At 38.6% G+C, this 72,089-nt stretch overlaps 1 protein-coding gene and 1 pseudogene across 12 annotated transcripts; one reads left to right on the top strand and one right to left on the bottom strand.

The window, feature by feature from the left end:
* Positions 1 to 1,360: 1,360 nt before the first annotated feature.
* Positions 1,361 to 11,478, bottom strand: LOC133043100 (large ribosomal subunit protein eL38-like; annotated as a pseudogene).
* Positions 11,479 to 29,411: 17,933 nt separating this feature from the next.
* On the top strand, positions 29,412 to 71,852 carry CAPRIN2 (caprin family member 2). 12 transcript variants are annotated; one of them, XM_061125211.1, is made up of 19 exons: positions 29,412 to 29,460; positions 30,849 to 31,114; positions 33,103 to 33,165; positions 40,078 to 40,164; positions 46,208 to 46,446; positions 47,650 to 47,732; positions 49,746 to 49,913; positions 50,820 to 50,863; positions 51,747 to 52,424; positions 55,030 to 55,152; positions 56,330 to 56,411; positions 58,656 to 58,711; positions 60,963 to 61,067; positions 62,355 to 62,501; positions 64,998 to 65,166; positions 66,528 to 66,710; positions 67,444 to 67,544; positions 69,729 to 69,792; positions 70,931 to 71,852. In XM_061125211.1, the coding sequence occupies exons 2-19, from the start codon at positions 30,863 to 30,865 to the stop codon at positions 71,497 to 71,499; spliced, it is 3,213 nt and encodes a 1,070-aa protein (XP_060981194.1). In that variant the 5' UTR covers positions 29,412 to 29,460; positions 30,849 to 30,862; the 3' UTR covers positions 71,500 to 71,852. The 12 variants fall into 12 exon arrangements, with proteins under 12 accessions (XP_060981194.1, XP_060981206.1, XP_060981202.1 ...); XM_061125223.1 differs by lacking the exon at positions 29,412 to 29,460 and adding an exon at positions 29,643 to 29,736 and having other exon boundaries at positions 70,887 to 71,087; XM_061125219.1 differs by lacking the exon at positions 29,412 to 29,460 and adding an exon at positions 29,644 to 29,736 and having other exon boundaries at positions 66,588 to 66,710.
* The last annotated feature ends 237 nt before the right edge of the window (positions 71,853 to 72,089 follow it).

Here is a 72,089-nt window from a genome sequence, read left to right as displayed (position 1 = left end):
ACCTGTAAGAAAAAGGAGACCACGAGAGGAGACAACAGTAGGATATAGAAGAGCAGTTGAAAGATGTCAGTCCAGTTTTGGAAGCCAAAAGGCAAATGGGCAAGACCAGCTGATCTGGCAGACCAGGGATATCTGAACCATATTGCCTGCAGGAGAGAAGCCAAGATGCAAAACCTTGCTTTAAGAGGCTGGAACATCTCAGGAGGTGTGGTGCCAGTTATCTCTGAAGGCAGGGGTGAGGGGTGGGGCTGAAGACAGAAAAACTGAAATTCTGTAAAGGAAACAGTTAGGCTTTTGTATCCCTTTTTACACCCCAGGCAGCCAAATAACTTGCTCCAACAGAAAATGGAAGGGCATTGAATTAGGCACTCCAAGTTCAGGCATAGAGGAAGAGCAGAGAGCTCTGTGGAAAGCAAGGGGATTAAATTGAAATCAGTTCTTGTGAAGTAAGATTCTAAAGCCTCTTTACCAACTTGGCTCCCAGAATTGACACTCACCAAGGTAAGAAACTAGTGGGAGAGTTTCCCCTGGGGAAAGTGACCATTCCAGGGGAAAAGACCTAGAGATGCTAACACATTTGGGAGGCTGGGTCCCTTAGCAGATGGCTTGGTTCCTGCCTGTCATTCTGCAATGAAGTCGACAAATCAGTACTTCCTATTTCTCCACTCAGGTCTTCTTATTGGGTTTTAGAGCCCCACACTTAACCATAAATGAATCAGTAAGAATTGCCAAATGTTTGAGAAAAGTCTTCTGCATGAAAAAGTCTATAGATAAAAGCAAACAGAAAAGAATTTTGAGGAAACAGAAGAATAAAAAACAATAACAAAAGCAAACTGAGACATACAGATCATTTTTATCACTTGCTATTTTACCATATTATAACAGAACAGTTATCAGTTTGTTTTTCAGTTTTACCATACAAATAAGCTTATCTGAATAGTTGATACTTTTAAACATGTTGGCTTAGAAAAAATTAGTCTATATAAACAACATGGAAAATCAAGTTATTAATTCAAAAGTACTTTTAAAACTAAACAGTAGGTATTTACATGGAGGACCAGTGGTTAAGACTTCGCCGTCCAAAGCAGGAGGCGAGGGTTCAATTCCCTGGTCAGGGAACTAAGATCTCACATATTTTGTAGCCAAAAAGCATAAAACAGAAGCAATACTATAACCAATTCAATAAAGATGTTTTGAAAATAGTCCACATCAAAAAATCTCTTTTAAAAAAACTAAATAGTAGTAATTATTTCTAAGAAAAAGAAGGCAGTGAGAAATTCATGAAGCCTATTGCCAGTTGCCTTTTTTTTTTTTAAAGAATAAAAAACATTTAAATATAGTTCAGATTAGCATGCCTGGTTCATTTCAGCTTCTTCACTGCCAAACCTGTGGAAGGGACAGCTTTCTGATTTCCCTGACTTCTCTTGGTCTGTGACAATTAAGGTTTAGAAGTATCTGCTATATCAAACTTTAAACTCTGAATTATCCATGTTTCTCTTCATCTTGACAGATTTGGCATTCTTTCACCTGGTTGTGAGCACAAAGTCCTTGATTTCCTCAGTTTTATCGGGCAAACAGCAGAGTGCTCAGGCCAACCAATCCCAGAGTGGGAGGGAGCAAGAAAAATGGGAAAAAGCTATTGTAGCTATTGTGATGTTTTAACTCCAAGAGCCAGATTGGGGGTTGAAACACATTCATTTTTCAAGAACTTTGTACTCAGCACCTAGTGCCGTGTGTGGCACTATACTAGGTGCCGGTATTTATTTTTTTCATAATTGCATTTTAAGAAATATAAAATGATTGACTGAAAAACTTTTTAAAAAGTAAGATGACAAATTAAAGGTGAGGAAATGTCTCTTAAAATAGAACAAAAAAACAAAACGATGACAATTAGGAAAGCAAATAGAAGAAAATTAGAAAATCAGCCCAAGAGACAGAACATCTGAATGATAAGCATTCCCCGGAGAGATAAAAAGCAAATTAGAGAGGAGGCAGTTATTGGAGAAATAATTTAAAAAAAGTTTCTCAGAATTGAGTGTCTGATTGCTGGGGTCCACTGAGTATACTAGGCCACTTCACTTAGAAGTTTCAGGACCCTGGATCAGAAAAGCTTTCAGGTTTAAGACAATGTCACCTGTAAAGGATTCAAAATCATCATGGCTGCTCAACAGCAGCATTGAAAACTGGAAGACAGTAGAACATTGTCTTCAATATTCGGAGAGAAAAAAAATCATCAGCCTGGAATTAAAAAGTAGGCACTCTATTGCTGCCCGGCAAATAGACTCATCAGGTTTATCTTTCTAGATTCTATATATATGCGTTGAGATATTTGTTTTTCTCTTTCTGACTTGCTTTACTCTGTGTAACAGGCTCTAGGTTCATCCATCTCATTAGGACTGACTCAAATTTTTTCTTTTTACGGCTGAGTAATATTCCATTGCGTATATGTACCACAGCTCAAGGAGCTCAAGTCAGGAGCTCTGTGACAACCTAAAGGGGTGGGAGGTGGGAGGGAGTTTCAAGAGGGAAGGGACATTTGTATATCTATGGCTGATGAACATAGTATGGCAAAAACAACACAATATTGTGAACCAATTATCCTCCAATTAAAAACTTTTTAAAAGGTAGGCACTCTATCAATCACGTGTGAGGATAAAGTTTTAATCTCTAGTAGTTGAGTTATAGGAAACTAACTGAAGAAAATGGATAAGATCCAGAAAATCCATAACAAAAAAAGAGGCAAAGGGATTCCCAGGTGACCATGAAGATAAAACTCTGGTATCAGCACCTGAGAGCCTGCAGCCCAGACTGCAGCAGCTTAGAAAGCTTTAAGAGAGGTGTCTTCAGGAAAACAAACTCAGAAGTACCCGAGGTGTTGGCATGTGCTGAGATAGAGGCAACTGGATGAAAGTTCAGGGATGGTATAGTGATTGAAAATTAAATGAGGCCACCAGAGAAAGAGTAAAACATACATTTCTTTTGTTTTCCTAGTTTTCTAGGCAAACACAAATATTAGGCAGTTTTAAATTCCAGAGCAAGCACACACATGTACAAGTGTGTATATAGTGTACTACATGTAATTAGTCCACTGCAACTGTGCCCGGCACACAGGACGTACTTAGTAAGTTGTAGTTATGTATACTATGTTGAGTGGTATAAGAGAGAAATGTATAAAGTTTCAATATTTTTTAAGAAATATTCACTGATTTGGCTGCGCTGGGTCTTTCTTGTGGCATGTGGAATCCTTAGTTGTGGCATGCAAACTCTTAGTTGTGGCCTGTGGAATCTAGCTCCCTGACCAGGGATCGAACCTGGGCCCCCATGTTTCAAGTGCTGAGTCTTAGCCCCTGGACCATCAGGGAAACTCCTAAAGTTGCACTATTGAAAACAGAACTTAACCCTGTCAGGAGGAGATAGGAATGCTTTTCTGGTAGTAGAAAGCCCAGTTGGCTGAATAGAGTTTGACAGATGACAAGGGAGAAGGACATTCCAGGTACAGAAAAGTTATAAGCTGGAACACAGAAGTTTGGAAATTCATTGTATGTTAAGCCAAGAAAATATGTGCCAAAGATTTATATCCTGCTGAGCTTTCAACTCTAAAGGCTATGGGCAAACCATTATGAACACTTAAACACTCAGAGAATATTGTTTCCACGAACTCTTCCTTAGGAATATACTAGAAAATTAGCCTGAGATAATCAAAGACTAAAGAGACCTTGCTTGATGCTAAAGACTACAGCTGTGATCACTAATAGCTGTACATCACACAAAGAGAGGTAATCAGATATTATATACTTTCTAAGAAAAGGGCTCAGACTTGTGAAGCGACTGTGTCATGACAATTGAACCTGAATCTAACGGTAAAGGAAACCTAAGAAAGGTGGAGACTATTTGAAAGAAAATTTGGAGGCACTTAGATGCTTGATTCCATAAGGAGAATGAGGGAATGGTGAGAGTCTTCTAGTGTTGGTAAGGAGGGAGGAGGGACCAAGGAGGGAGCCTTCTAGTGTTGGTCACTTTCTAGTATTTAATCCAACACTCACTATTAGGCTAGTGATACTTTCTGACGTCTCCTCTGGTCTCTGAACCACACGATTTTGTTTGGCCTTAGTAAGTGCAGAAGACTGAATTAATCATACAGCCCAATTGTAGTACATTATCTAGACTCCATCAGTAGTCTGAGCAAGGTCCTTCTCTTGTTTCATTTATGCCCTCTTACCCTCATTCCCTCTTGTATCTCCTTCCCCTCCCATATGAAAGAATTCTAATCTATTTAACTTTAACATGGTTCTATCTTTTTGCATTGTTCTTACAAAATGTGTATTTTTATTTATAAAAATGTACATCTTATACATCCAAGTCTTGGGTGCTATGCTTTCAGTCCAACTGTATTTCAGCGTGAATATCTGATCTGTTGCTTCCTAATTGCTGCACAGTGCTCCACGTGTGCATCTACCATATTTTACTAATCAATCCTCCCAGTGATGGACATCCAGATTACCCCCCACTCACTGTACCACAAATACAGTTACAGTGAACAACTTTGCATATGCCCTTTTATGGACCTGAGATCATTTTATTACTGGGTGAAGCTTAAATATTGCCCAGTGCTCATTCAGTGATAACGAGTGTTTATGGAATGTTGCTGGGCACTGTTTTTAGGTTCCAGGCACACAAGGTAGACAAGATCCTCGGTCTTGTATAGCTCCAGTATTCCTTCCTGGAGAATCCTATGGACTGAGGAGTCTGGCAAGCTACAGTCCACAGTGTCGCAAAGAGTCAGACATGACTGAGCTACTAATATAATAGCAAGGTAAGGAAACTAAATAAATTTTTACTGGTAGTAAAAGGCTTTATGCAGAAAACTATAACAGTATAATGTGCTAATGTCAGGGTTGCTACTTAGTTAGGTAGATAAGAATGAACACTACAGTTGAGACCTGAATGGCAAGATAAAGTGGACTAAGTGAAGAGTTGGGTTAAGAAGCTCCTAGACAGACAACATGGCAAGTGTGAGGGCCCTTAGGAGGGAATAACCTTGACACATGGGGACAGCCTCAAAAAGGCTCAGTGCAGGTAGATTACAGAGGATGAGAAGTGTGGTGGAAGACAAGAATTACCTATTGTTGCATTAACAATACTACTGCATATTTATCAGCTTAAAATGACACAGTTTCTGTGAACCAGAAATCCAGGCACAGCTTTGCTGGGTCTTCTGCAAAGCTGCAGTCCAGGTGTCATGGTGAGGGCTGGGTTCTCATCTGAGGCTCATCTGAGGATTGACTTCCAAGCTCATGAAGTTGTTGACAGATCTCAGTTCCTTTTAGGCTGCTGGACAAAGGGCCTTCATTTCTTGCTGGCTGTCAGCTGGCGGCTGCCTCAATTCCTTGTCATGTGAGCTTTTCCTACATGGCTGCTTGCTTCCTCAAAGCTAGCAAGGGAGAGAGAGTCTCCTTGTAAGAAGGGTTACAATCTTATGAAATGTTATTGGTGAAGCTGCATTCTATTGAGTAAAAACATGTCCAGGCCCCATCTATTCAATGGGAGAAGATTACACACGGTGTGAATACCAGAGGAAGGGGTCATGGTGGCCTCTTCGGACTCTGCCAGCCACAACAAAGTAAGAGAGGTTTGGCGGGGGGAGGTTAATATCATGAGGGTCGTTATAAGCACGGATATTTTTTTCTAAGTGGGGTAGAAAACCATTAGGAGCTTTGAACAGGAGATTGCATCAAATTTAAATTCCTACATATTCCTCTGCTTCGGTATCTCAGATAAATTGTAGTGGGGCCACACGTTGGATGCATGAGACAAGTGCTCGGGCCTGGTGCACTGGGAAGACCCAGAGGGATCGGGTAGAGAGGGAGGTGGGAGGGAGGATCGGGATGGGGAATACGTGCAAATCCATGGCTGATTCATGTCAATGTATGACAAAAACCACTACAATATTGTAAAGTAATTAGCTTCCAACTAATAAAAATAAATGAAAAAAAAAAGACAAAAAAAATTGTAGTGGGGCCAGCAGAGAAACAAGAAAGCCAGAGGAAGCTGTTGCTAAACTCTAGGTAGGAAATTAGTGGTCTGGCTTAGGTGATAGAACATATAGAAAGAAGTGGGTAGATTGAGATATACATTGGAGGCAGAGTTAACAGTATTTGCTGATAATTTATTAGATGATTATTCACAGATAAGTAAGTTTGCCCAAGTTAACAAACACTGTCATTGAAAGAGCCAGAATTAGGCCAGTGCCTGTACAGTTCTTATTTCTTAGTTCTGCTATGCCATTGTAGATGTCATGATGCACACAGTACATACTTTCTTTATAACTCCCATTTCCTATCCTCTAGCTCTCACCTTCAAATATTGCTTTTGACAAACAAACCAACAAAGCACAGTTTGCTCTGAAGAAGAGGTGGTCTTCCTGAATCTCTAGAAGGTATTTTTGAAATTGGTAACGTTAATATTCCAAGTGGTAGATAAGAATAGCAAAAGCAATGGTCTCAGAGGGTAGAATATCCCTGCTCCAGTACTGCAATTTGTTCTTGTTGTTCAGTAGCTCAGTAGTGTCCGATTCTGTGACCCCGTGGACTGCAGCATGCCAGGCTTCCCTGTCCTTATCTCCTGGAGTTTGCTCAAACACATGTCCTTTGAATTGATGATGCCATCCAACCATCTCATCCTCTGTCATCCTCTTCTCCTCCTGCCTTCAATCTTTTCCAGCAGTAGGGTCTTTCCCAATGAGTTGGCTCTTCACATCAGATGGCCAAAGTATCAGAGCTTCAGTTTTAGGATCAGTCATCTCCTTTAAAGCTTTAATAAGAGGTGCATGGTTTCAGAGAAGTTAGTTTTCAAGAGACTGAAAAAAAAAATCAATGTTGTGATGAGTCTGAAACAGATATAGGGACATTCAGACCAAATAACAAGAAGCAGCTCCATTATTTGGAGGGGGATGTAGAGCTTTCTCAACCTAATTTTGCCTGATTTTAATTCCAGACAAAAAGAATACAAAGAAAATACTTTCAGTTGGGCAGCTGGGAGGGAACACTGGAAAGGGAAGTAGAGAAATGACATAGAAAAAGAGAGGAAAGTAATGAAAGGTACACTATTAAATTAGTTATCATGTGGAAAAACTCTGAGAGATAATGCAACATACCTGTCTCAGGATTGTCCTACCCAAGGGAAGAAGGACCTGAAAAGTCATGGGTGAAAACTGCCCCTTGTGTGTGCATGGGGAGTATGACTGAAAAATATAGCCTGCCATATTAGTAACAAAATTTGCAGCCATCAAGCCATCACATTATAGCCACTCCAAGCCTTGAGGGAACTTAGGATAGAAACAAGATGTCCACATCTCTACAAATGACCCAATTTCTTTCCTTTTTATGGCTGAGTAATATTCTGTTGTATATATGTACCACATCTTCTTTACCTATTCCTCTGCTGATGGACATTTAGGTTTCTTCCATGTCTTGGTTATCATAAACAGTGGTGCAATGAACATTGGGGGTACATGTATCTTTTGGAATTATGGTTTCTTCCAGATATATGCCCAGAAGCGGGATTGCTAAGTCATATGGTAGTTTTATTTTTAATCTTATAAGGAACCTTCATACTGTTCTTCATAGCGGTTGTACCAATTTACACTCACACCAACAATGCAAGAGGGTTCCCTTTCTCCGCAACCTCTCCAGCATTTATTGTTCGTAGATTTTTTTAAAGATGGCCATTCTGACAGGTGTGAGGTGATACCTCATTATAGATTTGATTTGTGTTTATCTAATAATTAGTGATGCTGAGCATTTTTCATGTGTTTTTTTTGCTATCTCTATGTCTTTGTAGAGACATGGATAGATGTAGAGACTCATACAAAGTGAAGTCAGTCAGAAAGAGAAAAACAAATATCATATATTAACACAAATATGTGGAACCTGGAAATGGTATAGATGATCTTATTTGCAAAACAGAAATAGAGACACAGAGACAGAGAGAAAAGCACTGAATTCCTTAAATTGAGAGATCTGGTTTTCTTTAACTAACAATGATTTTTGATGTTCCAACTACCTGGTCTTTCTTACAAAAACTCACGTATCCTGTGTGGGCATGTTCAGTTGTGTTTGACTTTTCGAGATCCTGTGTATTGTAGACCACCAGACTCCTCTGTCCATTGAATTTTCCAGGCAAGAATACTAGAGTGGGTTGCCGTTTTCTCCTCCAGGGGATCTTCCTGACCCAGGGATTGAACCTGCGTCCCCTGTGTCTCTTGCGTTGCAGGGATATTCTTTACCACTGAGCCATGGGATCCTGGCTTCTCCCTTATTTCTTTGGAGCAGTATCTCAGAGCAACCTGAGATGCTGTGTCCCAGGCTTGAAGTCCTTAGTTTTGTCTGATGAATAAAAACTCTCTGGGAAAGATTGAGGGCAGGAGAAGAAGGGGGCAACAGAGGATTAGAAGGTTGGATGGTATCACCGACTCAACGGAGATGAGTTCAAACAAACTCTGGGAGATAATGAAGGACAGGGAAGCCTGGGATGCTGCAGTCCATGGGATCACAAAGAGTCCAATGCAACTGAGCGACTGAACAACGAACAAGAGTTAATTAACAGTGTTGTGTTAGTTTCAGTAGCACAACAAAGTTTCAGTTATACACACACATGAATCTATTCTTTTTCAAATTCTTTTCCCATTTAGGTTGTTACATAACATTGAGCAGAGTTCCCTGTGCTATACACTAGGTCCTTATTGGTTATCTATTTTAAATACAGCAGTGTGTACCTGTCAACCCCAAACTCCCTAATTATTCTTCCCTCTTACTTTTCCTCCCTGGTAACCGTAAGTTCAGAACATTTTATCTTGATGGCAGATGTTGCTGTTCAGTTGGCAAGTACTCTCTGACCCTTTCCTACCCCATGGACTACAGCATGTCAGGTATGCCTGTCCTTCACCATTTCTCGAGTTTGCCCAAGTTCATGTCCTTTGAATTGGTGATGTCATCCAATCATCTCATCTCATCTTCTGTTGCCCTCTTTTCCTTTTGCCTTCAATCTTTCCTACCATCAGGGTTCTTTCTTTCTTTCTTTTTTTTCGTTTATTTTTATTAGTTGGAGGCTAATTACTTCACAACATTGCAGTGGGTTTTGTCATACATTGATATGAATCAGCCATGGAGTTACACGTATTCCCCATCTGGATCCCCCCTCCCACCTCCCTCTCCACCCGATTCCTCTGGGTCTTCCCAGTGCACCAGGCCCGAGCACTTATCTCATGCATCCCACCTGGGCTGGTGATCTGTTTCACTATAGATAATATACATGCTGTTCTCTTGAAACATCCCACCCTCGCCTTCTCCCACAGAGTCCAAAAGTCTGTTCTGTACTTCTATGTCTCTTTTTCTGTTTTTCATATAGGGTTATCGTTACCATCTGTCTAAATTCCATATATATGTGTTAGTATGCTGTAATGTTCTTTATCTTTATGGCTTACTTCACTCTGTATAATGGGCTCCAGTTTCATCCATCTCATTAGAACTGATTCAAATGAATTCTTTTTAACGGCTGAGTAATATTCCATGGTGTATATGTACCACAGCTTCCTTATCCATTCATCTGCTGATGGGCATCTAGGTTGCTTCCATGTCCTAGCTATTATAAACAGTGCTGCGATGAACATTGGGGTGCACGTGTCTCTTTCAGATCTGGTTTCCTCAGTGTGTATGCCCAGAAGTGGGATTGCTGGGTCATATGGCAGTTCTATTTCCAGTTTTTAAAGAAATCTCCACACTGTTCTCCATAGTGGCTGTACTAGTTTGCATTCCCACCAACAGTGTAAGAGGGTTCCCTTTTCTCCACACCCTCTCCAGCATTTATTGCTTGTAGACTTTTGGATAGCAGCCATCCTGACTGGCATGTAATGGTACCTCATTGTGGTTTTGATTTGCATTTCTAGGGTTCTTTCTGATGAGTGAATCCCAAACTCCTTACCTATCCCTCCCACTAGTCCTCCTTCCTGGCAACCATAAGTTCAGAATATTTTATTTTGAGGACAGTTCAGGTCAGTTCAGTTCAGTTGCTCGGTTGTGTCCAACTCTTTGTGACCCCATGATTTGCAGCATGCCAGGCCTCCCTGTCCATCACAAACTCCTGGAGTCTACTCAGACTCATGACCATCAAGTTGGTGATGCCATCCAACCATCTCATTCTCTGTCGTCCCCTTCTCCTCCTGCCCCCAATACCTCCCAGCATCAGGGTCTTTTCCAATGAGTCAACTCTTTGCATGAGGTGGCCAAAGTATTGGAGTTTCAGCTTCAGCATCAGTCCTTCCAATGAACACTCAGGACTGATCTCCTTTAGGATGGACTGTTTGGATCTCCTTTCAGTCCAAGGGACTCTCAAGAGTCTTCTCCAACACCATAGTCCAAAAGCATCAATTTTTCGGTGCTCAGCTTTCTTCACAGTCCAACTCTCACATCCATACATGACCACTGGAAAAACCATAACCTTGACCAGATGGACCTTTGTTAGCAAAGTAATGTCTCTGCTTTTTAATATGCTATCTGGCTTGGTCATAACTTTCCTTTCAAGGAGTAAGTGTCTTTCAATTTAATGGCTGCAATCACCATCTGCAGTGATTTTGGAGCCCCCAAAAAATAAAGTCTGACACTGTTTCCCCATCTATTTCCCATGAAGTGATGGGACCAGATGCCATGACCTTAGTTTTCTGAATGTTGAGCTTTAAGCCAACTTTTTCACTCTCCTCTTTCACTTTGATCAAGAGGCTTTTTATTTCCTCTTCACTTTCTGCCATAGGGGTGGTGTCATCTGCATATCTGAGGTTATTGATATTTCTCCCAGCAATCTTGATTCCAGCTTGTGCTTCTTCCAGCCCAGTGTTTCTCATGATGTGTTGAGGACAGTAGGGAGATACTAAAATTTGTTTTTTTTGATCTTTCATTGATGATAAAGTGACATAATGAGCAGACACGTTAGGACAGACTGGCAGTCAGGAGGCATGCAGGTTTTAGGACAGTTTATGACTGGATAAAGTAGGAACAAAAGTTTAGTTCCCAGGGTAAGGCTCCAGACAATAAGTGAATATTATTTTGCCATTAACATCACTTAGGCAATGTACTTGAGTAGATAGAAGACTCAGTCTGAGATAAAAAGTAGTTGGATATCTGTTTTGGGTTTTCTGAGATTCTATATTTCTATCCTATATTCATTAACTACAGTTAAAGTGTTTACCTCTCTCCTGAAAGTCGGCTTGTCTGGAATTTACTTTCTTATTTAACTCGCATGTACCAAGCCAACATTTCCCCTGCCCTAAATCTTCCCATGGCAGAGACCACCCCTGTAACCAAAAGCCCACTTAAATTAATCAAAATAGCCAATCTTAAACTGTGTGCTCTTAAACCTTGCCTTTCCCACAGAAATCTCAGTTAAGGCTGTTTCTGCCTCCTTACCAAAATGTGGTGCTTCCCACATGTTGGGCCTCTTGGAAAACATAACACAATTTTTTTTTTTTGCAATGCATTGACCTCTCCACGTTATCACTTAGTCACCTCTGTAGATTGAAATCCCAAGGGTATAAATGAAACTGTGTTCATTTTGGATAATAAACATTCAGTTCAGTTCAGTAGCTCAGTTGTGTCCAACTCTTTGTGACCCCATCGACTGCAGCACGCCAGGCTTCCCTGTCCATCACCAACTCATGCAGCTTGCTCAGACTCATGTCCATTGAGTTGGTGATGCCATCCAACCATCTCATCCTCTGTCATCCCCTTCTCCTCCTGCCTTTGATCTTTCCCAGCATCAGGGTCTTTTCCAACGAGTCAGTTCTTTGCATCAGGTGGCCAAAGTATTGGAGTTTCAGTAATAAGTAATAAACATTACTTGGGGGAAATTTTCATGTGTAGGAGAATGTAGACTATCTTACACTGCCTTCTAGTCCAGTCTGTTCCAAGGAAATCTGAGGATCTATGATAAATTGAGGAAATAAATGAAGTAAGAAAATGGAGAGAAAAAGGTTGCTTTGTTTGTGGCCCAGTAACAGAAATAGATGCAGGCGGGAGAAGGTTCCTCAGATAAGGAAGAATAAAAGATTTAGGAATGACTGAATTACACTACCAGCCGTCAAGACAGTTTCATATGCAATAAAACGTTAAGTTCATATCCTCCAGAGAAATCTACATGGTTAGGGAGTTCTTTGTCTTCTAAATGTCCAGTGGTTTCTGCCTCTAGAGTATATAAATTTCCACTTATGACAAACTAAATCTAGAACCCTTAAAACACAGAACAAAATAGAACACCTTTATTAGGATATAACTCACATGCCATATGTATTAGTTTCCTGGCTCTGCCATAACAAATTACTATACCACAAACTAGCTGGCTTAGGACAACATTTATTCTCTCATGATTCTGGAGACTACAAGTCCCAAATCAAAATCAAGGTGTCGGCAAGGCCAGTGAGTGAGTGCCTGCTCAGTCGTGTCCAACTCTGTGACCCCCTGGACTAAAGCCCTTCAGGCTCCTCTGTGCATGGAATCTTCCAGGCAAGAATACTGGAGAAGGTTGCCATTTCCTCCTCCAGGAGATCTTCCCAACCCAGGGATCGAACCTGCGTCTCCTGCATTGCAGCTGGATTCTTGACCACTGAGCTACCTGGGACAGCCTCTCAGCAAAGCCACAGTCCCTCCAAAAGCTCTGAGGAAAGATCCTTTGTCTGCTCCTAGTTTCTGGTGGTTATCAGCAATCCTCGCTGTTCTTTGATTTGTAGCTCTGTGGTTTCAGTCAATGCCTGTTCTCACATGGCATTCTCTCTTTTTTCAGTTATATATATCTATCTACATACTTTTCAGATTATTTTCCATTATAGATTATTATAAGATATTGAATATACCCCCCTGTGTTATATAGTAAATCCTTTTTGCTTATCTATTTTATGTGTAGTAGTTTGTATCTATTAATCCCGTACATCTAATTTATCCCTCCCCGACTCTTTTCTCCTTTGGTAACCCTAAGCTTGTTTTCTATGCCTGTGAGTCTGTTTTGTTTTGCAAATTAGTTCATTTGTATTATTTTTTAAAGAGTCCACATATAGTGGATAAGCATATAATTGACAGCATATGATATTTGTCTTTCTTTGTCTTACTTCACTAGCTATAATATTCTCTAGGTCCATGGCAACATTTCATTCTTTTTTGTGGCTGAGGAATATTTCTTAAGCCAGTCATCTTAAGTCGATCATCTGTTAATGGGCCAATCACTTGTTGATGGGCACTTGGATTGTTCCCACGTCTTTGTAGTTGTTCAGTTGCTAAGTCATGTCTGACTCTGTGACCCCACGGACACACCAGGCTCCCCTGTCCTTCATTATCTCCCAGAATTTGCTCAGACTCATCTCCATTGAGTCAGTTATGCCATCCAACGACCTCATCTTTTGTTGTCCCCTTCTCTTGCTCTCAATCTTTCCAAACATCAGGGTCTTTTCTAATGAGTCAGCTCTTCTCCTCAGATGGCCAAAGTATTGGAGTTTCAGCTTCAGCATCAGTCCTTCCAATGAATATTCAGAGTTGATTTCCTTTAGAATTGACTGGTTTGATCTTCTTGCTGTCCAAGGGACTCTCAAGAGTCTTCTCCAAAAAGGGAACCCTCCTACGCTGCTGGTGGGAATGTAAATTGATACAGCCAAGAAGGTAGTATCAGCCATGAAAGTCAGTATGGAGATTCCTTAAAAAACTAGGAATAAAACCACCATATGACCTAGAAATACCAGTTCGAGGCACATATCCTGAAGAAACCAAAACTGAAAAAGACACGTGTACTCCAGTGTTCACTGCAGTACCGTTTACAAAAGCCAAGACATGGAAGCCATCTAGATGTCCATCGACAGTTGAATGGATAAAGAAGCTGTTGTACATATATACAATGGAATACTATTCTGCCATAAAAGGAACGTATTTTAGTCAGTTCTAATGAGTTGGATGAACCTAGAGCCTATTATACTGAGTGAAGTAAGTCAGAAAGGGAAAAGCAAATAACTTATATTAACACATATATATGGAAGGGTGATACTGATGAATCTGTTCGCAGAGCAGCAATGGAAATGCAGACATAGAGAAGAGACTTATAGACAAGGGTGGGGGAGAAGAGAGAGAGGGTGAGATAAATGGAGAGAGTAGCATGGGTGCATATACACTAACATATATAAATAGATGGCCAATGGGAATTTGTTGTATGACTCAGGGAACTCAAACTGGGGCTCTGTAATGACCTAGAGGGGAGGGAAAGGGTGGGAGGTGGGAGAGAGACTCAAGAGGGAGGTGACATATGTACACCTCTGAGTAATTCATGTTGATATATGACAGAAATCAAATCAATATTGTAAACCAATCATCAATCAATTAAAAATAAATAAATATTTTTAAAGAAGAATTCTCTAGCACCATAGTTTGCAAGCATCAGTTCTTTGGTGCTCAGCCTTCTTTGTGGTCCAACACTCACATCCATACATGACTACAGGAAAAACCATAGCTTTGATTATACACATATGGACCTTTGATGGCAAAGTGATGTTTCTGCTTTTTATTTTATTTTTTTCTTGTTTTTTTTCCCATTTATTTTTATTAGTTGGAGGCTAATTACTTTACAATATTGTAGTGGTTTTTGTCATACATTGACATGTATCAGCCATGGATTTACGTGTATTCCCCATCCCGATCCCCCCTCCCACCTCCCTCTCCACCCGATTCCTCTGGGTCATCCCAGTGCACCAGGCCCGAGCACTTGTCTCATACATCCAACCTGGGCTGGTGATCTGTTTCACCCTAGATAATATACATGTTTCAATGCTGTTCTCTTGAAATGTTTCTGCTTTTTAATATGCTGTCAAGGTTTTCATAGTTTTCCTTCCAAGGAGCAAGCATCCTTTGATTTCATGGCTGCAGTCACTGTCCACAATGATTTTGGAGTCCAGGTGTAGGAAATATGTTATGCACAGGCCTGTACTATAATTAACAGGGCTTCTTTGAAAGATAAGAATGACTTTCTCATCACCCCCAGGCGAAGGGCTGGGAGCAGTAAACAGTACCTCGTGGAAAGACATCTTGAAAACAAGATGTTGAAGTACTGATGTGACTGATGGAAAACCATTAGTGACTGTTCCTGTAACCAGAGCTTTGAGGGAGTTGCTGAGAAAGGGCAACTAGCTGAAAGGCTAAACAAGGTCATGAAAGACCTGAAGGTTTGACACTGAGGACTGTGCATTGTATATCTTTACCCCCGATCTGAGATTGTAAAGAATAGATATCTCTAGAGCACGAACAAGGAAGTAGAGGTTAACAATAAAAGGCATGCAAGGATTAGTTAAGTTCAGTTCAGTAGCTCAGTCGTGTCGGACTCTTTGCGACCGCATGAACCACAGCACGCCAGGCCTCCCTGTCCATCATCAACTCCCGGAGTCCACCCAAACCCATGTCCATCGAGTTGTTGATGCCATCCAACCATCTCATACTCTGTCATCCCCTTCTCCTCCTGCCCTCAATCTTTCCCAGCATCAGGGTCTTTTCCACTGAGTCAGATCTTTGCGTCAGGTGGCCAAAGTATTTGCAAAGGTTAGGATCTGGGCTTTTGCCTGCGAATAACATCAGCCCCCTGATTCCCACTTTATTTCTGCGTCTTCTTTTTCTTTATTCTTCTGCGGCACTGCTCCCTCAAGTTGGTTCGTTGTTGGGCTGGTCCCGACACCAGGAGAATAAAATTTTTCATTGCTTCCACTTTTCCCCTTTCTATTTGATATTAAGTGGTGGGACCAGATGCTATGATCTTAGTTTTTTGGATGTTAAATTTTAAACCAGCCTTTTCATTCTCCTCTTTCGCCCTCATCAAGTGGCTCTTTAGTTCCTCTTCATTTTCTGCCATTAGAGTGCTATCATTTGCATATTTGAAGCCATTGATATTTCTCCCAGTAATCTTGATTCCAGCCTATGATTCATCCAGCCCAGCATTTCGCATGATGTACTCCATGTCATGGATACTGTAAATGATAATGCTATGAATTCTGGGGTACATGTATCATTCTAAATTAGGGTTTTCAACTTTTCTGGATATATGCCCAGGAGTTGGATTGCTGGATCATATGGTAGCTCTATTTTTCATTTTTTAAGGAACCTCCATACTGTTTTCCATAGTGGTTGTACCAATTTACATTCCCATCAACAGCATAGGGGGGTTTCCTTTTCTCTACATCCTCTCAGTCATTTGTTATTTGTTGACTTTTTGATGATAGCCATCTGACCAGCATGAGGTAATCATTCATTGTGGTTTTGATTTGCATTTCTTTAATCTTTGGAGATGTTGAGCATCTTTTCAGGTGCCTATTGATCATCTGTATGTTTTCTTTGGAGAAACTCCTGTTTAAGTCTTCTGCCCATTTTTTAATTGGGTTGTTTGTGTTTTGATATTGGCTTGTATGAACTGTCTGTATATTTTGGGTATTAACTCTTTTTTGGTTGCATCTTTTGCAAATATTTTCTCCTTGTCTTTAGATTGTCTTTTTGTTGTGTCGATGGTTTCTTTTGCTATGCAAAAGTTTTATTTATATTAAAAATTTTTCTTAAGTATAGTTAATTTACAAGGTTCTGTTGATTTCTGCTATTTAGCAAAGTGATTCAGTTATATATATATACATATATATATATGTATATATATATCAACATTCTTTCCATATTCTTTTTTCATTTTCTTTTCCATTATGTTTTATCACAGGATATTGAATATAGTCCCCTGTGCTATACTGTAGGACCTGATTGTTTTCCATCCTATATATAAGAATTTGAATCTACTAATCCTAGACTTCCAATCCATTCCTCCCACATCTCCCCTCCACCTTGGCAACCACAAGTTTGTTCTCTACATCTGAGAGTCTATTTCTGCCTAGTAGATATGTTAATTTGTGTCATACTTTAGATTCCACATATAAGTGATACCATATGGTATTTGTTTTTCTCTTTCTGACTTACTTCACTTAGCATGATAATCTCTAGGTTCATTCACATTGTTGCAAAAGGTATTATTTCATTCTTTTTTATATCTGAGTAATATTCCATGTGTGTGTGTATGTACATGTGCACATGCTCAGTCATGTGTGACCCCATGGACTGTAGCCAGCCAGGCTCCTCTGTCCATGGAAATTTCCAGGCAAGAATACTGGAGTGGGTTGCCATTTGCTACTTTAATATTCTATTATGTGTGTGTGTATATATATATATATATACACTCACATTTTCTTTATCCATTTATCTGTCCATGACATTTCAGTTGTTTCCATGTCTCAGCTATTGTAAATGCTGCTGTTATGAACATACAGGTGCATGTATCTTTTCCAATTAAGAGTTTTGTCTGGGAGTGGGATTGCTGTATCATATAGAAACTCTGTTTTTAGTTTTTTAAGGAACGTCCATATTATTTTCCATAGTGGCTTTGTTGTTGCTTAGTCGTTAAGTGGTGTCTGACTCTTTGCAACGCCATGGACTCTAGTATGCTAGGCTTCCCTGTACTTCACTCTCTCCTGGAGTTTGCTCAGATTCATGTCCATTGAGTTGGTGATGCTATTTAACCATCTCATTCTCTGCCACCCTCTTCTTTTGCCTTCAATCTTTCCCAGCATCAGGGGCTTTTCCAATCAGTTGGCTCTTTGCATTAATGGTGGCCAAAGTATTGCAGCTTCAGCTTCAGCATCAGTCCTTCCAATGAATATCCAGGGTTGATTTCCTTTAGGATTGACTGGTTTGATCTCCTTGCTGTCCAAGGGACTATGTATGCAAGTGTGCTAAGTCTCTTCAGTCATGTCCGACTCTGTGACGTTATGGACTGTAGCCCATCAGGCTCCTCTCTCCATGGGATACTCCAGGTAAGAAAACTGGAGTGCCTTGCCATGTTCTTCTCCAGGGGATCTTCCTGACCCAGGGATCAAACCAGGATCTCTTACATCTCCTGCATTGGCAGGTGGGTTCTTTACCACTAGGCCACCTGTGAAGTGCCCAAGGGAATATATATATATATATATATATATATATATATATATACACATACATACATACAGTGGCTAAATCAATTTACATTCCCACCAACAGGTAGGAGGATTCCCTTTTCTCCACACCTCCTTCAGCATCTGTTATTTGTAGAAAAATCTTTTAAGTTTGATTAGATCCCATTTGTATATTTTTGCTTTTATTTCTTTTGCCTGGGAGACAGATCGAAGAAAATATTGCTACAATTTATGTCTGAAGAAGTTTTGAGTGTTCTGTTTTCTGAGAATTTAATGGTGTCACGTCTTATGTTTAGGTCTTTAAGTCATTTTGAGTTGTATATGGTGTGAGAGAGTGTTCTTATATCATTGATTTACATATAGCTGTCCAGCTTTTCCAATATCATTTGCTAGAGAATTTTTCATAGTATATTCTTGTCCCCTTTGTTTTAGATTAATTGGCTGTAGGTGTGTAGGTTTACTGCTCTCAGGGCTCTCTGTTCTCTTTCATTGATCTATATATCTATTTTTGTGCCAAAACCACACTGTTTTAATTACAGTGGCTTTTCAGTTTAGTTTGAAGACTGGGAGAGTTATCCCTCCTGCTTTGCTCTTTTTCCTGAGGATTGTTTGACAGTTTTGGGTCTTTTGTGGTTCCATGTAAATTTTAGGATTATCTGTCCTAGTTCTGTGGAAAATGTCATGAGTATTTTCATAGGGATTGCATTAAATATGTACACTGCTCTGTGTAGTATGACCACATAATGATATTTATTCTTCCAATTGAAGAGCATGGTATATCTTTCCATTTATTTGAATCATCTTCAATTTCCTTTATCAGTGTTTTATCATTTGCAGTGTATTACCTCCTTGGTTAAGTTTATTCCTAAGTATTTTTGTGTATGATTTAAAATAGTGTTTTTTGTTTGTTTGCTTGTTTCCTTCTCTGATATTTCATTGTTAGTGTAAAGAAATGCAACAGATTTCTAGATATTAACCTTGTATCCTGTTACCTTTCTGGATGCATTTGTTAGTTCTAATAGTTTTTGTTCAAAGACTTTAGGGTTCTCTACATACAGTATTTTGTCATCTGCAAATAGGGACAGTTTTACGTATTTCCTTTCCATTTGGATACCACTTATTTCTTTTTCTTGTTTGATTGTTGTGGCTAGGGCCTCCAATACTATGTGGCAAAGAAGTGGTGAGAATGGGTATCCTTGCCATATTCCTGAATATAATGAGAAGGCTTCAGCTTTTCACCATTGAGTAGTATGTTGGCTGTGGGTTTGTTGTAAAAGGCTTTTACTATGTTCTCTCTATATCCCCTTTGGTGAAGAGTTGTTTTTATTATCAATGGATGTTGAATTATATAAAAAAAATTTTTTTTTGCATCTATTGAGACAATTGTGTGGTTCTCATATTTCTTTTCATCACTATGGTGTATCACATTGATTGATTTGCTTGTGTTGAACTAGCTTTGTGACCCTGGAATGAGTCCAACTTGACTATGGTGTATGATCCTTTTAAGGGGCTGCACAACATGGTGGAGTAGAAGGATGTGTGCTTATCTCCTGCAAGAACTCCAAAAGTACAACTTCCTGCTGAACAACCATAGACAGGAGAATGTTGGATCCCACCACATAAGGACACCCACATCCAAAGGCAAAAGAGAAGCCCCAGAAAGATGGTAGGAGGGGCAAAATTGCATTTAGAATCAAACCCCACATCCACCAGAGATGCTTAGAGGACTCAAATAAAACTTTGTGTGCACCAGGACGCAGAGACCACACAGACTGAGCCAGACCATCCTTTGAGTGTTTGAGTGTCTCCTGCAGAGATACAGGTCAGCAGTGGCCTGCCACAGGGAAAGGAACTCTGGGTGCAGCAGATCTGGGTCACACAGCAGGTGGCATAAGCCCTCTTGGAGGAGGTCGCCATTAACCCCACTATAGAGCCACGTAGCAGATGACCCATAAACTGCAGAAAAATTATACCAAATAAATTCTTGCACTGCTAAGAAAGTTCTAGGACCCACAACAGATTTCCTAACCTAAGTGTCTGACAAAGAGATTGAGAACCCCCAGGGAACTGACTTTGGCGGTGAGGGGGATTTGATTACAGAATTTACACAAGACTGGTGAAACAGACTCTTGGAGGGCACAAACAAAACCTTGTGTGCACCAGGAGAAAAGAGCAGTGACAACACAAGAGACTGACCCAGACTTGCCTGTGAGTGTCCAGGAGATATGACACTGAAAGATGAACTCCCCAGGTCAGTAGGTGCCCAATATGCTACTGGAGAAGAGCAGAGAAATAAGTCCAGAAACAATGAAGAGACAGAGCCAAAGCAAAAACAACACCCAGTTGTGGATGTGACTGGTGATGGAAGTATGGTCTGATGCTATGAAGAACAATATTGCATAAGAACCTGGAATGTTAGGTCCATGAATCAAGGTAAATTGGAAGTGGTCAAACAGGAGATGGCAAGAGTAAACATTGACATTTTAGGAATAAATGAACTATAATGGACTGGAATGGGAAAATTTAACTCAGATGACCATCATATCTACTACTGTGGGCAAGAATCCCTTGGAAAAAACCAGTAGCCCTCATAGTCAACAAAAGAGTACAAAATGCAGTACTTGGGTGCAATCTCTAAAATGACAGAATGATCTCTGTCTGTTTCCAAGGCAAACCATTCACTATCACAGTAATCCAAGTCTATGCCAAGTCAACCAGTAATGCTGAAGAAGCTGAAGTTGAATGGTTCTATAAAGACCTATAAGATCTTCTAGAACTAACAAACAAAAAACATGTCCTTTTCATCATACGGGACTTGAATGCAAAAGTAGGAAGTCAAGAGATACCTGGAGTAACAGGTAAATTTGGCCTTGGAGTTACAAAATGAAGCAGGGCAAAGGCTAACAGAGTTTTACCAAGAGAATGCACTGGTCATAGCAAACACTCTCTTTCAACAACACAAGAGAAGACTCCACACATGGACATTACCTGATGGTCAATAGAGAAATCAGACTGATTACATTCTTTGCAGCCAAAAATGGAGAAGCTCTATACAGTCAGCAAAAACAAGACCGGGGCCGACTGTGGCTCAGATCATGAAATCCTTATTGCCAAATTCAGACTTAAATTGAAGAAAGTAGGGAAAACCACTAGACCATTCAGGTATGACCTAAATCATATCCCTTACGATTATACAGTGGAAATAACAAATAGACTCAAGGGATTAGATCTGACAGACAGAGTGCATGAAGAACTATGGACAGAGGTTCACGACATTGCACAGGAGGCAGTGATCAAGATCATTCACAAGAAAAAGAAATGCAAAAAGGCAAAATGGTTGTCTGAGAGGCCTTACAAATAGTTGAGAAAAGAAGAGCAGAGAAAGGCAAAGGAGAAAAGGAAAAATATATTCATTTGAATGAAGAGTTCCAAAGAAGAGTAAAGAGAGATAAGAAAGCCTTCCTTAGTTGAACAATGCAAAAAAAAAAAAAAAAAAAAAAAAAAAAGGAAAACAATAGAATGGGAAAGACTAGAGATCTCTTCAAGAAAATTAGAGATACCAAGGGAATATTTCATGTAAAGATGGGCACACTGAAGGAGAGAAACAGTATGGACCTAACAGAAGCAGAAGATATTAAGAAGAGGTAGCAAGAATACACAGAAGAACTATATTAAAAAGCTCTTAATGACCCAGATAAACATGATGATATGATCACTCACCTAGAGCCAGACATCCTGGGGTGCAAAGCATCACTATGAACTAAGCTAGTGGAGGTGATGAAATTCTAGCTCATCTATTTCAAATCCTAAAGGATGATGCTGTTAAAGTGTTGCACTTAATATGTCAGCAAATTTGGAAAACTCCTCAGTAGCCACAGGACTGAAAAAGATCGGTTTTCATTCCAATTCCAAGAAGGGCAATGCCAAAGAATGTTCAAACCACTGCCCAATTGCACTCATCTCACATGCTATAAGATAATGCTCAAAATCCTTCAAGCTAGGCTTCAACAGCACGTGAATCGAGAACTTCCAGATCTTAAAGCTGTATTTAGAAAAGGCAGAGGAAACAGAGATCAAATTGCCAACATCTGTTGGATCATAAAAAAAGCTACTGAATTCCAGAGAAGCATCTACTTCTGCTTCATTGACTAGACTAAAGCCTTTGACTGTGTGGCTCACAACAAACTGTGGAAAATTCTTCAAGAGATGTGAATATCAGACCACCTTACCTGCCTCCTGAGAAACCTGTATGCAGATCAAGAAGCAACAGTTAGAACCAGACATGGAACAACAGACTGGTTCAAAATTTGGAAAGCAGTATGTCAGGCTGTATATTGTCACCATATTTATTTAACTTATATGCAGAGAACATCATGCAAAATGCTGGGCTGAATGAAGCACAAGCTGGAATCAAGATTCCCAGGAGAAATATCAATAACCTCAGATAGGCAGATGATGCCACTCATGACAGAAAGTGAAGAGGAGCTAAAGAGCCTCTTGACGAAGGTGAAAGAGGAATGTGAAAAAATTGGCTTAAACTCAACATTCAATTGCGCTTCCCAGGTGGCACAGTGGTAAAGAATCTGCCTGCCAATGCAGGAGACAGAGCAGATGTGGGTTCAATCCATGGGTCAGGAAGATTCCTTGAAAGAGGAAATGGCATCCCATTCCAGTATTCTTGTCTGGAAAATTCCATGAACAGAGGAGCCTGGTGGGCTATTGTCTAGGGGGTCACAAAGAGTCAGACACGATTGAGTGACTGAGGATGCAGCATTCAAAACACTAAGATCATGGCATTCGGTCCCATTATTTCATGGCAAAATAAATGGGGAAACAATGGAAGCAGTGCAGTGACAGACTTATTTTCTTGGGCTCCAAAATCACTGCAGATGGTGACCCCCAGCCATGAAATGAAAAGATGCTTGCTCCTTGGAAGAAAAGCTATGACAACCCTAGACAGTGTATTAAAAATCAGAGCCATTACTTTGCCAACAAGTGTCTGTATAGTCAAAGCTATAGTTTTTCCAGTAGTAATATATAGATGTGAGAGTTGGACCATAAAGAAGACTGAGTGTGAAACAATTGATACTTTCAACCTGTGGCACTGGAGAAGACTCTTGCGAGTCCCTTGGACAGCAAGGAGATCAAATCAGTCAATCCTAAAGGAAATCAGTCCTGAATACTCATTGGAAGGACTGATGCCTAAGCTGAAGCTTCAATACTTTGGCCACCTGATGCGAAGATCTGACTCACTGAAAAGACCCTGATGCTGGGAAAGGCTGAAGACAGGAGGAGATGGGGATGACAGAGGACGAGATGGTTGGATGGCATCGCTAACTCAATGGACATGAATTTCAGGAAGCTCTATGAGATGGTGAAGGACAGGGAAGCCTGGTGTGCTGCAATCCACGGAGTTGCAGAGTCAGACACGACTGAATGACTAAAGAACAACAATGTGTATTATGTTTCTTTCCTTTGTTTTTCATTTGTCTTTCTGTTTGCTATTCTGATCTGTCTTCCAGCTCACTTATTCATTTTTCCTTTGTTATTATTATTTAGCCTGCTATTGTGTTATTTAGTCTGCTCTTCATTGTTTCTTGGTGGGTTTTTATCTCAGCAATTGAATTGTCCATAGTTTCTATTTCCTTTTTACTATGATCTGCTTTTCTTTCAATAATCTTTCTTAATCCCTTCATCATTTCTATTATCTCCTTTTTGAACCCTGGGTCTAGTACAGTAGTGAGGTGTGTTTCATTATTCTTTCAGGGGATTTCTCCTGTTCCTTTGATTGGAAGTATTTCCTTTGCTTTTTCATTTTACATGAATTTCTCTGCCGTGGTCTTGAAGCAGTGTTTTAATGTGGTAGCATCCCTGTCTAGACTTCTGTGAGTGCAACATTTTGGGTGAAAGTTCTCCTTTTTCCTGCCTACCAGCCATGTCTTTTTTCTGAGTGTGCCAGTTGCTATCCCCTTGACAGGGGATATGATTTGTACTGTGGTGTCCAGAGCCTGTGCCGGACGTGTGGGTAGAGCATCCTCTGCTCTGCTGCTGTCACTGACCTAGTGGGGATGGGGTCTTCTCCCGATTGTTGGACTATAAGCCCTGAGGGTTGGGTTCTATCAGGCATTGTCGCCCTTGAGTGCATGCCCTGCCTCAAAGGAGGTGACTGTTGAAGCAAGTGAGGCCTCTGTGGTCATAGCAAACCTATGTGTTCCCCATGCAAGTGTCTGCAGTTCTGCCCCAAAGCAGCTGAAGGTTGCATCCTTTCTCTGTTGTGTTTTTCCCAGACCTAGGTCAAGGCTGTGGTATGGAATTTGCTGGGGGTGAGGAACAGCAAATTTTATATCTTTTATAACTGATTCTTTTCTTGTAGCATAATGTTTTCAAGACTCATCCATGCTTTTGCATCTATCAGCACTTCATTCCTTTTTATGCTTCAGTAATATTCCTTTGTATGGGCATACCACATCTTATTTATCTATTTATCAGTTGATGAACATTTGGGTTGTTTCTACTTTGTGGTTATATGAATAATGCTGTTGTGAAAATATGTATTCAAATTTTTGTGTGGAGATATCTCTTTATTTCTCCTGAGTATATACATATGAGCACATACTTGGAAAGCATATACTTAGAATTGTTGGCCTATACGGAAATTGTATGTTTAACTGTTTGGGGAACTGTCAAACTGTTTTCTGAAGAGGGTACAGCATTTTAGATTTCCACCAGCAGTGCACAAGGAATTCCAAACAATTTCTCCACATCTTCATCAATATTTATTATCTGTTTTGGTTATAACCACTCTAGTTGGTGTGAAGTGGTATCTTACTGTATTTTGATTTGCATTTCCTTTATGACTAATGATATTGGGTGCCTTTTCACATACTTATTGCTATTTTTGTGTCTATTGCAGAAATGCCAAATCAGGTTCTTTACCCATTTTTAGACTAAAAAAATATTTAGTTGTATATTTCTTTGTATATTCTCATATAAAAATGTATAACATTGATGTATATAGTAAAACATATATGATGATATAAATACCTTATCAAGTATGTGATTTGAAAATTTTTTCTCCAGTTCTGTGAACTTTTTAATTTTTTTGATGGTGCCCTTTAAAGCACAGAAGTTTTCAGTTTTGATAAGTCCAATTTAATTTTTTCTTTTTTTTGCTCTCCATGTGCTCTCCATGTCTTGTATTAAAAATACAAATCTTTTAAGATGTATTGATTATTAAAAATGAGTAAATTTATGTGAAAAATTCTGAGGTAGTATGATAGTGGATAAAAAGTAGTTTTTCAAGTGACAAAATAATTTGTACTATTTTAGGCTTTCTCTTAGGGTCACTTTTTCATGTTTCATTTAGGATTCTTGCCCTTTTATGGAGGGAAGAATTATATGAATTACCATTTATTCAAATATTTACTATTATATATTATTTTTATGGTTCCTGTTTGGACAATTAACATTTCTGTTAAATTATCTCAATGATACCTTGTGTCATTTATTGTTTTTCTAACTTCTTATTTGTTCACAGGAAAGTAAAAAGAAGATAATTGACATCATACAAAACTATAGTACCCAAACCTAACTCAAAATTAAAATTTAAGATTTATCTATTAGTTAATGATTGTTATTTAATTATTATTTAATAATCATATTATTATTTCATTTGGCTGTGATGGGTCTTTGTTGCTTCATGGGGGCTTTCTCTGGTTGTGGTGAGTGGGGACTATTTTCTCATCGTGGTGTGTGGGCTTCTTGTTGTGGTGGCTTCTCTTATTGCAGAGCATGGGGTCTAGCTGTGTGGGCTTCAGTAGTTGTGGCTCATGAGCTCTAGAGAGCAGGCTCAGTAGTTGTGGGGCATGGGCTCAGTTGCTCCACGGCATGTGGGATCTTCCTGGACCAGCAATCAAACCAGTGCCCCTTGCATTGTAAGGCAGATTCTTAACCACTGGACTACCAAAGAAGTTGAAAATTTGTTTTAATAAAAAGAGGTGTAGCATGTTTTAAGTGAAAATGATAGAACTGCCAAATGTGTTTACTACATTTCCATTTTTGTAAAAAGATTATATAGATATTTGCTTGGAAATAAAGTCTAGATGGATGTATGAAGAAAATTAATAGTCATAGTTTTCATGTTTTGGGGAAATTTTTTTGGTCTACTTTGCTCTCTAAAATAAACATATGCTATAAAAATAAAGAGGAAAATATCATCTAACCTTTTCCATGAATATTTAAAATTAAATGTTTTACAAAATTACAACTGTATTCAATAATGTCTTGTGTATGTGCTCAGTTGCTCAGTTGTGTCTGACTCTTTGCAACCCCATGAACTGTAGACTTCTAGGCTCCTCTGTCCGTGGAATTTCCCAAGCAAGAATACTGGAGTGGGTTGCCATTTCCTCCTCCAGCGGATCTTCCCCACCCAGGGATCAAACCAGAGTTTTTTGCATCTCCTGCATTGGCAGGCGGATTCTTTATCACTGTGCCACCTGAGAAGGCCACATGTCTTATATCATGTTATTACCCTGCTTTTGTTTACTTTGTGTAATATCATGCCATTGAATATTTGTACTGCTTGAATTATAATTCAGGGGTCAGAGTCTTTATTTAGCTATTTCCCTAGTTTGAATGCCATGGTTTTTGTTCACAATTTTTCATCACCTAAAAAAAGCTGTGATTAGCATTTTGATAGATAAATTATTGTCTGCATGTCTGATTATTTCCATAGGAAAGATTTCTAAAGTAAGGGGCTACTGGGTCAAAAGATATGACTATTTTAGGATGTTTTGTTCAATAAATTCCTTTGATGATATATTGGTATGTGAAAGTACAATACTTTAAAACAACTTTATTATGCTATCTATTCCATGAGAATCTTTCTTAGCCATTTACTTATTTATTTTCTCGTTCTCTTTGTGGCAACACTTTAGAAAGCCTTATAGAACCACAGAGAGGCAGATTTCTATCACCCATAACAAAAAATCTAGGATAATTTCTTCTATCTCCACTCACATGCTAGGAGTTTCAACATCCTTTGGTGAGTTAATTTTTCCAGTTTCAACAACACAAAGCTACATACATTTTAAGAGACTACAGCATAACCTCAAATGGCTCAGTGATAAATCTGCTGGCCAATGTAGGAGACATAGAACATGCAGGTTTGATCCCTGGGGTGGGAAGATCCCCTGGAGGAGGAAATGGCAACCCACTCCAGTATTCTTGCCTGGAGAATCCCATGGACAGAAGAGCCCCATGGGGTTGCAAACAGGTGGACACGACTGAGTGACTGAGCACGCACGCACAGCATAACCATTCCTGCAGGAACCATGTGTTTACCCGGCAATGCATATTTAAAATCTTCACATTTTCAAGGGATGTAAAGTTTGACCAATTTTTACAGACATCAAATGATCCATTATATGTCTTTAGTATTTTTGTTAATCTATTTTGAGTTGCTTTTGCTACTTATTCCAACAGCTTTTACTGAATTCCCACGCAGATCCATGAGGTCAGTGGCTATCTCTCTCACTCACCAATATATCCCTAACACATAACCCAAGCCATATTGGACAATAAATACTTGGTTTAGCTAACATAACAATATGTATTTGTTGAATGGGTGTGTTTCTTCCCTCACTGATTTGAAACAACTTTAAAAATCATATTTGAAACACAGTAATTCATTGCTGATCTTGGAGGTGGCTTTCCAAAAATACTCCTCACTGTTTGCAAGGCAAATAAAGGTGTAGAAAATAGGGAGTGGGGAGGGGAAAACAAAGAAAATTGCTAACAAATAAAAATTGAGGGGGCATGTACTTTCAAAATAAACCGGACTCACTGGCTTTAAAGATCTTTTCAAGCAGAAAAGCTTTTTTCTGAATCACCTTTTCCATTTTTTTCAGAAAATATCACCGCAACATTATCTATTAGGTACAATCTCCTACAAATGCTATATATGCTGTGCTTATATGTATATGCTGTGCTTATACAGACTACCTTACCAGACTTGAAATTTAATTATTTTTGCTTTTGCATTCTTGATTCATTTTCTGAATCATGTTTGGAACTAAAACAGTATAGATTTATTCAGAATTATTACATCTAGTGGAATATTTAGGATCCATGGCCAGATCTATATGATCCAAAGGATAGTTTATTCTTGGTCAATTAGAAGACAAACATTTAATGATTTGTATATCAGAAATACTGTTCATTCTTCCATTCACTATTAGTTCAGGCTACCACAGGCATAAACCTGAGTTGTAACTTTGTTTCTACTCAATGATACAAAAGTGTGTCCTTCACATGTTTTTACCTTTGTTCATTGTTTTTTGCTTTCTTAACGATGATGGCGTAGTCTTCCTACCCTGACGTTCAACAGCTTTGTTCTATCTCTTGTTATAAACAATGAAACAAATGGACAACCTATTATTTGTCCGACCCTCAAGGTCGCATGTGGGATTCAGAGATTCAAAGCTAAAATGCAACACAGACTGAAAAGAATGCCACAAGTGGCAAAATCCTGTATCAAGAAATGTTAAACATCATGATAATTTTTGTGTTGTTTCCCCAACATTTTTTAAGTTGGAATTTTGTTTCCTTTGTATCCTTCTGATTTTTCAGTGTTCTTCTCTTGCTAGTCTAAATAATTTTTATCAGAGTCTCAGGTACAGGACCTAAAACATTTCTTTTTGGTGTAATAGCTAGATACATGGTAGGTATATCTGGGTTTTTTCTCTTTTCTTTTCGTCTTTTGGTATGAGAAACGCCATCCCTTCCTTCAGAAATAGTGATGTATTTCCAGCCTTTTCTCTTAATGTGATGCAACTGTACCAAGATTTTTATTAGCTTTTTCTCTGAGTGCCAACGAATTAATGTTTCAAAGTAACAAATGACACAGCCTAAATAAAGTAAATCTTATTACTGAAGGTTGCGGAGTCACCCAGTCCGTTTTTATGGCAATGCTGGTTTGAAGTATTCTGCTCCTATGAGTCCTTTCGGCGGAAACGATGATTTCTCTCCATCGGACAGTGAAGGATGGAATCTGGAGGTGAGGGGCAGAGGCATGCCTGCACTTCAAAACTGCCCACCTAAGCCACCAAAGGCTCAAGTTCGGTTTAACTGGCAATTCCACAAAGGGCTCTCTGCGCTTTTCGAGTGATCCAAATCACCTGTTCAAGGTCACGCCAAGAGTTACCGGCAGCAATCAGCAAGGTCGCGTAGAGCTGCGGAGTTCGCGGCCGGCCGGCTCTCGGCAACTCAGCGGGCCCACCTGGTGGCCCGCAATCTGCGCAATCGCGGGGAGAACGCGCCCTCTCGCGACGACTTCTAGCCGCAGCTGGGCCTGGCTCAAACGCCCCCCGCCCCGGGCGGAGGCCGGCGGCGGCGGGGCCCGGCACCGGAAGGAGGAGGTGCGCGCGCGTGGGGGCGGGGCGCACCTATATAGGCCCCCCACGGCGTCGAGGGCGGGCCTGGGCTAGAGCGGCTGAGTCGGCGGTGCGCCTGGTGCGGCAGACGCCGCCTGCGAGGACTGGGAGGGGAGAGGGAGGAGGCGGGAGGAGGAGACACGAGTGCGGGGTGGCGCCGGTCCACCTCCGCAGCTCTCCTGGCTCCCGCCGGCTTTCGAAGGCGGGCCCGGGCTGCGGCAGCGGCGGCGGCGGCGGCAGCGGCCTCGGCGGCCTGCGGAGGTGAAGCCGGGCTGCGGCTGCCTGAGTCGGCGCGGCGGGGGCAAGTGGCCGGCCGGCGAGGGTGGGCCGGGTTGGGCGACCGCTGCCTGGAGTGCAGGACGGCTTGGCATCCTTGGGGCGCGGCTCTGGAGGGCAGGTGGCCCGTGCGTCTTACCGCAGATCGGCCTCCCAGAGGCACCTGCAGAAGTGGCCCCGGCCCGCTGCTTCGGTGTCCGGACGACAGTGGGAGGGCGGGGGTCGCTGCCCTCGGGGGGCCGAGGCCCGCCTCGTAGAAGCGCCTCCGGTGTGGGCCCTCCGGGGCCTGGGGCCTGTTTTGTCCTTGCTCTGGGGATGCTCCTCAAGGGGAATGGGGAGAAGAGCGCGGATTCGCGGGGCTGAAGGGGGAGCGAGGGCCACGGTCGGGGCGGTGTAAGGCTCGCCAGGATGCGCCCTTAAACTGGTTGACTTGTGAGTGGTTATGGGTTAGTTTAAACAAAACTGAACATCAGCTCGAAGAGGTCGCAGCTTGAGAGTACCTCGCTCCAGTGTCCTGTAGTCCAGTGTCCAGCTTGCCTTGTAGGCCCCAGACCAATCAAAGGGAAGTTAGCATTCTTGTTCAAGAAGTTTCTCCGCACTTAGTGAAAGAGAGCTCTGAAAGAATTGTCTGTGTTTGGGATTTTTTATTAAATGTGGCTGTTAGAGATTGGGGTTGGGACTGGTGGTGAGAGATAATGTGAAGAGTTTCGAATGGCTGGCTGCCTTGTCCGGATGGGGAAGGCTTATTTTTTGTGTGTGTCATCACTTGACCATAGAAATTATTCAGAATGTGGGTCGCCCTCAGCTCTGAAGTCCCTGTTTGATTAGCAGTTCTTCCTCCCTATGTGGGAAATTGAATTTCTGGAACCATCCCCCATGTTGTAGATTTTTGCCTACGCAAAGGCGCCAGCGCTTGGCACGAACTGCCTTCAAGGTAGTGAAATGAAAGTACAGTATTTAAAACAACATTAAGTTTTGAGCTCACTTCTGTGGAAGAGAATTTTGGGGGGCGTGGGTCTAGGCTTTTCAGGGAATTTAAAGCCTGCAGTCGTAATTTAGTTTTATTCCTAACTTTTTTTCCCCCTTCCCTCCTTCAGCCTCATCTGTTTCAATGGTGCAACTCTCTTCATCTCCATTTGGTTACCAGTCACCTTCAGGCCATTCAGAGGAGGGAAAACAGAGGACAATGAAGTCAGCCAAGCCCCAAGTGAACCACAGTCAGCATGGGGAAAGCCAGCGGGCGCTGAGCCCCTTGCAGTCTGCCCTCAGCTCTGCTGCCTCTCCTTCCCAAGCATATGAGACATACATTGATAATGGACTCATATGCCTTAAACACAAAATCAGAAACATCGAGAAAAAGAAGGTAACTTTTTTCCCTCACCCAGCCCTGTATATGCACCATGTTAAATTAGAGTTAAGGAACTTGCATTTTTACTTTCTATCACGGCTCATAGGTATTCTTCCTAAAGATTTCTTTCCTGAAGATTTAAGTAACCTTGAGATTTAGCTGACTGAAAATGTAAAAGTAGGCTGAACACTGACTGTATTAAACACTTTATATTTGATTTGCCAGAATAACTGAATAAAAATATTCTTCATAGTAAAATTATTGTGCATGCTACTGTTGAAATATTTGAAGAGGTAGCTACTTTAGGTCAGATTAATTCCTTGCATGTAGTGTTAATATTTCTTTTCATAAATGAATAGTATTCTTTTTTTTTTTTTTAGCTTGTTTTCCTTGTGACTTTCTGCAGCAGTTGATATTGCAGTATAACTGCTGCAGTCATTGGAAGCTTTTAAGGATGGCAGAGCCAGAAGATGTTTTAGCACTGATTTTGTGTGTTGCTAGGTGATTGTTTCAGATTGGTTGGTGAAAGCATTGTAGAGAGCCTTGTAAAGATACGCAGGTTGTAACCAGCCTGATATGACAGTAAATGCTGATGTAAAGATCCAGATCATTCCTCATTTCCTGAGTCATGTAGCCTGTGAAATGGTACTGCACGTAGCTTTGTTGTGTCATGATTCTCTTTTGCTTGTGATAGTAGGTGAGTTACTATCTAGACTGAGGAACTTTTGAATATTTCTATGCCAAGACCTAGTTAAATCTAGGAAAGTTGCTTTGATGGAGGAGGGTGAAGAGATTTTCAAGAGTTTGGTTGACCCTGTTCCTTTTCCTTCCCATTTCCCCATCCCCCCCACCCCCACACACTCTAGGAAAGTAGTGAAGAAGGGCCAGTTACTGGTAGCTTCTCTGTAGCCTTAGTTCTCACCAGTTGTCTTTTGAATGCATGCAGTTGATCATGAGCATGATAAGGTGAGTGTGCCTGGGTCAGCACAAATCCCCTGCCAATGTGGGAAGTTAGAGTCAAAGCAGGATCTGTTCTAAGCGGGATCTTTTGATAGACTCATTAATGTCTTATCCCAGGTGGAGGAACTACATATATATGTGTAATATATATATAATTATACTCTTCAGCTGAACTAGAGTACCTCTTTAATTTTGAATACCAATCTAGTCAGTACTCATACATTTGTTTCAAGCTTCTGAGAAAGTGTTTTAAAGCTATAAAGCCAACATAGAAGGTGCCTAAAATTGCTTTTAGAATACCGTAAAGGGTCATGTCATTATTTGGACAATAAATGCAATTTATTCGTCATTTATTTCCTTAAATATCAGATTTTTTAAAATGAAAAATGGCTTCAAGTTGAGGCTACTATAATTCTAGAAAAAAAAATATTACATTTCTGTACTTCCATTAGGAAGTTTCATTGGACAAATGTTCACATAATTCAGCAGGTAACCATTTAAGCAGGCCTTCTCAGCCTCACAAACACTATTGCCATTTTGTGCTGGATAGTTCTTTGTTGTGGGGGGCTGTCCTTTGCACTGTAGGATGCACTGGAGCATTCTATAGTTGCCTGGCCTCTACCCACAGGATGCCCACTGGCACCCACTTCCTCCCTCCATCCCCCGAGTTGTGATAGCCGGAGATACCTCCAGACATTGTCATGTGTCCTTGGGGGACAAAATTGCCTCTGATTGCGCACCATTGGGTTGGGGCATATGATTTATTTGTTAAACCCCGATGTGTCGTGTAATCTGGTTACAGAGGCCATTAAGAGAAAAAGGGTTTATTACCACTTAACTTTTGTAATTCCAGACTATGTGTAATATTTTTTTTTTCCTGACTGGAACTCATCTACAATTGCCTCTTATCTTGTACTAAAATGTTATTCTTATAGATTGGTAGTTTACTGCAAGAACTTTGTTTTCATGAGAAACAGTCTGGTATTTAGTTTGTTTCAGAACTTTGTATCAGACTGTGGTAAATACAAGTTTCTCTTTTGTAGCTCAAACTGGAAGATTACAAAGATCGCCTGAAAAATGGAGAGCATCTTAATCCAGACCAGTTGGTAAGTGGTTTATGATCCTTTGATCAAACTTATTTTCTTAGTAAAACTTTAGATGAATTTGGGGGAGACCAAAGAGCAGGAGGAGAAGGGGATGACAGAGGATAAGATGGTTGGATGGCATCACCGACTCAATGGACATGGGTTTGGGTGGACTCTGGGAGTTGGTGATGGACAGGGAGGCCTGGTGTGCTGCAGTTCATGGGGTTGCAAAGAGTCGAACACAACTGAGTGACTGAACTGAACTGAAAGATTTGATAGGCTAAAAGGGAAGAGTGAGAGTCCACTGGGTTTTTCCAAAGACTTTGTCTTCACCTATCAGGTCTTATATCTTTGACTTTACTTTTGCACTAGTAGATAGTATATGGATGGGGATGTGTGTTGTCAAATAAGAGTGAAGATGTAGATAATCACAAAGAGTTAACATATGGATTTAATTAAACTTTCTCTAGAGTGGACTGAAGGAGAAAAGCAGGGAATCACCTAGCTTTCTACTATTTACTCACATATTCTAAACCTGACGTCTCTTTGCTCTAAAATGTAAAAGGGTAACTACTACAGCTTGCCTTGGTTTTTTCTAGTTGCTTCTCCTTAATTCCTTTGTTGATATCGCCGTGCTTTTCTATTCTGTATTGCTGTGTTCCTTCTTAGGAGGCATGTTTATCTGATAGATATCAGGCCTTTAAATATTCACTGTTTATGACAGTTAAAAATACTCTTTACGTTGCCCATGGTATACCTAGTAATTACAAGTTTTATCTAATGGGATGAAGGAGAGTTTTTACAATATGGAAAATTTTAAAAACGCTTTATTGATGTTTGCCTTTTTGATCTGATCACACTTCCTGTGTGACAGCACAAAATTAATCTAAAAGTTATTTCATCTAGCATGTGGATCTATTGTCTTTTATGTTATTTAAAGTCTTTGGTTGTGAATCGCAGGTACTTTTTCCTTGCCATGTTGGCTCTTTGTCACTGACCTAGAATTTTTGTGATGTAGTGAATTACTGTTTTGCTGAGACACAGATTTGAATTGTCGAGTTCTGAGAATGATGTGCTCAGATGTCTGGTGAAAGGACTTAGCTGGACATTCAGCGTTTCAACACGGTTTTGTTTTTAAGTAGTCATGGTGTGTTCACTAACTTTTAAAGTGACGAAACCTCTATCTAAACACCCTTGGAGGATATGTTCTGTTACATGTTTTTGTGTTTTGTGTTTGGGGATGGGAATGGCGAGGCTGGTGATTCTCATGGTAGCTCTCTAAGAAATGTTGAGGAGCTCCAGCCAGGTAAACTTTAATCTCACTAGTCTGAGATACACAAGCTGCTATATGTTGCTTCTGTAGTATTAACTTGGATTGCTTGAGTGATATCTGACAAACTCCAAGTTTATATTGTCAATAGAGCAGTTCTCTGAACTCTAGATTCCTATGTCCAGTTGCCTTTTACTTTATTTTGCTCCACAAAACCTGTTCTCCTTTTACCTTCACTATATCAGTTAACAGCCTGATTTACTAGAAGGATGGTATCACTCAAAACCTTGGAGAATTTCTCATTTTTCTCCTCGCACCTTGTATCTAGCCCATCAGCAAGTGTGTGGTCAATTCCTCCTTCAAAATAAATTCAGAAACAGACCATTTCTCATAAATTCTGCCTCTGCCTTCCTGTTCCACACCACATCACCTTTCATCTGCATTATTGTAACAGCTTCCTTACGAGTTTTTCTGTTTGTGCTCTCCCTCCAAGTCTGTTCTTAACACAGTAGCCTCAGTGCGTGTGTGCCTGTGTGTTCACTCAGTCATGTCTGACTCTTTGCGACCCCATGGTTGCTGGCCAGCCAGGCTCCTCTGTCCCTGAGGTTCTCCAGGCAAAAATACTGGAGCAGGTTGCCATTTCCTTCTCCAGGGGATCTTCTTGACCCAGGGATCGAACCCATATCTCCTGCATTGGCAGGCAGGTTTTTTTACCATTGAGCCACCTGGGAAACCCCAGTAGCCTCTGTAGTTCTGTTCAAAAACGAGTCAGATGTCAGTCCTCTGCTCAGAAGTACCCCCTTGTTGGTTCCCATCATGGTGCAGAATGTCCTATGATGTATAGTAAAGTGTTAGTCACTTGTTCGTGTCCGACTCTGTGCGACCGCATGGACTGTAGCCCGCCGGGCTCCTCTGTCCATGGGATTCTCCAGGCAAGAATACTGGAGTGGGTAGCCATTCCCTTCTCCAGGGGATCTTCCCAACCCAGGAATTGAACCTGGGTCTCCTGTATTGCAGGCGGATTCTTTACCATCTGAGCCACCAGTGAACCCCAGAATGGCCTGTAAGGCCCTACAAACAAGTTATGCTCCCCACTTCCTTTTCCATTTTTATTGCATTTCCTACACTTCTCTCTTGCTGGCTTCATCCCAGCAGCACAGGCCTCCTCCTGGTCCTCGCATATCGCAGCCACACTGCTACTGCAGGGGTTTGCTGTGCTTTTCTTACTGCTTGGGGTGCTTTTTCCCCAGATGTCTAAATGGCTCCATTCCCAACCTCCTTCAGCTTTTTCTTTGAAGGTCATCTCAGTAAGGCCTGTCCTGACAACACTCCTTTGCTCCTTCCCATGCTTTAATTTTCTTAATAAAAGTGCTTCTCTGACAAACTAAAGTTTTGTCTCTTCTTCCCTTGCAGTGTCTAAGTTCTGTTAAAGTAGAGATTTTGTCTGCTTACTGCTGTTTTCCTAGTACTAGAATGGTTTATTGCATATGGTAGGTATTTAAATACTACATATAGATTTACTAAATGTAAAATGATTGAATATTAGGTTTTTAGATGTGATTAAGTATATAGTTAGCGGTACTTTTGAGAAATATCATCTCGTACAAGGAATATATACTTCAGACAGAAATTTAGAAAATGCAGATAAGTCAGAAGAAAAAAAAATCTATAATCTGAGCCCTCAGATACCTCTTGTCAGTAGTATAGTACTTAATTAAAAAGCCCTTAAGTTTAGTTTTTTAAAATTGGGAGTAATTCACATAGTTTAGAAATTAGGAAATGTTAAAAAAGATGTTTTTTCTTTCACCCTGTCCTTCCTCTGTTTGATACTCATCTTACAAAATAGTGATTCTAATAAATTGCTTTGTATCTGTCCAAAGTTTCTTTAAGCCTATATACAGCTTAGCTTAATATAGGTACTTTCGGGGTCTTTTTTTTTTTTTTTGGCAGTTTTAGATTCACAGTAAATTTGAGCAAAAAGTGGAGAGAGTTCCTTGACCCCACACATGCACAGCCTTTTCCACTATCAGCGTTCCTTACCAGAGTGGTCCATTTGTTACAATTGAACCTACCTTGACACAGCATCATCACTCAAAGTCCATAGCTTACGTTAGGGTTCACTCCTTGTTATTGTACATCCTGTGGGTTTTGACAAATATAAAATGGCATGTATACTGTCATGGTAACACACAGAATAGTTTCACTGCCTTAAAAATCCTCTGTGCTCTACCTATTCATCCTTTTTTTTTTTTTAAATATGGTGTCTGTTTCCACAATACTTTTAAATCATTTAAAAGTATTCATTTAACTTGCACAATTCTGTGATGTAGGTCCTATTGTCTTTATAAGTGCTTGAAAACTGAGATGAGAACAGTTAATGGGAAAATTGCTGGTAAATGAAAAGCTGGAGAAATGGGGGAAATGGAAGTTTAGTGTTACAAAAAACGAGTTGTTTGTAGAGCAGGAGGGTGCCTCTGTGTTGAAATCTTCTGAGAAGTTAACCAAAATGAGAGCTATACAAGATCCACAGGTTTAAAGGATGGGATTGACATCACTGACATTCAGTTCAGTTCAGTCACTCAGTCGTGTCCGACTCTTTGCGACCCCATGAACCGCAGCACGCCAGGCCTCCCTGTCCATCACCAACTCGCGGAGTCCACCCAAACCCATGTCCATTGAGTCGGTGATGCCATCCAACCATCTCATCCTCTGTTGTCCCCTTCTTCTCCTGCCCTCAATATTTCCTGGCATCAGGCCAGGACAGTTCTGATGGAATGGTGGAAACAATCCAGGTTTATAAGGGCTGAAGAGAAAATGGAGACTGTGTAGACATTTTGAAATTTGTCTGTAACTTGAAGGAAGTGGTTGTCAGAAAGGCACTTTTTATTTTTCTTGTTTAGGTTGGGGGAGACTTGAACTTAAGTGCTGGTTTCAGCATCAACAGAGGGAGAGGCTTAAGACATTAAAGAGAATCATAGAGTAAGGTCTCCTGTGAATGCAGAATTGAATAGGATCCAGGGCACAGGTAGAAGGATATCTCCTTTGCTGTATAAAAAAGGAGAGAAAGAAAGGGTGGATCCACATCTAATGATGGGAAGTTGAGTTAATATTATTTGGGAGCAGATATGAAGGGGTATTGGAGAAGGAAATGGCAGCCCACTCCAGTGTTCTTGCCTGGAAAATTGCCTGGCGGCAGGCTATCGTCCACAGGATCACGAAGAGTTGGACATGACTGAGTGCACACACACACACACACACACACACACATACAAAGGGATATTCCTTTCTAGTTTCACGTCCCTTTGAGGACTGTTTACTATGGTTATGTTACCTGTGCGTTCTTGGTTCTAATATTTGAACTGCCTGTTTTATTAAGAAATATGTAGTCCATACAAAATACTGCATGTAAGTTACAGCGCCTAATAAGGCCAGTGTCAGAACCCACTACTCAGCTCAAATAGTATATTAGGAACACTATCGAAGCACCTTCCCTGAACTCCTTCCTGTAACCTGACCTTGAACTTCCCCCGTTCATTCCCTTCCTTATGTTTGAAGAGAACTTACTGTCCTTAAATCTGTTAGGGTTACTTTTTTTGGAAACTTACAATAAATGTTATGCTGTATATTCTGCAACTTATCTTTTTTCATTCATTTAAGATTTTTAATTTGAGGCAAGTAGTTATATTTCATTTGCTTTTCTCTACTGGATAGTAGTCTATAAAAGATGGATGTTTGAGTTGTTTGCTCTTATTTTTTGGTATTCTACTTTGATTGGTCTTAGACGTATTAGTAAGATACAGGTGTAAGATTTCTTCAGGGTGTATACTTATCATTGGGCTGTAGGGTATACCCGTAGTTAACTTCACAGTAAAAATGCTAAATTAGTTTCCTAAATTATTATACCAATTTATGTTAAAACTATGTTATGTTATAGTACATAGGAATTCTGTTGCTCTATACCTTTACAAAGACTTAATAGTATCAGATTATTTTAAAGACAGCTTTCTTGAGGTATCATAAATATAACATTAACTCCTTGTAACTGCGCAATTTAATAATTTATAGTAAATTTGTAGAGTTATGCAACTATTACAACAATTGAGTTTTATTTACTTTAAAAAATATTTATTATGTTGGCTTCACTGAGTTTTAGTTGCTACTTGTGGGAACTTTGTTGCAGCAAGTGGGTTTCTTAGTTGTGGCAGGCATGAGGGATCTAGTTACTCAACCAGGGTTCGAACCTGGCCCCTGCATTGGGAGTGCGCGGTTTTAACTACTCGACAGCCAGGGAAGTCCTAGCAGTGAGTTGTAGAACATTTCCATAACCCTTTCAAGTTCTGTTTTGTGCTGTTATTTGCTTTCTGTCTCTATAAATTTGTCTTTTCTGGATATTGCATAGAAAGTAAAGTCTTGTATCTGTCGTCTTTGACTTACCATTTTGTTTTTGAGGTTCATGCATGTTATAGCATGTATCAGTAATTCATTTCTTTTTGTTGCTAGCCAGAATTCCTCTGTACGGTTATAACACATTTTGCTTATCCATTTACCAGTTGCTGGATATTTGGATTGTTTTTATTTGGGGCTGTAATAAATAATGTGCTGTATAAATTTGCCTACAAGTCTTTAGGTGGGTATATGCTTTCATTTCTTTTGGGTAGATATTCAGAAGTGGAATATTACACTATTTTAACTGTAGAGGCTTTGTAATATGTCTTTATCTGATTAGATGAGTTCCCCATCTTGTTCTGTTTCATATTGGCCCTTTGTTCTTCCATGTAGATTTGAAGTAAAGTTCATATAAACCTGTCCTTTCTCTAATTATTTACTTTCTTCATCTGTGAAATTGCAAAGAAAAATTTGCTTCTTTAAATTTACAGGAATTCCCTAGTGGTCCGGTGTTTGTGACTCTGCTTTCACTGCCAAGGGCCTAGGTTTAGTCCCTGGTCAGGGAACCGAGATCTGGCAAGCCACATGGCATGCCCTCCAAATTTTCAATATTTCTGTTATAATACTTAATTTGTTGTTATAGGTAATTATTTACACGTTTGTCCTACCATAGTGTAAATTTCTCGAGGTTGCTTCGTCTGTGATTCTCACTGTGCTACTTGTGTAATATATTTGTGTAGTGAATGAATATTGACAGAGGAATCCTATTGGTTCAGTGCTCTTGAAACCCTCAGGCCTCTCTGACCTTAGACTTTTATGGATAGTCAACTTCATTATTATTATTATGGTTCAGATTTCTAGCATAAAAATTGAATTTTTGAATTTAACTTTATGTAGCTTCTACTAAATACTTTCTCCTTACTTTTTTGGGTATGTGTAGTAAATGTGTGCTGAGTTGTGTCTGACTCTTTGCAACCTCATGGACTGAAGCCTGCCTGGCTCCTCTGTCCATGGAACTTTCCAGGCAAGAATACTGGAGTGGGTTGCCACTTCCTTCTCCAGGGACTCTTCCTGACGTAGGGATTAAACCTGTGTCTCTTGTGTCTCCTGCATTGGCAGGTGGATTCTTTACTATGTACCACCTGGGAAGCCCATGTGTAGTAAATGGCTAGTTCCTAATGTGTTACATTTCTTCTACTGTTATCAAGGAGCACTTATTTTGACATATTTGTACTTGGAAATTCACAGAATTGATGTTTTCTTATCTGGTTTGGTAGGAAGCAGTTGAGAAATATGAAGAAGTGCTACATAACTTAGAATTTGCCAAGGAGCTTCAGAAAACCTTTTCTGGACTGAGCCAAGATGTAAGTATATACTTTTTTTGCTTTTCTTAAAACCGGCTTAACTACTGATCTTGAAGAAAATGTTAGTGTCTGATCATGGTGCTTCGTTATTGTTCATCTAATTCCTGCTGATTTTTAATTCTGGGAGGTGGGGTGGAGGATAGCTACTGAAGAACTGAATACAAATGTTATCTGAATATGAAACATTGTGAATAAAGCATTCATTATTGAATGTATATTATTTCACTATGGAATTATAGAAAGCACTGAGAAATAGAATGAAAACTTTTTTGACAGATTCATTTATAAAGCGTTTTACAATGTGGGCTTGAAAATTTATATAATATTGGCTTGTGTGTTTAGCATTATTTGACATATTATGAAACGTAGAATTGGTAGATCCTTCTTGAGAGCATGACAGTTATTACCAGGCAAATTTATGGTTCATAATTTAAATAAAGTTAAGTGTGGTCTCACTGATATAGTTTGAATTATTCTATATTGGCAATTCAAGTTTTTTTCTCCTATAAATTTAACCAGTAATTAATATGAAGTCTTAAGCTTTCATTAATGAGGTATGCTTCATTGCTTTAGAGTCTTAGTTTTAGAAAGATGGACCTTTAAAGATCCTGTTCTGACAACTGAGGAAATATTTTGGTAAATTCATTTTGGGGTAGGGAGAATGTCTCATAGACTTTTCTACGTTTTGGATCTTGTACAGTGAATTAAAATTCTCTTCTCCATTCCCCTGGGATCAAAAACAAACAAAAAAACACAAAGTGTCATTCTGAAGTTGAAGACATCTACCATCTTAATCCTTGTATTATATAATTCTGAGTTGCTCTCTTCTGGATGTCTGACTTTTAAAAGGTAGTGTGAAATCTAAAATAGCCTAGTATAGAGATACTTCCTTCTGTTTTCTGAATACTTCTGTTCATGCAAGTCTAGGATAATATTAGACTTCATGGCATCTGATATCATGATATTAGATATTCATGGCATCCAGTCCCATCACTTCATGGCAAATAGATGGGGAAATAATGGAAACAGAGACTTTAGTTTTGGGGGCTCCAAAATCACTGCAGATGGTGACTGTAGCCATAAAATTAAAAGATGTTTGCTCCTTGGAAGAAATGCTATGACCAATCTAGACAGCATATTAAAAAGTAGAGACATTACTTTGCCAACAAAGGTCTGTCTAGTCAAAGCTATGATTTTTCAGGTAGTCATGTATGGATGTAAGAGTTGGACCATAAAGGTGAGTGCTGAAGAATTGATGCTTTTAGGCTGTGGTGTTGGAGAAGATTCTTGAGAGTCCCTTGGACTGCAAGGATATTAAACCAGTCAATCCTAAAGCAAATCAGTCCTGACTGTTCATTGGAAGGACTGATGCTAAAGCTGAAACTCCAATAGTTTGGCCACCTGATGTGAAGAACTGACTCATTGGAAAAGACCTTGATGGTGGGACAGATTGAAGGCAGGAGGAGAAGGGGACTACAGAGGATGGGTTGGTTGGATGGCATCACTGACTCGATGGACATGAGTTTGAGTAAGCTACAGGAGCTGATGAAGGACAGGGAAGCCTGAAGCGTGCTGCAGTCCATGGGGTCACAAAGAGTCAGACACGACTGAGTGAGTGAATTGAAGATGATATTAGCTTTGTTATCCATAGGGCACTTTAAACTCATGTTCATTTTTTCATTACTTAATTTTAATACTTTCTATTGGTTCCATATCTCTTAAGTATTTCTAAGCTATTTTATTATATTTATTTTTTTGGGCTATACCATGTGGCATGTGGGATCTTAGTTCCCCAATCAGGGATGAAACCCTTGCCCCCTGCATTGGAAGGGTGGAGTCTTAACCACTTGGCTGCCAGGGAAGTTCCTCTAGACTATTTTATTATTTTAAAAACTTTTTATTCCTCTAGGCTATTTTCAATACAGTGTTTTTAAGGCTGTTTTTTTTTTTTTCTGATACATGGGATTGTTTTATCCCTCTCCCAATATGTTGAGTTTATTTAGTTTTGGTCCATTGTGCTAAAAGAAAGATCTTTATGTTTACCTTCTGTTTGGAGGTTTGAAGTATTCAGTTCAGTTCAGCCGCTCAGTTGTGTCCGACTCTTTGCGACCCCATGAATCGCAGCACGCCAGGCCTTCCTGTCATCACAAACTCCCGGAGTTTACTCAAACTCATGTCCGTCGAGTTGGTCATGCCATCCAGCCATCTCATCCTCTGTCATCCCCTTCTCCTCCCGCCCCCAATCCCTCTCAGCATCAGAGTATTTTCCAATGAGTCAACTCTTTGCATGAGGTGGCCAAAGTTTGGAGTTTCAGCTTCAGCATCAGTCCCTCCAATGAACACCCAGGACTGATCTCCTTTAGGATGGACTGGTTGGATCTCCTTGCAGTCCAAGGGACTCTCAAGAGTCTTCTCCAACACCACAGTTCAAAAGCATCAATTCTTTGGCGCTCAGCTTTCTTCACAGCACATGACCACTGGAAAAACCATAGCCTTGACTAGATGGACCTTTGTTGGCAAAGTTATGTCTCTGCTTTTTAATGTGCTCTCTAGGTTGGTTATAACTTACCTTCCAAGGAGCAAGCGTCTTTTAATTTCATGGCTGCAATCACCATCTGCAGTGATTTTGGAGCCCAAATAATAAAGTCTGACACTGTTTCCAGTTTCCTCATCTATTTCCCATGAAGTGAATTATATATATTGAAGTATATTTCTATAATACTTAATAATTTCTGTTAACTCTTTTCTCAGAGTTAACCCTATCAAATTTTAATTTTCTACCCAGGTGTTTTTTTCAATGTGTGATGTTCTTTTTAGATTTAAATCTTGTTTTAAACATCATCCATGTGCACTATGGAGTTTCACTGTTTTTATAATGAAGTATCTTTCAGCCTATTGGGGGATTTTTTTTTTTAAATGAAGTCTTTCTTTTGTTGGGGCTTCCCTGGTAGTTCAGCAGGTAAAGCATCTACCTGCAATGCAGGAGACTTGGGTTTGATCCCTGGGTCAGGAAGATCCCCTGGAAAAGGAAATGGCAACCCACTCCAGTACTCTTGCCTGGAAAATCCCATGGACTGAGAAGCCTGGTAGACTACAGTCCATGGGATCGCAAAGAGTTGACACGACTGTGCAACTTCACTTTCTTTCTTTTGTTAGACCTCTTCTGTGAGACAGCCTGTTTGCAGTTTGTGTAACACTTTCTTCTTTCCCTTCAAATTAGAGTTGGGAGCCTTCCTATTCAGTCCACATCTCTTTGTTTTTTTGATATGAGCTTTGTCCTTTGATGGGAGTTTATCATTCAGAATCATGGTTCAGAAAATAAATTTTATGGTTTGGTACTATTGGTTGATAATAATTTACTTCATTTCTTTTTAACTGGACCTCAACTGAAAGAAGATAAGTAACCTGACTTACTAGTTTCCACATGAATAAGGAGAAATCATCTGCTGTCAGTGGTTTGCATGATATTTGATTATGACCTGGTTGTTGTTCAGCTATGAAGTCGTTCTGACTCTTTGTGACCCTATGGACTACAGCATGCCAGGCTCACCTGTCCTTCACCATCTCCCAGAGTTTGTTCAAACTCATGTCCTTTGAGTCGATGCCATCCAACCATCTCATCCTCTGTCATCCCTTTCTCTTGTCTTCAGTCTTTCCCAGCACCAAGGTCTTTTCCAGTGAGTCAGCTCTTCATATCAGATGGCCAAAGTATTGGAACTTCAGCTTCATCATCAGTCCTTCCAAGGAGTATTCAGGGTTGATTTTCTTTATGATTGACTGGTTTGATCTTGCTTTCCAAGGGAATCTCAAGAGTCTTCTCCAGCACCACAGTTTGAAAGCATTAATTCTTTGATGCTCAGCCTTCTTTATGGTCCAGCTCTCACATCTGTGCATGGTGGTAGTTTACTCGCTAAGTTGTGTCTGACTCTTGTGACCTCATGGACTGTAGCTTCCCAGGCTCCTCTGTCCATGGGGATTCTCCAGGCAAGAGTACTGAAGTGGGTTGCCATTTCCTTCTCCCACAACTGTACATGACTACTGGAAAAACCATTCCTTTGACTATATGGACCTTTGTCAGCAAAGTTCTGTCTCTGCTTTTTAATACGCTGTCTAGATTTGTCATAGCTTTTCTTCCTAGGAGATCTGGAAGACAACATATTCCTTACTTTATTAAATCGATAAATATTTGAGGTCCTGTCACATGTCAGGGTCTATGTTGGGTCCTAGTGATATACTGGTGAACAACAGAGATAGAGTCCCTGTCATCATGGAGCTGAAGCCTAAGGGGGATGCAGTTCTAGAGAAAGATAAACATTTAATGCAATAGATACTTTGGTAGGGAGGGTTCAGTGTGACCTGAGTGTTAAGAACACCTAACCCAACCCTGAGAGGTGCCTAAAGAGAGATCTGAGGTAATCATGTGATATAGTCCCGAAGTGTCCCCAGCACCTTTGTGTTTTCTTATACCATCATGAGTTTGTGTCCAAGGGAATCCCACTGTCTTGGAGAGCTAGAATTACCACCTCTTTTGTTTTTCCCCCTCTCAAGCAGAAACTGAGTTTGATAAGTGCTGTTGAGGTCCATACTGAGGTCTTGGAAAAAGCTTTGCTCAGCCTCTGCCATCCCTTGTTCACATAACCCCCAACCAGTCTATTTCTCACTCTCAACATTTTATCTTCACCCATTGTCTCTTATCCCTGGCGGTAGTGCAAGTCATAGTTGGCGTTCATACCCTGTAGAAAGGAATTAATAATGCCATGATGAATCTTTTTCCTGAGGTGTTTTTTTTTTAACCACCATCTTAGTTGATTAGGATTTATGAACATCTTTTTTGTAGAGTTTTGAATATTGATGCTGAATCAAAGTACTTTAATTCATTTATAGGAAAAAGCGAAAAGATTTTTTTTTTTCTGTTCTCTAAGTTTTCATACCTTGGAGAATATCCAGTATGATGGAAGCATTACAGACAGAAAAACAGTTATGGGGAGAAAAGACCGTTTAGGTTTCTCAGAGGAAATAGATGGTACTTTTTATTGTTGATATTTTATAAATGAGCAGTCACTTTTGGGACCCACATATTATGTCAGACTTTAAAGTATTATAGTTGTGAGCTTTTGAGTAGACTCTAAGCTACTCAATCTATACATACACACATATTCATTTGAGGGAAAACTTACATTCTGCTAATTTTCCATATGTATTTTGTCAACTAAATATTGGAAGATACAACTCTATCCAGATTGACAACATTTGAAAATATCTCTGTTTTGCTTAAAAAATCCCTATGTGCTGTGGCTGTTTTTCTGACATTTGTAAGACATTTTATTTCTGTTTGGTTTTCAATTCTTCATGTTTTAACCAGTCATTTTTGGTTGGTTGAAAATTAGCCACTTTAGTTTAAATATACTTCCCCTGGAAAATGAGATTAAAAAAACAACCTCAAAATTAAACTGAAGCATTTTCTTAAAATACTTAGCCTAAAAAGGCTTGGTATACATGATATGGAAAAGTAAAACCTTGGGATTATATGGACATTAATGGTAGATATTTTGCTTCTCATGATGATGATAGAGGTACTGGATTCAGCCTGGAGTTGGGAGTCACATATTTGGACTTCCTTAGCTCTATAGCACTGAGACAAACCAGTTTAGTACCTGGTGATTTTGTCAGTTTCACAGTCAGTGTTATATATTAGAGATTTATCATCCAGTCTCAACTCTTTGGGATTAGACTTTTGTAGACTAATGGAGGGCTTTCTAGGTAGCACAGTGGTAAAGAATCCACCTGCCAATGCAGGAGAGGCAAGAGATGCAGGTTCAATCCCTGGGTCAGGAAGATTCTCTGGAATTGGAAATGGCAACCCACTCTAGTCTTCTTCCTGGGAAAACCGCATGGACTGAGGAGCCTGCTGGGCTACAGTCCACGGGTTGCAAAGGGCTGGACATGACTGAAGTGGCTGAGCAGCGCACACACAGCACAGAGTATAGACTGCTAATATGGATTGTGGAGAGTTGCTCGCTTTAATTAACATTTGTTTTAACAGCTACTTAAAGCGCAGAAGAAAGCCCAGAGAAGGGAGCACATGCTAAAACTTGAGGCTGAGAAGAAAAAGCTTCGCACTATACTTCAAGTTCAGTATGTATTACAGAACTTGATGCAGGAACATGTACAGAAAGACTTCAAAGGGGGCTTGAATGGTGCAGTGTATTTGCCTTTAAAAGAACTTGACTACCTCATTAAATTTTCAAAACTGACCTGTCCTGAAAGAAATGAAAGTCTGAGGTAAGTTAATAAAAATGTTTTCCTAAAACAAGACACATGACACTTTAGCTTTTCAGTGTATATGTTCAGCATTGGAAACATTGGCTGTCCAGGCTCTCAGAAGGTTGATAGCCTGTCTAGTAGGAAAGTGAATTTGAATGGTATCATTAACCTGCTTCTTTATTGTAACACTGATCTTTAAAATGTCTTATAGTTTAGCCCGATACTGGTATTAACCATAATATTAATTATGTATACTCGTAAACTTTTTTTTGTAATTGTGTCAGACTGTTGTATGACCTGAGAGTCCTTGTCTCCTTACTACTGTACCTAAGTGGAGGTAAATGAAATTTAACTTGATTAGTATCACTCCGCTGTCAAAGTTAGAATTATTTAGTGTTCTTCTTTTGCTGTGAATAAATACTGAGGAATAAATTTGATAATTTAAAATAAAAAAGCAGCAAATTGAGGCATCTCAGTTTTTTTCTTCTACAGCTGTCTATTTGCTGTTTTTGCTTAAATGGAACATGGAGTAAATCAGCTAATGAGCAGAGCCCTGTGCTTTTGATTTGTTAGATTCAGGTCGTTTCAATGTTGTGTTTGTTAGCCATGCAACAGCAGAGTTAGTTTCAACTGTTGTTAGAAATTACCCTATCAGTTCAGGAAGAAACCTTATAAAACTCTTTAATTACCTATATATAGCCATATATTTATTTATTTACTCATTCCTACCCGATAATCTACTCCACAGTCATCATCTATTTGGTTGCTTCCTTCTCACGCTTCATTTTGGTAGATCCAGGGAATAAAGCTTACTTTTAATATTTGAAATGTAAGTGAAACCTAATTTGAAAAATGAGCTGCTCCCTTTAAAGTCTGATGTAGCTCTTAATATTTCCATTTCACTGTTCTTTTATCTAGGATGTATACTTGGTAATGAATGATACCATACTGATTGCTTTAAACTCTTTTTGAGTCTATTCCTTAATAGCTGTATTTCTTAAAATCTTTATTTTAGTTGTTTTAAGGAAAAATGCTTATAGAGGAAGTCCATAAATGGGCATTTAGTCATCTTTTATAAAATCTCAATTTTTTATTTCCAGAGAGTAAAAAAACACAAAATGAACATTGAATGTCTTAATTGTTGATGGGTTATATTGTATAAATCGTTCTGTTCCATGTGCCTCTAAAACCACTTTTTCTGCTGCTGTTTTTCCTTGTCAGTGTTGAAGACCAGATGGAGCAGTCATCCTTGTACTTTTGGGACCTTTTGGAAGGTAGTGAGAAAGCAGTGGTAGGAACGACATGTGAGTTTTCTCTACTCTGGACTTATGCAGTAAATACTAAATTTTATGTTAGGAGTTTAGTATGATATCAAGGGCCAGAACTGTGTCAGTCCATCAGAACTTACATGTCTGACAATACTGGATTCATTGACAGAATGATAGCTTTGTTTTATTCTGTTAGAGGCAGCTCTTGTTTAATTGTACTCACTAAAATGGAACCTATGGTGAGTTTTGAGGTGGCAATTCACTATAATTTGGGAACAGAGCTATAGACTAGAGCTTGACCATCTTGGGGTTCACTTCTCTGTTCTGTGTGATAGTACCCATTCTGTTTAGGAAACTTAAATCCACGCATTGTTAATGTCAAAGCTTATTTACCAGACCTGCTTAAGAAAATAGGAATGGTTTGGCTCCATAGTCTATTGAAACATTGTTGTCTACCGATCTGGAAATGATCTGGAGAGAAAGAGTCCTTTCGGCTTTGTAAGTAGGCTTTGACCAGATGACCGAGTACAAATGTCTGGACATGACATACATAATTTTATGTACTAGTTTAGGATAATGAAAACTCACTGGAAGCTGGTAAACATTTTTATTACTTCCTTTAAAAAAATATTTGAGTATGGATAACTATCTCAATTTCTTAAGTCCTTTCAAATTTAAATCACAGTTATTTATTGCTTGGTTAGAATTCAAAGTGATACAAATACTTTGGAAACTAGTTTGTCAGCTTTTAATAAAATTGTGTACACTTACTATATCACCAGGTAGTTACACTTCTAGTACCCAAAAGAATTGAAAACATACATTCATTTAAGTACTTGTGCATGAATGTTCATACCAGCTTATTCCGAAGAGTCCCTAATTGAACCCAGTCTGGATGTACATCAACTGATAATTAATAAACAAAATGTGATATATCCATACAGTGAAATCATTTCAGCAGTAACAAAGGAATGAATTATTGATACTTTAGCAGCATGTGTGAATCTCAAAATAAATTATGCTGAATGAAAGAAGCCAGACAAAAAATGAGTGCATAATGTATGATTCCATTTATATGAAATTCTAGAAAAGTCATAATGTGAATGATAGCGGGTCAGTGGCTCCTAGGGAGTAGGGGGAAGAGATTGTTTACAAAAGGGGAGTAAGGGAAATTTTTGAGTTGATTAAAATAGTCTATTGTGGTTATGGTGGAAGTAACATGACTATTACATACTTGCTAAAACTGTACACTTAAAATGTGAATTTTGTTTCTTGTAAATTTTACCTCAAAGTTAATTTTAAAAGAAAGGTAATCTGTGTCATAGTATTCCTCTGAAAGGAATAGTAGACCCAAATCAAGTTTGAGAACTCTGCTTTATTTGGGAATTATGTTTTTATTGGCTATCAAAAGTGAAATAGACTTTAGATTTGTTTATGATTTTTAATGTCATTTTAAGGTTTTTCTTGATTATCAAAGGGTGATGTGATAGGAGTGAAATACAGCATAATTCAAGAGTAAAATCTTAATCATGGAATTTTGTACTTTGTACATTGTTTAGAGATTGTCCAAGATAGGTTTTACTGAAGATTATGTTTGAGGAACTCTGTTGTTTTACTTCTCCAAAGCCGTAGTTACTTGGAGAAGGTAGAGTAATTGCTTATTGTGATGTCTTGGGGGTGGATGGGAAAATTCTATTTTCTCCCAGCTCAGGGAATACATATGTGCTTTTTTGACATACTAGAGTCTTCAATTGGAATCTCTGATTTTTAGTCATTTTCCAAATGGTGGAAATGGAGGTCCAGAGAAACTTAAGTGACTTGTTAAAACTTTGGGATTCTGACTTTTAAAATTTATATTCATTCAGTAAGAGGTAATGATGGACTGCATATTTCCTTTTTATAGTATGACCAGTTCTTTAAGTATCCCCAATGTAGAATGTTATAATGACATATATCTAGGATAACATTACATTAATATTTCTATTTCAAATAATTTTCCATGAACTATTCAGCTTTTGTGATAACTAACTCTTAATCACTTTTTGTTAGACAAACACATGAAAGATCTACTCTCTAAATTGCTGAACTCAGGCTATTTTGAAAGTATCCCAGTTCCAAAAAATGCTAAGGAAAAAGAGGTATCATTGGAGGAAGAAATGCTAATAAAATCGGAGAAGAAAAAACAATTATTGAAGACTGAATCTGTTAAAGAGTCAGGTTTGTTGTGATCTCTGAGATTCTTTATAGTGGTTGCATTTTTAATACTTAACCAAATGAGTCAAATCATTGTAAAATGATTGCTTTGTTTTAATTTTATTTTCTACATACATAGAAATCTTTACTAGTCCCAGGGTAAGCCTAGGTTTAGGAAACATCTCTAGGCTTTACTACCATGATTGGCAGAGTGAATCTCAATAGAAACTTTAGGTTACACTTTGTTACAAAAGAGTATACTGTTAAAATGAGGCATTTATGGAATTTGAATGAATCTTTTCATTAAACTGTTAGGATCATTCATTCCATTTAAAGCTGTTTAAATGTAAGTTATAGTAGAGATCAATACTATATTGTAGGCCAAGAATATAAATAATCTAAGGTTAACATTACTGATCAAAGGAAAAAAATGCCAAAATCAGTTAAAGAAGTATGTTTTTCAAAATTCTACTTTTCTTGGAGAAGAGATACTTTAAGTAAGTAACACGTTTACTAATGATTGTTGAGGCTGGAAAGAAATATTACTTCTAAGAAGGTAGTCCAAGCAGCTTTCTGGTAGCCACTAGCAAGATTCGAGTGTTTCTCATTTATACCCCATGATACCAGAGCTGGTGTTTGTGGGTAAGGGAGGTAGTCCTATTTTCAGTCAGAAATTAGTTTGTAACTGCAGCTTGAATTCAGAAAACTGTCTTGCGTAAGGAGAGCGAGTAGCTCCAACTAGCCTCAGCCCACGTGCTTTTGACCAACACCCAGTAGTGAGAATTAACTTCTTCCATAAATATACTTAATTGTTCCATCCTTTTTCTATTAACTCTTCTGAAATTTGTTTCTTAAATGAATTATAGTGTAATCAGTCTGAAAACTTACGGTTTACTTGGTATTTATTTAATATTTCTTTTATTTTCTCAGAGTCTCTTATGGAACTGGCACAACCAGAGATACAACCACAAGAGGTAAGGTACTAAAAGGCAATTTTCAGTCAACTTTGGGTTTTGAGACTTGTGGGTAGTGTTGTGGTTAGAAACTGAGGCTCTGGATCTAGACTGCATAAGCTTGAATCCTGGCCTTGCAGCTTATTAGCTTAGTGACTTTGGGCGAGATACCTAGCTTAGCTGTGTCTGTTATTCTCCTGCATAAAATGGGGATAATGATAATACCTACCATATATAGTTATTGTGAGGTTTGAAGGATTTCACTTAAATTCTAAGTTACTTACACTTTGGCCTGGCATACAAGTTACAAGTGTTAGCTGTTGCTGTTTTTGGCTCCTGTACTGGAATTTAAAGATGAGTAGGATTTTGCTCTTGCCAGAATTTACTCATATTGGTAACAGAAGAAGGTATTTGTTCTCTTTCTGAAGTGACATTTTAATTCACGGAGGCTGAAAATAATGGAAGAAGCAGAATCACAATATGATTGATACATAATGGGAATAAAGAAAAGGCTGGTAGTTCAGGGAACATAAGGCTTCAGTATAAAGAGAATAACTTTGTATAGTTGAACTATCCTATGCCTTAACATTTAAGGGAGTCAGGTGGTCCGAAGGTGGCAGAGGCAGAATAACCTTGGTAAAAGGGCCTGAGTCAAGCAAATGTGGCACCGTGATGTGCTCTGCTTGCCAGTCTCAGGTGAGTCAAATGTCGATCACTGCTTTTGAAGTTTGTCTTTCTGTTAATTGAGGGGAAAGGAATGGACCAAAAAGGGGGAGACTCTCTTCAAGTAGGTTAAGGACAGAAATATCCTGTTAGCACAGTGGTTCAGACCAGTGGACATAGGAGTTTAGTACTGCCCCCAAGTTCTACAGACTGACTTGAGCACGTTTTCCCTCTGCTTTAGTTTCTTAACAGACGCTACATGACAGAAGTAGATTATTCAAGTAAACAAGATGAAGAGCAGTCTTGGGAAGCAGATTATGCTAGAAAACCAAATCTCCCCAAGTGTTGGGATATGCTTACTGAACCAGATGGGCAGGAGAAGAAACAGGAAACCTTCAAGTCCTGGGAGTCTTCTGTGAAGCACCAGGAGGTATCAAAGCCTGCGGTTTCCTTAGAACAGAGGAAACAAGAGATTCCAAAACTCAGGTCCACTCTGCAGGAAGAGCAGAAGAAGCAGGACGTCTCCAAAACCAAACCGACTCCTGGCCAGTGGAAGCAGGAAGCTTCCAAATCCAAAGCAGGATACGTTCAAGAGGAACAGAAGAAGCAGGAAACACTGAAGCCTTGGCCAGTTCAGCCACAGAAAGAACAGGAGCCAAAGAAGCAAACGCCAAAGTCTTGGACACCATCTGTACAGAGTGACCAGGACATCACCAAGTCATGGACCTCTCCCACGTGTGAAGAACAGGATTCAAGACATCCAGAGACTCCAAAATCCTGGGAAAACAATGTTGAGAGTCAGAAACACCGTTTAACACCACAATCACAGATTTCTCCAAAGTCCTGGGGAGTAGCTGCAGCAAGCCTCATACCAAATGACCAGCTCCTTCCCAGGAAGTTTAATACAGAACCCAAAGATGTGAGTTGATTCGTTTCAGTCTGTTCCTGTCATTGTAGGCATAAATAGAGATTTGTGATAATGATAATTTAAAATTTCTCTTTAGAAAAAAATCAGTAAAACCCATGTTAATATATAAAGTATTTCACTTAACCCTTTAATGCATAGTGTGTTTTTCCTAGAAAATTGGAAGCAGACTTAGTCTGTCTTTTGTGCCTAACCTGAAGTGAAATTTCTACAATTAGAAAATATTGGTTTAATGCTCAAGTTTTAATGACATGATATGACATCAAAATAATGATAGTTCAGAGAAGACTATAATGTGAAGTGAGATATGTAAATGCATGTCAAAAGGTGGGAGACCTTTTTCTGATGCAAGTTACATTTTTCTGTATTTTCTTCCTTCTCTTTCACTGACTTATAGTCTGTCCTCTTTGAATAAGGAACAAATGGACAGGAGAAGAAACAGGAATCTTTAATGTCCTGTTTCTGAAGAAGTAGTGGTTGGGGAGGGAGCTGGATTAGTTGTCTGTTTCTGTTTCAAAATAAGAATTTTCTGCAGATGAAAAGTATAGGTGTTTACCATTCTATAATTAGGTTTTGGAGTATGAGATTTGGTTCAAATATGAGGCCTCATTCTGTTAATAATAAATAACCCATGCTAGTAATATAAGGCTTATAATGAATAATCCTTAGATAAAGTGCTAGTCTTGTCTTTTATTAAAAGTTATTTATCACTATTTCAATGCAAACTTGTTGAAGACTTGTTATCACCTTGTTTGCTAAGAAGTGTGAACTCACCAGTGTTCTCCCTGTCCATCTCGTAGTGTTCCTGAACTTCCATTCCATTTTAGCCAGAAGTGAAAGTGTTAGTTGCTCAGTCGTGTCCAACTCCTTGCGACCCCATGGACTAGTCCGCTAGGCTCCTCAGTCCATGGAGTTTCCCAAGGCAAGAATGCTGGAGTGGATTGCAATTTCCTTCTCCAGGGGATCTTCCTAACCTGGGGATTGAACCCAGATATATTGAGGACCATGTATCTTTGGTCCTTTAACAGTTTGAAGAATATTTTTCTATGTTGCACAGGGAACTGTACTCAATAGTTTTTAATAACCTTTGTAAAGGAAAAGATTCTGAAAAAGAATACACACACATACATGTATATAAAACTGAATCACTGTGATGTACACCTGAAAATAACATGATATTGTATATCATAAATCAACTATACTTCAACTAAAAAGTTAGGGGGCAGAAAACATTTTGTTTAAGGAATTCAGATCATTGCACTTTATAAATTATGCCTGCCTCAATTCTACTTTTTGGGAAGAGAATTTTAGAGTTATTTGTCTCCTTTTATTTTCCTTTATTCCTCTTTAAGTGGTGATGTAATTTTAGCTTCATCCTGACCTTGCAGAAGATTGATAGCCTTATTTCATTAACCAGATATCATATGACAGTAATTTTTACATGATAGCTATCAATATTTTTGGAAATTTATATTTATAAACCAAATTTAATATTTCAATAAAGTTGCTCAAAAAACACAGTTAAAAATTCCAGTAGGTATAACAGTGCTGAGCCTTGACCATATTAAATATTGATACCCTGCTGTTTTTTGAATAGTATTTAAAATCAAGAATGTTTAATTGTAAAGGTCAGAACTCATTTATTGTACCTTACGGCACAGACATCATCATATTGAAGTTATAGGGTCTCTCAGTGACTGCAAGGATGTGTGTCTGCATAAACACATATTTGCCTCTATCTACATTGCAATCTCCACTGTCTTTAATATGGCTAAGTACAGTCAAGGGCAAACAAGAGTTCAAAGCCAAAAGACTAGATACATGAAATAAATCACCGAAGTTCATACTTTTCTCCTAAAAGAGCCTTTCATATATTTCCTTAGGGTCTATTAACTATTATTTTATAACGCTGTTGACGTAGCTTAGCTGTGTGATTTCTTAGTGAATTAGAAGGTGGAGAGGAGGAGCTGGTAGGGATCAGTTTGCTGATACCTGTAAGAAATCACCATAAACATGAGGTCTGTTTCAGCAATCTTAAGAAATTTAGCTGGAGGGGGACCACATTCTAAACATCAGTTGCCCCGCCAAAGTATACTTACTTTATAACAAAATATAACAATGTATTTCCTAAACTCTAGGATATATGTGTATACATTTTTATACCTTAATGTTTCTGAAATCAGATATATATTAAAAATGGGATATATATTTAATGTGATAGTAACTTTTTTCCTTGGAAAAAGGTCATTGAGGTGTTTTATATTGTAGGCAGTGGCATCATATGGAGAACGTAAGGTAACCGATGTCCACAATGAAAGAACTTTTTATCAAGGAAGTTCTGCTGTTATTGGCCTTCCTTTTAAAAAGATGATGTTTAGCAACAGTTCCCATTAAAGTTGTACTGAAGGGGGAAACATTTAAAGTTTGTTTAAATTAGTTAGAAGAGGCATTTATGTGGAAATTCTTTACCTGAGATAAACCTATAAATGAACACTGCTATGTATTTTGATTACATTAAGATGCAGTGATAAGCTAAGTTTCCTGAATCAAGCTGTTGAATTTGAACTTCACTCTTACACATTATGGGTTTATCTTGTAGGTGCCTAAGCCAATGCATCAGCCTGTAGGTTCTTCCTCTACCCTTCCAAAGGATCCAGTATTGAGGAAAGAAAAACTGCAGGATCTGATGACCCAGATTCAAGGAACTTGTAACTTTATGCAAGTATGAGTCATTATTAAGTGAATCTTAAATGCTAGTTATGGGGCTACTAGCTTCTGGTCTGAAGCATTAAATGAAGTTGTTAAGAGCATAGATTCTGGTGTTCAGAATGAGTATAAATCTCGTCTCTGCCACTTGCTCGCTCTGAGAGTTTAGGCAAGTTACTTAACTTTCTGCCTCAGTTTCTTTTTTGCAAAAAAAAATGAGGATAATAGTTCCTGTTCCTGTTTGTTGTGAGTAATGAATTAAACATGTAAGAAGCTTTAAGTGCTCAAACAATATTGCTGCTGTAGCTCATCAGTAGTTTCTGCTCAGACTGTGAGAACCTGTACTGTGCTTGGTATTTGGTAGATGCCATTGTGTGTAAATAATCATGACATTGATTGCCCTCAAAGAGTTTATATTTCATTTTATAAGATTGTAAACTTGAGTTAAGTCAATAGTTAAATGTCAAATTGTGTTATACAAACACATGCAGAATTTCAAAATATTGTGATGTTATTGAGCTAGGAAGTAGGCAATAGAGATTTTTCTGTGTTAATAGTGAAAAGATCTTGCTTTGGAGTTAGACCTGCATTTAAATCCACTTCTACCAATTACCAGTTATATAATCTGACAAACTCCCAACCTTCTACTTTTTTATTAAGTGAGAGAACTGCTTACTTCTTCAGATTATTTGATGATAAATAAAGGACCTAAAATATCACTACAAGTGTGTAAGTTAAGTACATTGGAAATATTTCCAGGATAACCAAGATAGGCACATGGGAGAAGAGAATGGCTTCTTGTCATGAAAGTATCTAAGAGCATGAGTTAGTTTAGTGGTTGAGATAAAATAATTAGAACTTCTCATTGGTTATAATAAAAATGAGGGCTCAGTCTATGCTAGGATTAATATTTATGTTTAAACCTTCAAGTGAGGAGTTTTCCTAACTTGGCCTTAGAATTACTCTTAGAGTTTTAATACTTGATAGTCTTAAGGTTTGACAGTTACTTTAGATTTACTTTTAATTTCTTCTCCTAAAAGACAAGTTATTAACATCTTAAGATAGTTATTAGATAAATTCCTATAGCTAATAAGCAGGGGTTTATGACAACATCATAAATAATTTAATGGTAATAGGTTTACCAACAAATGGTGATCTTTGTTTCCACTCATTATTTAAAATCTTATCTTTAGGAATCTATTCTGGATTTTGACAAACCTTCAAGTGCAATTCCATCGTCACAGCCGCCTTCAGCTACTCCAGGTAGCCCAGTAGGTATGTCCTCATTCTTAAGACTTGTTATACCTACAGCTGTTTGTTCCAATTGTTTCTTTTTTAAATAATTTTACTCTTGACTTGCTTCACTCCTTTCAACTCTGTACATCTAGTGTTGAGGCTTTCATCCTGTGAGTGAAATTATATCAGTGGTGTTTAGTGCACTGATTAACACTGCTTAACACAGGACTGGAAAAGGTCAGTTTTCATTCCAATCCCAAAGAAAGGCAATGCCAAAGAATGCTCAAACTACTGCATAATTGCACTCATCTCACACACTAGTAAAGTAATGCTCAAAATTCTCCAAGCCAGGCTTCAACAGTATGTGAACTGTGAACTTTCAGGTGTTCAAGCTGGTCTTAGAAAAGGCAGAGGAACCAGAGATCAAATTGCAAACATCCGTTGGATCATTGAAAAAGCAAGAGAGTTCCAGAAAAACATCTATTTCTGCTTTATTGACTATGCCAAAGCCTTTTTTTAAAAAAATGCCAAAGCCTTTGACTGTGTGGATCACTACAAACTGTGGAAAATTCTTAGAGATGGGAATACCAGACCACCTGAGCTGCCTCTTGAGAAATCTATATGCAGTTCAGGAAGCAACAGTTAGAATTGGACATGGAACAACAGACTGGTTCCATATGGGGAAAGGAGTATGTCAAGGCTGTATATTGTTACCCTGCTTATGTACTTCTATGCAGAGTACATCATGAGAAACGCTGGGCTGGAGGAAGCACAAGACGGAATCAAGATTGCCTGGAGAAATATCAGTAACCTCACATATGCAGATGACACCACCCTTATGGCAGAAAGCGAAGAAGAACTAAAGAGCCTCTTGATAAAAGTGAAAGAGGAGAGTGAAAAAGTTGGCTTAAAGCTCAACATTCATGAAACTAAGACCATGGCATCAGGTCCCATCACTTCTTGGCAATTAGATGGGGAAACAATGGAAACAGTGACAGACTTTGTTTTTTGGGCTCCAAAATCGCAGATGGTGGTTGCAGTCATGAAATTAAAAGACGCTTACTCCTTGGAAGAAAAGTTGTGACCAAGCGAGACAGCATATTAAAAAGCAGAGACATTACTTTGCCCACAAAGGTCCATCTAGTCAAGGCTATGGTTTTTCCAGTAGTCATGTATGGATGTGAGAGTTGGACTGTGAAGAAAGCTGAGCACTGAAGAATTAATGCTTTTGAACTGTAGTGTTGGAGAAGACTCTTGAGAGTCCCTTGGACTGCAAGGAGATCCAACCAGTCCATCCTTAAGTAGATCAGTCCTGGGTGTTCATTGGAAGGACTGATGCTGAAGCTGAAACTCCAGTACTTTGGCCACCTGATGTGAAAAACTGACTCATTGGAAAAGACCCTTTTGCTGGGAAAGATTGAAGGTGGGAGGAGAAGGGAGGACAGAGGATGAGATGGTTGGATGGCATCACCGACTCAATGGATATGAGTTTGAGTAAACTCCAGGAGTTGGTGATGAACAGAGAGGCCTGGCGTGCTGCAGTCCATGGGGTTGCAAAGAGTCGAACACAACTGAGTGACTGAACTGAACTGACTGAACTGATTAACACTGCACTAACACTGGTTAATCTGAATCTGGTCTGACACTTCAGAGTTCAGGCTTTTTGTTCTGCATTAGTTTATCTTAGGGGTGGAATGACATAATCAAAGCCATAGTTCAGCCGTAGTAAGCAGTATACACCAACGAGAACATTGGTGCAGTAATTCCTGGGTCGGGTAAGGAGAAGGAAGAGAGAGTAATCAATACAAGTGATAGACATTAACAGGAATAAACCAAACTGAAACTATGTAATTGAAAAATATATTTAATTTACATGACCAAAGAGAAAAAAAAAATGAAGAGACAGATGACTCCCCGCAAGGACTTACTTTGAAACTTGTAACAAAAAGTATATCAGCTAATTACTACTCATGATAGCTCAGATTTTATCTTTCAGATTACAGTTGCTGGTTTTTAAAAAGTCACAGTTCTTTTCTTTTGGAAGCCTTGAAATGCTGCTTTTGTCCATTTAACCATAAAACATTTTAAATATCACAGATGGAACTAGGACCCTTTTTCTCTATAATCCTCTAATTTTTTAAAGTTCTAATAGAGAGGACTTGAGACCCAGTTCTTCTAGATACTGCTTGGTTTTATAAAATATGAACTTTAGTTTCCATCCAGTTGGTATGCATAAACTTTTCTCTTCCCTCAGTAGTTTACTGTTGATTTCACTCTCCACAGCATCTACAGAACAGAATCTATCCAATCAAAGTGATTTTCTTCAAGAGCCATTACAGGTAACTGCTCCAGATTCATCTTTCATTTACTCTTTCAGGGGAAACTCTTGCTTTGGTATGAACAGTCAGACTCACTGATTCTAATATTCCTAACTAAATTATTGAAAATATTTTAAGGATATCTAGTTTTTTAGATCAAGTAAAACTGGTCCTCAAAAAATTCCCTAATGAACATGGGCAAGTCATCTGTTACAACAAAGAAGGACATTTTAGTAAGGAAAGAGCAAGCCTGAAGAATTCAGAGGTACTTTGGGAATCTTACTTTGCTGTTTAAGCTACCGAAGTCACTTAGTATATTGGCATAGTGTAAAGAGTATAAAGAAAGAAACTAATTTTTCTTAATTCATGGTTAGTCCCTCACCCCACTCCCTGCTTTAGCTAAAGAATTCCACGTTATCTGTTCTAGCTGTTAGATTTTGTATGAGGCTTTCCGTCAACAAGTTTAAGATTTTTTTTTTTTTGATAAACCAGTAGTCTAGGCTAATTGCTCTCAGAAGCATGCCTCTGCGGTGGCTGCATCAGAATCATTTGGTCACTTTAATAAAAATACATACAGTTGACCCTTGAACAATATGGGTTTGACCTGCTCAGGTCCTCTTATATGTGTTTTTTCTCCCACTAAATCCATACAGTACTACATTATCTGGGGTTGGTTTAATCTGAAGGTGCGGGACCACAGGTATGGAGGGTGGACTGTAGGGTGTGAGCATCTCCGAATTTTGGTAGCACAGCGAGTCCTGGACCCAGTCCCTGTGGATGCTGAGAGAGGACTGTATTGTTACTGACCACCTCAGACCTGTGAGGTTGGCATGTTCAGGGGTGCTGTCTACTCATCTATGTTTTTAGTCTGCTCCTTCGGTGAATCTTCACATTGATTTTTTGGAACCACTGGCTTCCATCATCATGCTTACTCAGAAATACTTAAAACAAACTCTAACTGGTCTATTTAAAGAGCAATAACTTGGAAGCAAAAACTGCCTTAACTTCTCAATAAATACTAATGTAAAGAATGCTTATCTTTTTTAACCTCTTAACTAAAATTCAAAGTCTCTTAAAGCTTAACTATCAGGTGTGCCAAATTGCCTTAGCTTGGTATTTGTGAATTTTTTTGGCAGTTGACTTAGTAGTGTTCCCACGACAGCCAGTAGCATTTATCTTGGGTGGTTGTCTCATTGTTTTAAAGAGGAGGCCAGAAGCAAGGCCTAGGTTTAAAAACACTTCTGTTTTATAATAGTTTGGTCAGATCTAAATTATACCTGTTTAAATATATAAAATGCTCTAAAGGATTAAAAAATTTTTTTCATAAGACCTTTTCCATGAGACTTTTTAAACCTGGTCCCCATCTCCTTCCCGAGAAGCAGCATATCATGATGAACTCTTGGAGAAGATGACTGAAACATAACTGCTCTGTTAACATTGGGTAACCCATTTATTACTTGGGCTTCTGAGAACTGAACTGAAGCATTTAGATAAAAGGAGTGGATTTACTGACACTTCGGACCTTGTGATTGCTAGAATTTTATGGATTTCTGTTATATTCCAATACCTGTTACACCATAGAATTCTTTCTTAGCTGCTTTCATAGTTTTTTTTAATTGGTTACAGTTATCAGACTTAGTTCCTAAGTGCCTTCTCCCAATTTTCATTTTATACATATTAGCTTTAATTTTTGTTAGGATTGTGGTGCCATTGTGATTTATGTAGAGCTTAATCCTTTTTATTTATACTTCTTCCTACTCCTTTAAGACACTGAGAGCACTTAGAGGAAAAGATAGTTGTCATGATTCTGGCAGACCCATGCTCGGAGCGTTAATGTACCCTGGGCTCATTGCCCAGGGAGCTTGCTGTAGAGTGCCTGATGGAAAATCTGGCCCCGGATTTCCAGGGCCAAGAATCTTGATAAATGAGGATGGAATTAGATGTGTAGCTTTGGTGACTAGGCCTGGAAAGGCAGTGTAGCTGGCTGCTTGGGTTTGAATCTCAGCTCTACCCCTTAATTTTAAAGTGATCTTGGGTAAATTATTTAACTTTCTTTGGTTCTGCCTGATTATGAATAAAATGGGAATAGTTGTACCTATTGCACAGGGTTATTGTTAGGAGTAAATATATTAATATGTGTTGAAGTGTTAAGCATAGCAATTGGCACTGCTGAGTGTTCAGTGAGAGTAATGTGTTAGGAAGGCCAGGGCCCATGAAATATAAAGTGAACAAATTGTGCCTTTTACAATGTTTTATATCTTCCTGTGTCTAGGCTGCTTCTTCTCCAGTTACTTGTAGCTCAAATGCTTGCTTGGTTACTACTGATCAGGCTTCTTCCGGATCTGAAACAGAGTTTATGACCTCAGAGACTCCTGAGGTAATAAGAGACCAATTGTCTTAATTTCATTTCTGACTTAAAGAATAGCAGAACCAGCTTAACATGTGAATTACAGGCATGATCAACTTAATGACTGAACATTTATACTTTACTAATGTTTGCTTTCTATTGATGTTGTAGTCCTGGAACTTACATAGGTAACTTTAACTTTATTGTGACTTTACCATATAAATAGACTTAATAGTGTATTAAATAGACTGAAAAGGCAAGTGTATTGCCTTTTCAGATATAATAAATTATATCCAAAATGCTAATATCAGAAAGATGAAAATTTCTAGGTAGGGGTAGGATTAGCTATTAGCTCAAGTTTCTAATTATATTTATATTGAAGGACTCCTTAGGAGAAAAATCTTTGGTACATATAACTGAAGACTCAATAACTTTATAGTGTTAATATTAGCACTGACTCAATCAGAATGAGTTCCATCCTCTTTTCGGCTAATTTTGTCAAAGCATTTTGACAGTATTATGTTTGTACTTTTGGTAGTTTTTGCTATGTTTGAGCAAATCCTTGAGATAGATATAGCATGGTAGGTAGATTTTTTTTTTATTAGTTTAGCAACTCAGGTTTTATTATTATTTCTTGGTTAACTATTATATAAGAATATGTATTCATTATATAAGAAAATAGTTTTTATGATATTGATTTGGTCTAAATTTAAATTAAGTGTTTGCCTCCTAATGAATCACACCTGTCTGCTTCATTCCCTCATTGGGATTGTTTTTTTCCTACATTTTAAGTATTTGGTTTTATAATCTGTTGTATCAAGGAGTTGCTAATTCCCTTAGTTAAGAGTTATTTACATTAGCTCAGGTTTGGTTTTTTTTTTTAAAGGCAGCTGACTAAGGAATCCACTAGTAAGACTTTGAAATAGAAAAAAGTTAACACTGACTAAGCAACTCACCCAGGGTTTTTTTTAAGCCCAATTCTTCTGTGTAAGTTTTGAATAATATTAGATTCTGAACTAGAAAATATCATTACAGGGTTTGAAAGGGACTAGGTCCTCATAAAAAGTTCAACCCCTCGTCTCTTAGACTGATTAGTAGTAAGATTCTCACTTAGTCAGCAAGCTGTGCAAAGCAAATACTAGTGTGCATGCTCAGCAATTGAGATTTGAAATTGTAAGCAGAAGCTGTTCTTTTGCATTCCTGTGTCCAAATGTCATCCTATAGGACTTGCTGACTTATGCCATCCTGGGGTTTAGTGTAAGTTAACTGCTTGTTGTATGACAGGTGATTGGCTGATACTGCATTTCTCCTCCCTAGGCAGCAGTTTCCCCAAGCAAGCAACCGTCTTCACTAGCTTCTCCAAATCCTCCCATGTCAAAGGGCTCTGAACAGGGCTTCCAGTCACCTCCAGCAAGTAGTAGTTCAGTAACCATAAACACAGCACCCTTTCAAGCCATGCAGACAGTGAGTATAAAACATGAATGATGATTGCAGTTGATTATTACATTTAAAAAGCTACTGTTTCTTTAATATTGGGTACTATGTGAAAAAATTTGCCTTTTCTATTACTCTTATTTGGACTGATAGAATTTGCGTTTGTTCAGTGGAAATATTGTTTGTGGAGGGAAGAGTGTTAAATCCAAAGCCTCAATAATTTTGAATGGATATTTTGTCAGGGCATTTACCCTTCTGAAAATTAGTGATAGGCAAAGCTGAGGAGACCCATATTAAAGAAATGAAATGTAAGTGAGAAACATAATTTTCTATACATAGCTTAATAATACTAACAATTACTAATATCACAGTTCTGGTACTCCATGTCATCAATACCCTGAAATATAGGACACATACTTGTGTGTTCTGTTACTGTTGAAGCTTTCATTTGATTTCATCTTCATGCATCTCATGCTGGGTTTTGGAGAATTATTCAAGATTTGTAAGGTATTTTGAATTACATATTTGTCTACAAGTTGTAGCTTAAAACTTTTAAAGATTATATTACAACTAAGTTTGTATATTTATTCTCTAAACCTAGAATAAATATAAAACTTTTCTTTAGAAGAACACAAAGTCTTAGCCAATAAGTACTCATCCTGATGGTGCTTAACGTCCCACTCCACATCCTTTTGAGTGACAGTGGTGAGATGGGGCCAGTGACGTGGCAGTGGGGAGCAGACACAACGCAGGGAGATGGGCTGCTGAATTCAGACACATGAATCCACTAATCTTATTACTCCTTGCTTGGCCACCTAGAAAGAGCTCAGTGTCCTTGCTTTCCCTCTATGCCTGTCAATTCATCCTACACAGTATTGTTTTTTAGTAAGAAAAACCCAAAAAACCAAGCTACATTGGTTTTACTAAGTTTTTCTTATTCCTAATTAAAAGCAAATAGTGTTCCATTATTAAATGAAATTGAATGTCCTTTACCTGACACTCAGTAACTTTTGAAGCCTGGTATAAATTGCCAGACTAGTCCCCTGGACTTGCCCTGTACATTCTTATCACAAATACCTCTTTTCCTCACACTGGTCTGTCTTCTCTACCTGTTTGGTTCCTATTCAGTACAAATTAGTTCTTATTTGTTCATTTACTTATTTATTCAACAAACAGGTAGTTACAAAGCCAGGCACTGTTCAACAATGCCTGGGTTGTAACAATGGAGAATAGATGGGTCTTTGTGCTTAAGAAGCTTATTCTTTATTATGGAGGTGGGAGGGCTAGAGAGAAAAATACTCATATATATATTATATCATATGTTATATGTTTTGAGGAAAAATGGAGCAGGATAAGGGGCTCGAGAGTAACAAAAGTGCTTTATTATACTCAGTGACCAGAGTCTGGTCAAATAATTGTCCTGCCACGTGGTAGAAATTCAGTAAATGGCAGATTTTTTGATTCATCCTCAGTTTCTAAAAAGTACCCTCTTCCCCTATGAAGTTTTCATTCTCAATAAGCAGCATTATGATAATATAATATCAGGAGAGTTAGTTGTTGTACTTGATTTAACTTCTGTCAGAAATCAAGTAGGAATTTTTTTTTTTTTTTACTGTGGTAAAATGTGCATAAAGTTTACTGTTTTAACCATTTAAAAATGTATAATTCAGTGGCATTAAGTACATCCACAGTGTTGTACAGCCATTACCACTGTCTTTTTCCAGAACTTTCTCATTATCCCCTTCTTCTCCTTAGCCCCTGGTAACTTCTATTCTACTTTGTCTCTATGAGTTTGCCTATTCTTAGGTACCTTATATAAGTGGACTCATGATATTTGTCCTTTTTGTACCTGGCTTATTTCAGTTAGCATAGTATTTTCAAGGTTCATCCATCCCTGTTGTAGCATGGATCAGAATTTCATTCTTTTTTATGGTGAAATAACATTCCATTGTACGCATATATCACATTCTGTTTACCATTCATCTGCTGATGGACACTTGTTTGTTTCCACCTTTAGCTCTTGTGAATAATACTATGCACATAGGTGTACACATATCTCTTTGAATCTCTACTTTCAGTTCTTTGGGTGTATGCCTGGAAGTGGAATTGCTGGATCATATGTTAATTCTACATTTAGCTTTTTGAAGAACCATCATACAATTTTCTACAGTCAGCTGTACCACTTTACGTTCCAGTCAGCATTGCATGAGGATTGTAATTTTACCCCACCCTCAGTTATATTTAGATTTTCTGTTTTTTGTTTTGTTTGTGTTTAAGTAATAGTTGTCCTAACAGGTGTGAAGTGGTATCTCATTGTGGTTTTGATTTATTTTTTTATCTAATGGCTAATGATGTTGGGCATCTTTTCATGTGCTTATTGGCCATTTATTGTCTTTGAAGAAATGTCTGTTCAAGTCCTTCGCCCATCAGACAGAAGTTTTTGAATGTTGCAGAGTTTTGCCGAATGTCATCCTTCATTATTTTCTATGAAACTTTGCAAATGACTCAGTGTACTCTGTCTTTAAGGTATTTAATGTTAATGCACCTCTGCCTCCACGGAAAGAACAAGAAATAAAAGAATCCCCTTATTCACCTGGCTACAATCAAAGTTTTACTACAGCAAGTACACAAACACCACCCCAGTGCCAACTGCCAGCTATACACGTAGAACAAACTGTCCTTTCTCAAGAGACTGGTAAGATCTTTGTGTATATTTTGAAGACTTAGATGAGAGCTAATTAAATGGAAAGCAAGTCTGTAGTGACATTTGAGCAGTCCTTTCCCGACTAGTAAGCATTATCTTTTCTCCTGTTCAAGTGCTGAGAAATGCTTAATGCCTTTTCCTCTCTTTAGTTAAGCTCACCTGTTACTTTTAACTTTTGTAGAGGTAGCACTTAGATGGCTGATTTAACCTTGGAGTAGGCTTCAATCTTTAAATCTGATTGCTTTGATTACCATCAGCAGTAGAGGTGCATAAGGCACTATGCAGCTGCTTTTATGAAGGTTTTGAAATCATTGTTAACTCTGTGTTAGCACAGACACATGGCTATCTGACCATTTCTCTTTTCTTCTCTCTTGAAATAGAGCAATGATTAATGTGAAGATACATATTTAACTTATTATGCTTATTCCACTCTTTGCTTAGAGATGGGAGGCCCTTTTGGTCTTTCATGCTATTATAATAGGTACATGAAAGAGCAGGCAACTTTGTAGTCATTTCCCAATCATAAGAAGTATTTATAGATTTTTAATGTTGGTATTTCAGACCCTTGTTGGGTTTCCTAAAACTTAAGCCTGAGCACACGAATTGAGCGTTCTGAGCACACGAATTGAGCGTTCTGAGCACTTGGTTAATTGCAAGAGGTAGTGAATATAAATCCCTGGACCTAGCCACAGACGACCTCCTTCTGTTCTCACCTGTGCTGTGAGAACATGACGAGCAGTGTACGTAAAGGATATTGTTTGTCATATGCCTTTTCAATTAAAGTATTAATAAAAGTTCACTTTCTTTTTCTCCATGAGGTGAAATATTTAGCCTGTTTTTTTTTTCTTATAAAAATATACATAGCAAAATTCATTTTAAACATCTTGAAGTATATAGGTTTTATGGCATTAAACTTAATCCAAGTTTTTGTGTGGCCAACACCACCATTCATCTCTAGAAATTTTTCATCTTCTCTATTTAGCACTAACTTCCCATTTCCCTTTGCTTCCAACCCCTGGCAGCCAGCATTCTACTCTATGAATCTGCTCTAAATACTTATCTTATATAAATGGAATCATACAATATCCGTTCTTTTGTAACTGACCTATTCCATTTACCATAATGTCTTCAAGAGTTATCCGTGTTATATTGTAGAGTGTGTCAGAATTTTCTAAGGCTGAATAATGTTTTATTACTTAAACATCTCTCTATATATACACATGCATATCTGTGGCACCTATTTTTTTAAAAAAGGGTTGTATTAAAGGTTTGCTCTTCACTGACTTCTAAGTATAAAGAACATTAAATTTTTATTACGTTTAACTCTTGGACTCTAAAACTGTTTCCTTAAGCAGCAAGTTTTCCTGATGGAACTATTCAAGTAAGCAATGGTAGCCTTGCCTTTTACCCAGCACAGACGAATGTATTTCCCAGACCCTCTCAACCATTTGTCAATAGCCGGGGATCTGTTAGAGGATGTACTCGTGGTGGGAGATTACTAACCAATTCGTATCGGTCCCCTGGTGGTTATAAAGGTATGCTCTGAATAAAATTTAATTATACTGAATTATTTTGTCTATATATTTATTTGACTCAAGCTGTTTTTACTTTACCTTGTTCCTTTTTGTTGTTTCTGTTTATAATGTAGTAGAGAATTCCCTATTTCTGCAAAATACAGTATTTCTAATGTATCTTTTGTCTATAACAGAGGAACTTTTTGTATGAAAAACAGATTGATCCTGTGACTTACTGAAGTAAAAGGTTGAACATTTTATTTTTTTCCAGGAATTAATTTTGGTTTTCATATTTGAATAATTTCTTTCGTTAATTGACCTGGCTGGCTCAAAACATGTTACAGTTAAGACAATACCCGTTTCCTAGTTTTTTTTGTCAGAGTATACCACAGATGATAACTTTGAGAGTATAATAGTGATACTCTTTTAAGTTAAATATGGTTCCAGGTATTCCAGTCAGTGCATGATATTAGCAAAAGTATGCTAGACCAAGGCTTTAACCACCATCCTTTCCCAACCCCATCTGTATCCCAGCAATAGTAAAATTCTACAGTTGGCTTATTTGAAGTCTGTGATATCTTTATAAATGTGTGTTTTATTGTGGAAATAATATTAAAGAGTTTGCTTAAAGAAGGCATAAATCTAGTGATGGCTTTATAAGCTCAGTTTAACTTTTTAAGTGGTATAGAACAGACTATTTAAAAGATTAGTGTAATTTTGCCCATAATTTTAATGTAAGTTGTTTATTTACTAGGTTTTGATACTTATAGAGGACCTCCTTCAATTTCCAATGGAAATTATAGCCAGCTACAGTTTCAAGCTAGAGAGTACCCTGGAACACCTTATTCCCAAAGGGTAAGAATAATTGTTATAATTGAACAATTGATGTTAAGTACAGTTGATATGAAGCTAGTGATTAACTTATAGCAGAGTAGTTTTGTAATGGCACTTTTATTACTATGGAGAGTTGAGTCGGGAGCTTTTCTAATAACCCAAGTAGGATACTGACAACTGCCTGTTACATGGAACTTAGGAGGTCTTAAGTGTGTTAGTTGCTCAGTCATGTCTGACTCTGCAACCCTATGGACTGTAGCCTGCCATGCTCCTCCATCCATGGGATTCTCCAGGCAAGATCTCCACTACCCAAGAGGGGATAACCATTTCCTCCTCCAGGGGATCTTTCCGACTCAGGGATTGAACCTGGGCCTTCTCCATTGCAGGCAGATTGTTTACCTTACCCTGTGAGCCACCCGGGAAGCCCAGGAGGTGTTAAGGACTTGATTAAGTTTGCATTAACTCATTTACTTCACCACTCTATAAGGGAAACTGGAGTTCAGAAACAAGTAACTTGTGTAAGGTCACTCAGCAAATAGATGGTAGAAATTATATGCAAGTTTCTTAACTCCATAGCCCATAGCCCATTACTATATTGCCTTCACTTTAACTTTTCTAGGTATCTAGTATAGGAAAGTCCTTTTTATTAAAAGTTTAATTTTTTGGTTAATTCTTTATTTGAATAGTTTAGATATTCTTTACTGTATGTGGTAGAAGATTGATAGGAAGATGTTAGACTTTCCACTTGAACAGTCCTTGGAAACTCCCTGTCTCTGATCATATCTGGATATGAATTTATACTACATTAGCATTTTAAGTTTTGAAGCTTTACAAGCCTTCAATTACATATGTGGTATTTTACTGAGTTCTGTTGTTAATATACAAAGGATCTGTACTTGGAGGCGCTTACAGTTACATGAGGTAAGATAGATGTCTGTACAGAGGCAGTATTAAAGAACACACTTTGGAGAACACACCATGTCACCTGAATGACTTGGGTTTGACCCTGGATCTTATCACTCCTCTTGTTGTGTGACCTTTGACATGTTATATAAACTTTTTGAGCTCTAGTTCCTTATCTTTCTTTTTTTTTTTTTTTTTTTAAGTCGCTCAGTTGTGTCCGACTCTTTGCGACCCCATGGACTGTAGCCTACCAGGCTTCTCCGTCCATGGGATTTTCCAGGCAAGAGTACTGGAGTGGGTTGCCATTGCCTTCTCCATAGTTCCTTATCTTTTAGATGGAGACTCATCAGTTTGAGTTACTTATATCTGAAGTGTTGAGGATTACTCTGAGAGAGTCTGAGGATTAAATGAAGTGATAGACATAAGTGCTTTGTATGAAATGCCAGGCATATATCAAGGATTCAGATACTATTATTACTTGATTGTCAGTACTGTGTGTGAAGAGAATATGTTGACTAAAACAAACTTCAGTAATAGCACATTTGTTCTCAGTACCAGTATTGTAGTATTTTTTGGTGCTGTTTTCAGTTTCTTATTGAGGAAACATAAGATATCAGTGATAGTAGTGTTCTTGGGGAGAGGATGAGGAGTTTGGGGTAGGAATATTAATTATTATTTTTATTGTGTATTTTCTTGTCCTATTGAAACTTTTTATTACATGTTAATAATTAATCTAATGACACCATTATTCTTTTCATGAATTGTACGGGGGCTTTTACCATACTTGAGAGTCAGTTTGAAATGTTTTTTGGACATTTTTTTGTAAGGATTCCAGGAAATAATATGTTCATATGTTATAATTCTTACCAATTTCCCTGTCAAAACAAAACCCTTAACACAGTTAACAGTTGTCATCACACTTTGGTTTATAAATAGAGAGACTGAATTAGTCTGTATTTTTGCTTTATTATGTCCTTTTGTATTGAGATGAGGCACAGAGGACCAGGCCAAATTTCTGAATTTCCCTCATAACCTAGCATTGTGTCTTTTATGTAGTGTTATCTAAATGCTTTCTTGTTTTTGCAAGTATTAGCATATCTAACCTGTCAAGTTAATTAACAGATGAAGATATATATTACTGTGACCCTTGTTTTGTTTTTCTTGGTGTCATCTGAGCCCCTTTGGTTGTTGTTGGAGAAGTCCAGATCAAAGGCTCAGAGGACTTAGTCTTACAGATTTATTTGCTAGTAATAACTATTTTGCATTTTTTGTGCTGAGGTAAATATTATGTGTTCATTTTAGGATAATTTCCAGCAGTGTTACAAACGAGGAGGGACATCTGGTGGTCCTCGGGCAAATTCGAGAGGTAAGGATAATTAACTGAGGAATTTATTTACCCAAAACATACCTCTAAATCTTTCTTTATCCTCTGTCAAGTTGTCCCCAAAGTATGTTGTTTTCAACATTTATCTTTTGAGGTTTTTGGTTTGCTTAAATGTAGTACGGAAGACCCAAGGGAGATATATTGGACTACTAGAAAGACTGTGGAGATCATTTGTCACTTTTAAGTGTATGTGGGTGTTGTGTATGTTTTAAATTTGTTTGATACCAGAGCATAATTTAACCTTAGGTGCATATTCACTATACCGACTTGGTATAGTTTTGGGTGATGTTTCAGGATGGTGGTTGTGGAATAATGGGCACTCCTAGATACTCTAATGCCCCTTAGTACATTGATAGATAAGAATAAACAACAATTAAGACATCATGACTTGAACAAAAGCAGGATACTTTAAATACTTCTAAAATGTGAAAGTACAATTAAAAGATTCAGTGTTAACTGAGAAAATAAAAAATGAAGATTAACTTTGTCACAAGAAAAGGGAATCTTTTTCTTTTAAGAAAGTAGCCACTATTCACATTATCTTTGCCTTCTATCTGAGCAGTGTTTTTGTACAATATTGAAACATTAAAATTTTATGATATCACATTAATTTAGAAATAAAGAATAAGCATTTATTATGGAACTTAGTACCGTAACAAAATGTTTGAATGTCTAGTTCTAAAAGTTGCTTCTTTTATGTAATCTCAGTTTTCTTGAGTCCTTCTCTGTTAGATACTTGGAGATTTATCACTGAGGAACTGATAACTCAGAAATATGGGCAAAAGATAAAGAATAGAGTGTTCATTCACATCTGGGTTTTACACTTTGCCAGTTGTAGCTAGTGCTAAGTTATCCAACCTTTGGGGGCCTCATTTTCTTAAAATTAAAAAATGAAGCTACTGGACAAAATCATTTAGGCCCTTTCTGGCTTTAGAATAGTAGTATAAAAACCTATTGTCAGAGAAATCTAGAAAAGTATACTGTAGCTCTACTTTATTGCTTTTTAAAAAACTTACTATAAAAATGCATTTTTATCTGTTTCAGTAGCCGACTAATGTTAAATATTGTGTTCAAAGCTAACTGCTTCATTATGAGAAACTCACTGTTGCTAATAAAACAGCAGGGTGGAGTGATTCTTCTCAGGTGAGCAGCCCAGAAAGAGACAACGAAACCTTTAACAGTGGTGACTCTGGACAAGGAGACTCCCGTAGCATGACCCCTGTGGATGTGCCAGTGACAAACCCAGCAGCCACCATACTGCCGGTACATGTGTACCCCTTGCCTCAGCAGATGCGCGTTGCCTTCTCAGCAGCCAGAACCTCTAATCTCGCCCCTGGGACTTTAGACCAACCTATTGTGTTTGATCTTCTTCTGAACAACTTGGGAGAAACTTTTGATCTTCAGCTTGGTAGATTTAATTGCCCGGTGAATGGCACTTATGTTTTCATTTTTCATATGCTAAAGCTGGCAGTAAATGTGCCACTGTATGTCAACCTCATGAAGAATGAAGAGGTCTTGGTATCTGCCTATGCCAATGATGGTGCTCCAGACCATGAAACTGCTAGCAATCACGCAATTCTTCAGCTCTTCCAGGGAGACCAGATATGGTTACGTTTGCACAGAGGAGCAATTTATGGAAGTAGCTGGAAATATTCTACATTTTCAGGCTATCTGCTTTACCAAGATTGAAAGTCAGTACAGAATCGACAATGAAAGGATATGGTGTTCTAATTAGTGGGAATAAGCAAAAGTAGTTCTTGCTCTTGTGACTGATTGGTTAAGGAAAATGTTTTCATTCCTAGAAGGAGGAGGAGGTCCTTACTTTTTGTTTTCCTCCTCATGGTGAAAAATTTCAAGCTGAATGACAATTAGCACTAATCTGGCACTTTATAAATTGTGATGTAGCCTCGCTAGTCAAGCTGTGAATGTATATTGTTTGCACTTAATCCTTAACTGTATTAATGTTCAGCTTATAAACTAACTGCCTCACGTTCAGGCAAATTATAATGCCTTGTTGTGCCTCAATAAAAAAGTTACCTGCATCTTCAGTGTTCTTATTTGATTAAACATTTAGTTAAGAGGTAAGATGTTTAGTTTTTAGTGTTCATCACTGATAACTCCCGGATGGGAGTCTCCATGGGTTCATACTGTTTATTTTAAAATAAGCCTTTTATATATGAGAGCTCCTTTGAGTTACTTTTCTGTTACTATACATATCATTCATCAAAATATTTCATCTGTTTTCCACTGCCCAAACCACATATTCTCCTTGAAGCTAT

The sequence above is a fragment of the Dama dama genome, chromosome 22 (genome assembly GCF_033118175.1).
Source record: "Dama dama isolate Ldn47 chromosome 22, ASM3311817v1, whole genome shotgun sequence".
Classification (NCBI taxonomy): domain Eukaryota; kingdom Metazoa; phylum Chordata; class Mammalia; order Artiodactyla; family Cervidae; genus Dama; species Dama dama.
The sequence above is the reverse complement of the archived record's forward strand: the minus strand, read 5'-3'. Positions and strand labels throughout refer to the sequence as shown.

Excerpts from the sequence above, each read along its gene's own strand:
- CAPRIN2 (XM_061125211.1), top strand. The coding sequence starts at position 30,863 with ATGGTGCAACTCTCTTCATCTCCATTTGGTTACCAGTCACCTTCAGGC. Across the intron at positions 47,733-49,745 it reads AGCAGTGGTAGGAACGACAT|ACAAACACATGAAAGATCTA; the intron begins GTGAGTTTTCTC and ends ACTTTTTGTTAG. Across the intron at positions 62,502-64,997 it reads CCTTTCAAGCCATGCAGACA|GTATTTAATGTTAATGCACC; the intron begins GTGAGTATAAAA and ends TCTGTCTTTAAG.